Consider the following 65,755-nt stretch of genomic DNA (forward strand, 5'->3'; position numbering starts at 1 on the left):
TTAGAAAAATAAAACATTTTCCAACAATGTTTAAGTAATTCCATTTGTCTTGGAATTTTGTTCTGTTTTTAGTTTGAAAGCAGACTGCAATCATAGTTGTTATAATAATAAAGCTTGTATGTATCTCCTAGGCAGCGTCCTGTATCTTTATTAGGAAGACTTTTTATTATTTAAAAGTTTGATTTGGAAGAAGTTGTAGTCATCTACATCAATAAACACTGTGTGTGAGAGAGAAAGACAACTTTGGCTTTTCCAAGTCCACTATAACTATGTAAAACACCTGAGATCATTGTATCATAGTTAGCTTGAATCATCAGGTACCAGGATGCCTTTGCTCCATCAATGCACTCTGTGTACATTCTATTCTTTTACTCTTTCAGGGCGTTCCGCACGGTAGTAGCTTAAGTACCTAGGAAACGGCACTGACTCTTTCTGACCCGCAGGAGAATGTTTCATTCCTTATGCTCCCCGAAAGGAACAGTTCGATGCTGGGAACACATCTGACTCAACGCGTTATCCTAGCGGAAAAAAAAGAAAAGAAAACCTTCAAAAAAGCCAGTCCATCTTATCTGAGATTTGCTACTTGTGCTTTTTAAAGGTCTTCTCTTTGTTCACTGTTAAAAAGAAAAGAAAAAAAAAAAAAAAAAAAAAAACTGGTCTGGCGTAAGAAACAGCCGAACATCACAAGGCGAGAGACACAGGAGAGGCTCAATCGGGATGGGTTTCGCGCCCACTTCCCCGGAGCTGGGTTTCTCCCGGCTTCCCGCACAGCCTCAGCCGCGAGGTGGCACCGACCGCCAGCGACCGCGCGCGGGCGAGACCTCAGCCCGGCACGGCGCCTCCCGGCCCGCCCCTCCGAGAGCGGAGCGCGCACCCCGGCCCGGGCGCGTGGACGGACAGTGCGCGCGGCTCTCCGCGCTGCCTCTCGAATTCCCCGGGAGCCTCCGGCGAGACCGCGGAGAGGGTGCGGGGGGCTGCGGCGCACCCCGGCTGTCACGTGTCCGGGACTAGGTGGAGCTCAGCTTCAGGGGCGGCTCTTTGCTTCCCCACCGATCTTTAGGATTTGTGCCGGAGAATCACCCGCGATCTCTCCACTCCACTCCGCTCCCTTCCGCGGCCGTCCTTTTCGCTTTAATAAACGGGCCAAAAGACGGATCCAGCAGAGAGGGTAAGTTTCAAGTGTACACTTTTGAAGGGACTGACTTTTGAGAAATCTCTCACTGATGAGGTGAAGGACGAGAGAGGAAGGAAAGGCTTGCGAGTCCCGAAATGGGGAGCCGCGGGCGCACACCTTCAGTTCGGTCCCGCGCAAGCGGGATGCTCCCTACCATCCGCTCCGTACCATCCGCCACCCGGGACCGCTGCGATGTGGGGCGGACGTCGGTGACCCAGGTTCTGTGAGGGGTCCGCGTGCCCCTCCTGTGGCCGTGGTGAGACTGCGTCCCCCTTCCGTCGCTGTCTTTGACATCTTTCCCGAGCCTCCGCGGGGCGGCTACGCTGGGCTTTTGCGAAGGAACGCGCCGCTGGGACAGCAGGAGGAGGAGGGCTTGCGGGTCCGCCTCGGCCCCGCGTTCCGCTCCTGTCGGCGGGGAGCCGCCCCGGGCCAGGTGGGCGCCCACCGCGCTGTCTGGGTGGAGCCCTACCCCCGGAGCCGCCTCTCGGGTCTGGCGCCGCGCACTGAGAGATACCCAGTTCCCTACTTCCTACTTTCCAGCATCCAACTCTTGAGCTCCTTTCACACTGGTGGTGGTGGTGGAGCGCCACTGGGTAGGACACTGTGGATGAACTGAGATGGGGGTGGGCAAAGTGGTCCATTGGTCCCCAGGTAGACTGGAGAGGGGAGAATGGTCTAAGGACTAATGCCGGGTTCGATCTCTGGGTGGGTAAGATCGCCTGAGAAGGGAATGGCTGCTCACTCCTGTATTTTTGCCTGGAGAATTCAATGGACTGAGGAGCCTGGTGGGCTACAGTCCATGGGGTCGCAAAGAGTCGGATGGGACTCAGCGACTAGCACTTACACTTTCACGCTGGGCCAGAGAGAACTGAATTTGGACTCTGCTTCTTTGTTTCTGGTTGTTGTGGACGTTTACTGCTTCGCCAGCCTCATCGTTATTGGTAGAGACATCTCCAGACAAATGGATGGCGTGTGTTTGTGTGTGTGCGTGCGCGTGTGCGTGTGTGTGTGTGTGTGTGTGTGTGTGTGTGTGTGTGTGTGAGTGTGGTGGAGAGGGAGGGGGTGGCAGTGTTAGGAGTGAGGACAGTTTGGGGCAATTCACCTAGTTACACAATATGAGAAAGGTGGGCGCGTAAGCGTGCAGACAGGAATTTTGATTTAACACATCCCATTTGTTCTTTGATAACTCCGGAAAATCTAGGGGAGGGGAAAGTGAAGGAATGTGTTTTGACATTCCTTTCTTTTTTCTTTTCTTTTTTTAAAAGGCTTTCAGATTTGCCTTCCCACCAAGATCCCCGGGAAAGCATAACTTGCCAGGTGGCACACAGGCGGGGGAAGCACAGAGCTTGCCTGGCTCTGCCTGAACGGGAAACCCGGCAACAGTGTTGCTTCCCCGGTGAGAGGAGAAAGCTGTCTGCCGGGTTGCATACCCATGACCAAAGACCTACTACTTTTTGGTGGGTGACTACTGCTTTATTAGTCTTTCCTTATTGTTATAAGGCAGCTGTCTGTTGAGCAAGCCCTCCCAGAAGGGAATAAAGCAGAATTATGTAACTCATGTCCATGAACTAGCAGTAACTTTGGTTATTAACAAAGTTAATTGGGTAAGTAACAAGGCTGATACTTCTTTTCCAAAAACTAGGGAGTTGAGCAGCCAGTTTTGAATAAATGATAAAATGTATCTGCAGCAGGTTATGACCAGAAAGCCGTTTTCTCAGGTTGTAACAGCTCTAGGAACAGCAAACTGTAAAGGCCAGTACTCTAACTGGAATGGAGAAACATTTCTATTTGGAAGGGGGCTAATTTGCCAACTGGTAATATATGTAGTGTGTCTGTTTTGTCCCTAGGAGCATGACAGCTATATTGAGATTTAACAACCATTCATTTTTATTTTGCAGTGTTTTTAGGTCCCTACTTCATTTTAGAAGTGTATATTGCAATAATAAATATTAAATCATTTTCTTTTTCAAAGATGATGTATGTAAATTCTCAATATTGTTATTTTTTGACAATTATCATCCTTGAGATTATGTTTAGGTAGGCTGAAAATACACATTTTATCTAATGCAGAACCATTTTACGCAAGTGAAATGACATGCACTTAGCAAAAGAGTCTTTTGAATACTCTAAAAAAGCGGTTTTCATTTTCTATGTAGCTAAAGTAACTTCTACTTAATAAGAAAACTGCTATTCCTCAACAGGTATGTCTGGCAAATATAATTTCAAAGGGATGTAAATTGTAAATATAAATTCAAAGATAATTGCAAAGACTGGAGTTTCAGTAGATTTGACCTAAATTCATCTGCAAGAAAGCTTTGTAGCCCATAAACTGTAATAATTTAATAAGTGTTTGCATGAAGTCCCATATGTAGTGACTTTCGTCAAGATAAATTTTAACTGATATATAGATGTGAAATAGATATCAACCCTAGTTTTCTTTGTTTTCACGGCCAGCGTCTTGGTGTCTCCATTACCTGTTGCCTGGTTTAGTGCACTGGCCTCTAAATGAACCTGCCTACTTCTCTCTCCTGCCTTAAGTCCTTGAAAACACCAGCTAGAGTAAGAATTTTAAAACACTATCATGGGACTTCATGTCTTTACCAGAGACTCTCCGGCGAGTCCCTCTCTCGTCTCAGGGACAAGTCGAGGACTGTCTGTGGAGACTCACTCTGCAGAGTCTGTTTCTCCTCTGCTTATCCTCCAACTACTGCCCCATAGTCCCTCCCTTATTTGTCTCACTTCTCATCTACTCGCACCACACACACTCCAGTCATAAGGATTTTGGTTGTGTTTTCCACACAACCACACAACGGGCTGCCTCCCTGAGGCGTCTGCCTGGCTTCCTCCCTCACTGCGGAGTCTTGGCTCACATGCCCTCTTCTCGTGCCAGTCAGACGCCTTCCAAGCCACCCAGCAGCAATGCCCTCCCGACAGTCCCAGGTCCCCTGCTTTGCTTTTTTCTTCTCCACTGCACTTAATACCATCTTGTGTACTATCTCTTTTACTGATTTATTTTTTCATGTCTTTCTCTGCCCATAAGACTAGAAACCCAGTAGGAAGGTCACTGTTGTTTCCATGAAAACCACATCTGACACAGAATTGTGTCCAATAAATATTTCTTGGATGAATGCATTTTCTTTCAGAAACAATTCCTTTTTTTAATTTTTCACGAAGTGGAGCATCCCCCACACCTGACCTAGTAAAATGATTCTTTTAACTAGCATCCATTTTGCATATAAAAGGACTATGACAGTGTAGACAAGGAAGTCATCTCCATATCAGCAAACAAAGACTCCTGGGCCATCCAGCCACCAGCCCCTGCAGCTGCCCTGGACTGTGTACCCTGAGGGTATTCACACAGGAAAGAACAGGACACTGGCACTAACAGTGTTTCAGGGAGCCCAGACTCATGTATCTTCCCATACATAGAAATGCATTAAATTCATTCACTTCAGATGTCTTGTTTTCTTTAATTAACAGTAATATTTTGATGTTCCAACTACCTGGTTTTTGTTGCAAAAACTCTTATATATGCTGGCCCCTCCCTTACCTCTCTGGAGCAGTCCCTCAGAATGATCTGAGAGGGTGTCTACGGTGTGTCCACCAAATGAAACAGAATTCTCAGCTTTGAGGTCATGCATTTTTTCCAGTCTACAATAGAATTCAGCTATTGATGTTAGTATTAACTCACATAAAAGCTTACCATCCAAGTGTCTACTACTTCTTCAGTCATTTTTATTCTAAAGCTGATATTTGCAAGGTATTATGAAATACACATAGTATCTACCTTCAAGAGATAATATTACAATTGAGAGGAACCAATTAAGATTCAAGGGTCTATATAGTGCTTTGAAAGGTGGGTAGAATTTGGATGGATAAGGAGGAGCAGCAGAGGCAAAGATGCAGAAGCTATAGTGGGCCGGCGCCCTTGGTGGCTGTGAAGGGACTGTCCCTGCTGGGACAAGGCGTGCCCTGTGGGGTTGTCAGGCCGGGAGTGAGGGTCAGGGCGTGCCCCGTGGGGTTGTCAGGCCAGGAGCGAGGGACAGGGCGTGCCTCGTGGGGTTGTCAGACCAGGAGCGAGGGTCAGGGCGTGCCCCGTGGGGTTGTTAGACCAGGAGCGAGGGTCAGGGCGTGCCCCGTGGGGTTGTCAGGCCGGGAAGTGAGGGACAGGGCGTGCCCCGTGGGGTTGTCAGGCTGGGAGTGAGGGTCAGGGCGTGCCCCGTGGGGTTGTCAGGCCGGGAAGTGAGGGTCAGGGCGTGCCCCGTGGGGTTGTTAGACCGGGAGTGAGGGTCAGGGCGTGCCCCGTGGGGTTGTCAGACCAGGAGTGAGGGTCAGGGCATGCCCCGTGGGGTTGTTAGACCAGGAGCGAGGGTCAGGGCGTGCCCCGTGGGGTTGTCAGGCCGGGAAGTGAGGGACAGGGCGTGCCCCGTGGGGTTGTCAGGCCGGGAGCGAGGGTCAGGGCGTGCCCCGTGGGGTTGTCAGGCCGGGAGCGAGGGTCAGGGCGTGCCCCGTGGGGTTGTCAGGCCGGGAGCGAGGGTCAGGGCGTGCCCCGTGGGGTTGTCAGGCCGGGAGCGAGGGTCAGGGCGTGCCCCGTGGGGTTGTCAGGCCGGGAGCGAGGGTCAGGGCGTGCCCCGTGGGGTTGTCAGGCCGGGAGCGAGGGTCAGGGCGTGCCCCGTGGGGTTGTCAGACCAGGAGCGAGGGACAGGGCGTGCCCCGTGGGGTTGTCAGGCCGGGAGCGAGGGTCAGGGCGTGCCCCGTGGGGTTGTCAGGCCGGGAGCGAGGGTCAGGGCGTGCCCCGTGGGGTTGTCAGACCAGGAGCGAGGGACAGGGCGTGCCCCGTGGGGTTGTCAGGCCGGGAAGTGAGGGTCAGGGCGTGCCCCGTGGGGTTGTTAGACCAGGAGCGAGGGACAGGGCGTGCCCCGTGGGGTTGTCAGGCCGGGAGTGAGGGTCTGGGCGTGCCCCGTGGGGTTGTCAGGCCGGGAAGTGAGGGTCAGGGCGTGCCCCGTGGGGTTGTTAGACCAGGAGCGAGGTACAGGGCGTGCCCCGTGGGGTTGTCAGGCCGGGAAGTGAGGGACAGGGCGTGCCCCGTGGGGTTGTCAGGCCGGGAGTGAGGGTCAGGGCGTGCCCCGTGGGGTTGTCAGGCCGGGAAGTGAGGGTCAGGGCGTGCCCCGTGGGGTTGTCAGGCCGGGAGTGAGGGTCAGGGCGTGCCCCGTGGGGTTGTCAGGCCGGGAAGTGAGGGACAGGGCGTGCCCCGTGGGGTTGTCAGGCCGGGAGTGAGGGTCAGGGCGTGCCCCGTGGGGTTGTCAGGCCGGGAGCGAGGGACAGGGCGTGCCCCGTGGGGTTGTTAGACCAGGAGCGAGGGACAGGGCGTGCCCCGTGGGGTTGTCAGACCAGGAGTGAGGGTCAGGGCGTGCCCCGTGTGGTTGTCAGGCCGGGAGTGAGGGTCAGGGAGTGCCCCGTGGGGTTGTCAGGCCAGCGGTGAGGGGCGGGGTGGCGGTGTTCAGGTGTCTGGCCAGCCCAGGAAGCGCGGTGACCGCTGTGGCGCATGTTTCACCGGGTCCTCTGTGCTGACAGGGGGCCATACGGAGTTAGCGGATGCAGTTTGCTGTCATGCTACTTCTACCAGTAAAGAAAAAGTCAGATAATGGAGCCGTAATGTTAGCTATCTTGCTAACAACTTGACTCTGAAGTATGATGCGAGATTTTCTTGAATTCCTAAGAGAGTAGCATTGACGTGTATACACTACCATGTGTAAAAGAGCTAATGGGAGGTTGCCGTATAGCACGGGGAGCTCAGCGTGCTGCTCTGTGATGATTTGGAGGCGTGGATGGAGCGGGGAGGCTCGGAAGGGAGAGAACATACGTATACATATGACTGATTCACACTGCTGTGCAGCAGAAACCAGCTCAACATTGGAAAGCAATTATCCTCCAGTTACAGCTTGTTTTTCTTGAATTCTTAAGTTCAAAATTTCCAAATAAGTTTTAGATTAGCACATGCTTCCTCTCAGTTCATTTTCAGACACGGAGAGACACAGATATCCTCTCTCTTTGGTATACTTGAGAGAAAAGTGTGATACCAGGGAAGTTCAGGAGTCTTTCCAGGCTGCTGACATGAAGCGTTTCTATAACATTCACACTTTATATCATTCCACTGCCTTTCCTAGCCCTGAAACTTTCATTCTCATCACATGGTAGCAACCTTTACTTTTACTCTTCAGTTTTATAAGCTGTGATTTTATACCAAACACCTCATATTCTAGAAAGCAGAAGCACTCAAGGAAAGATTCAACAGTGGCACCACTTAAAAGGCAAAGGCATATTTTATTCATGAAATTTCTTATCTCCTTTTCAGTGGAAGTAAACCTGCATGATTTTCTTTATTGTTCTCACAGAAGAAAGAAAAGAACCACAATTCCCTTTCTTAACACAGGCACAATGACTTGTTAATTAACATAATAAACCCTATCTCCTATATTTACTTAGTAATCTAAGGGAAATCGGAGCTTTTTTTTTTTTAAAGGAGGTTTTAAGGTCTACAAGACTGTTGTCTGTGATTTGTTTTGTTGGTAAGAAAAGAGTATTCCTATTACAAAATGCTGTGAAAGATCAAAAGTACAACTAAAATTTACATCTCAGCCTTGTATCTGTATACAGTTTAGTGGGGAGGGAAGATATTTACAAATAACACCTGAATAACACCTTAGAAATCCATAGAAAGCTTCTGACCTGTTAATAAAATTATTGAATCTTTAAGTCAGAAATAGCTTCAGACTTACCCCAGTTGAACCCCCACACACCGTGAGAACTTTCCCAGCCTTTCTAGTAGCAATTACAAATTATGTGTGGGGAACAGTTTGCAGGCAGTTTGTTCCATTTGGTTAAACTCTTATTCCTCATAAAGATGTGAGATAGTTTTAATATAATCCACTTCCCTTGGTCCTACTTCTGACTTGAGTGGACATAACATTCTGAGCCAGAAGCCATGGACACAATGCTGCCTATTCAGATGGGAGATGTGTGTATGATTCCTAGGAAGTCTTTTCTGGATTAAACATCTGTTCTTTCAGCAGTCCTTCATAGGACAAACTTTCTTGGTGGCTCACTGAATTGATCATTTTCCTAAGGTACTTGTGCCAAAGAGTCCTCTCTAAAGAGCAGTTCAGTGTATGATGGGGCTACTCCTATTAATAAAATTTGATAAATTCTTTTTTAGAATAAGAGAAAGAATTAGGTACAATTTTTTTTGTTTTCTTTTGTTAGTTTCATATCTTTTTTATATGTTCTAACCTGTGCATTGTTCTTTTATACATTAATATTCCCACAATGTTTAGGAATGCACTGATGGTCCTTTGTGTAAGACTTATAGGCAGGAGATTTATACATATTTTACTAATGTACAGACCACTACATTTTCCTGAAACTCAACACGTAAGTACATTCAGTTAAAAGTATTAGTAATTTTTTCAAATTGTTTGCACCATTTCTACTATTTAAAAAGATGCATATATAGAATATATTTTGTTTATTTCAGTGTCTTCACTTTAAATTGTATTACAAATGAGAACTTATTGCGACTGCCCTCAGTAAAATTAATAAAACAATTGGTCATTTTCTCTTTACAGATTGTTCAGTTCAAGGGAATGAAGAATTCAGAATAATCTTGATAAGTGGATTTTAATATAGAGAATAAAAATAAGTTGAGTCTTTGACCTGCTTTGAAGAAACATACTGTCCATTTGTCTAAAGTCATCTGTAACAGCCAAACCAGTCAAAATGAATTCAACATCATTTTCTCAGGTGGAAAATCATTCAATCTATTATAACTTTTCAGAGAAGAATTCCCCGTTTTTGGCTTTTGAAAATGATGATTGTCATCTGCCCTTGGCCATGATATTCACGTTAGCACTTGCTTATGGAGCTGTGATCATTCTTGGGGTCTCTGGAAACCTGGCTTTGATCATCATCATCTTGAAACAAAAAGAGATGAGAAATGTCACCAACATCCTGATTGTGAACCTTTCCTTCTCAGACTTGCTTGTGGCCATCATGTGTCTTCCCTTCACGTTTGTCTACACGCTGATGGACCACTGGGTTTTTGGTGAGGCAATGTGCAAGTTGAACCCCTTTGTGCAGTGTGTTTCCATCACCGTGTCCATCTTCTCTCTGGTCCTTATTGCCGTGGAACGGCATCAGCTGATTATCAATCCTCGGGGTTGGAGACCAAGTAATAGACATGCATACGTAGGTATTGCTGTCATCTGGGTCCTTGCTGTGGCTTCTTCTCTGCCCTTCCTGATCTATCAAGTATTGACAGATGAGCCATTCCAAAATGTGACCCTTGATGCATTCAAGGACAAATACGTCTGCTTTGATAAATTTCCATCAGACTCTCACCGGCTGTCTTACACCACTCTCCTCTTGGTGCTGCAGTACTTTGGCCCGCTCTGTTTTATATTTATTTGCTACTTCAAGGTAGGAAAACCCTTTCCCCTACCATTTTCTTTTTTACCTTCTTTCCTCAGGAGTACTCATTCTATGAGTGGTTCTATTTGAATTCTTTGTTTTTTCCCTCCTGCAGATATATGTACGCTTAAAAAGAAGAAACAGCATGATGGATAAGATGAGAGACAATAAGTACAGGTCCAGTGAAGCCAAAAGAATCAACATCATGCTGTTGTCCATCGTGGTGGCGTTTGCTGTCTGCTGGCTGCCTCTCACCATCTTCAACACTGTGTTTGACTGGAACCATCAGATCATTGCTACCTGCAACCATAATCTGTTGTTCCTTCTCTGCCACCTCACAGCCATGATCTCCACTTGTGTCAACCCCATATTTTATGGCTTCCTGAACAAAAATTTCCAGAGAGACCTGCAGTTCTTCTTTAACTTTTGTGATTTCCGGTCTCGGGATGACGACTATGAGACCATCGCCATGTCCACCATGCACACGGATGTTTCTAAGACATCTCTGAAGCAAGCAAGCCCAGTCACACTTAAAAAGATCCACACTGATGATAATGAAAAAATCTGAACCTGCCATAGCATTTGGTCCCAAATGATTGATATCTGCTTAAAAACAAGCACAACCTGAATGGACTTTGATTACCTGTTCTCTTTCGGAATGGGACTGAAATCATTTAAGAAGGCCAAGATTTTCTTGTGTTGCTTTTTACTGCTTTTGTAGTAGCTGTCATAATTATATCTGGAACAAAATGTGTGGGCTTTAGAATCTTTTGGCAATAGCTTTGACCAGACATCTTTGAAGTGCTTTTTTGTAAACTTATGCATAGAGTAGAAAGGCTTTTATATTGTATTTATTAGAAAGAAATTTCTTTAAAGAAATTTTAAATATATTTGTATAAACTGACTTTAGAAGCACTGTACCTGATGTTCTCTCTCCACTGAGCCACCTTGGCTCGATGAGATTGCTGGTAGATCGGACAGTCCTGCTTAGATGAGATTGTCAATAGATTGGGCAGTCCTGTGCCGGGTACACATCCCTTCAGCCTGTTACAGGTGACAGCTTGCAAAAGCAGCATTCAGGATGTGAATGCCTAGTCTGAGGTCATTCAGAAGTGACTTGCATTTTTTTTGAAATTTTAAGACAGGATTTAGTTTGCTCCTAATTGATTATCACTTCAGATGAAAAAATGCATTTAAAAATATTCAGTGGTGAGTATCATGGGGAGTTGGGTCAGCCACAAGAATTAAGTGGGAAACCAGTTTCCTAACCTCAAAACTATTTTGGTTCCTGACAACCAAAGGATTTTAGAGCTTAACAAGTAAATTAGTATTGCTGCATAGAGTTGAAATATATTTATTTGAATAAATAGTCAAGAGGCTTCCGTTCTTCATGGACTGTTCAGTGTTTGTCAAACTTTCTGGCATAGGTAAATATATATGTAACTTAAAAGCATTTATTTCCAGTTTATAATATAAATGACCATAAAGTGTATTTTCTATACATCAGTGCCTACGTAGTTACTCATTTTTAATGTTCAATGGCCATATTTCAAAGGGCACCATGGTGTACAGTGTTGAAAGATTGTCCACCCTGCCTAGAAGGGGTAAATACCAGAAAACTGAGGCCACTTCCTGTAGCTTATGTTAACTTCTGTGAACTGTGTGCCTTGTGGAGTCTTACCAATCAGGCAATGTGTACCAAGGCATTTTGTCACATTAATATATTGATACTTCATTTCATGTACCCTGTAAGCATGATTGAGCCTCAGAATCATTGGGAGGAGAGGTGTTTAAAAAACTAAGCGTATCTTTGATGTATTATACAAAATATTAAATGTCTCTGATTTTAGAAGGGCAGACGTTTTCTTTACTAAAATTGTTTCTGCGTTTTCTGAACAGCTTCTTTTGTGTCTTCCTTTAGCTTCATTTTTTTTTTCTTTTCTGGTCCCTTGTCTTCCCTCCTGTGAAGCATCCTCTATCTGCTTGCCAATAAAGCATCTTCTACCTTGTGGTATAACCCTTGGTGGTCCAGCCTTTCTTCCTGGCTTCCTGAAGCTTACTGAAGACAGCGACCATTTTTATATGACTCTGAGTCCCACTGTATTTAGCAAAGTGCAAGGAAGTACACAGAAGGTTTTCAAAATTTTTTCTGAGAAATGAATAAATAATGCTCCAAATCCTTCTTTCTCATTTATTATTGAATTGACTTTAACATGCTGAAATTTTATTGGACTCCTCCTAAGTTCATTTTTACCACAGAAGTGTTTTCTCTTTTATTATATCATTTTCCTTTCTAAACTAACCAAAATGACATTTTAGAAACTTGCATGATTTGTCTTGTAAGACAAACATCAGCATTTTCATTGAATGTTAATATAAGTATATAATATATAATATTTATATAATATATATAATTATATAATATAAAATATAAATATAGCCAAAGAATGACTATTAGTTAACTGAAAAAAAGAAAAAAATTCTAAAACCATCATTTAATGCATAATGAAAAGTATCATCTTTCCTTACCAAAACCTGGAATTTGAAACTAACTGGCGTTTTCTGCTTTGGGGTACAAATGGGAGATTTTGTCTTTGTCTACTTAGGTGCTATGGAAACAAATAGCTGCTTGAGACAGCCTGAATATGCAGGTGCTTTTTTGTTAGCACATTTGCTGAGATGCCATTTCTAGAATCTTCATTTAGCTGTATAGGCTGCTCATTCTTTAGCTTTTCATAAATAATGAATTAAATACCAAATTCTTCTCTTTCATCCAAAGATGTCCATGAGCTAGTAGTAAAGTCTAGAATCAACCACAGATCCACTGTGATTCAAGAAGAAATAAACATTCATGTTAAATACAAAGCATTGAGTTTTCTTAAACTCAAGAACAAAAGTCAGTTGCTGGTTTAGTATAAGTACATAATTATAATGTAGCTTATAAAAATAGGAAGAAAATGATAATAACGAGGGTTTCAAACACTTTGCCTAAGCAAGTAGTATATCAAGTACTTTAGTACCTGTGAGGTTGTGTGACTGGTGTGACCACTTCACAGAAGAGGCAACCGAAGCTCAAGTTGAAATATTTGAACCTCACCCACTGAGCAGCAGGTGCATCAGGAACCAGACTAAGGTCTGGCCAGTGCTATCAAACCCGTCAATGTGCTGAACCTATGATAGAATTTTAGGAAGTGATTTCTCTTTCCCTCCTTACAAGCAACATCATTAAGGCATAACAATATCATTCACCTTCTTTCTTATTTCAGTTGCAGAAAGGACTGACATGGAAGAGAGAAGAGAATATGGCCATGACGATTATTTGTATCCAGAATTCCCTTCTGAGAGAATTCCATTTAAAATAGAACTGGGTTATTCATACCACCTTTATTTCTTTACTGTTGACTGGATATTGTCATTCCCTTCTCTACTCCACAAATTTCCAAGGATATATACATGCATGTACATTTTACCATACCTTCAAAATTTTATAGCCAAGTAAACATTTATTTTGACAAAGTATTTTTCCATGAACAGTAAAAGTGTCAGAAAGAAGTAAATTTAAGCTGGGGTCCCAGGGAAACTGGCTTTGTTCAGTGAGTTTAAAGGTAGTGCTAGGCCTTTTTTTACAGCCAGGATTGCTTTTCTCAGCAATCAGAGATTCTCCTGGAATGCAGTTTCTCAGTGAAGCATGAATTCTTTCACAGTCTCCCTATTTTCTTCATCTACTTATCCCTGTGGTCCATCAAACAACACATTACACGTTAAGAATTGGAGCCCAAGAGAATGAGAGTGTAGCTTTCTAAGGCAAATGGATTAGATTTCTCAAGCTTCATTTAATGATTCCTTTATTAATATATTTGTATGTGTGTACATGCAACACATTGTATGGATATGAATATATATATTAAACATATATTTCTACAATGAGCTTATTTTCATTGCTATTTTTTAATTTCTAATAAAAATGATCACATACATTGCACTTATCACAAATCATTCTATAAAGTACACTAATGCTTTCCTCACATATCTGAAGATAAAACTGAGGCATGCAGATGTTATGTAACTCATCAATGTTGCTGGTAAATGATAGCCAGGATTCTAATCTAGGCAACTTGGCTTCTGACAATGAACCTTTGATCTACACTGAGAATGTTTCCCACATGCCAGATTCTGCATGATTCCCCCACCTCTACATCCCCTATCTTTCCATTCCTGACCTGTATCTCTAGTCCACACTGACCCTAATCCTAAACAACATCAGAAAGGTAAAAGTTAGATATTTTCAAAGCCATCCTCTGGGAGCTAGTACAAATTCCTAATTATGGTGATTCAAGCCCAGTTGCAGAGCTGACACAGATCTCCCTCACCCAAGAATTATCAATACAAACCTTCTTTCATTTTCTCCAGGTATTGCTCTCCTCTGCCCTCCTGAACTATACAACCCCTAGTCTTTCTGGTCTCCCAGACTGAGTCATCTTCTAGGATCATTTTATCAACAAGCAGGCCGAGTTGAAATTCAGCCTGACATCATCATATAGGGTCTCATGAGTGGAGTCTTGTTAGAAGGACTGTACCTACATGACTCCTTAATCTTGGATCCTGCCTGGGAGAGAATGTGAAGAACTGTCAATTAAAATCATTGACCAAAGGTGAACAGCATTTTATTAAACCTGTTTTTTTTTTTAATCAAATCTTCAATATTTTATACTGAAGCAGTTTTTTGATGGAACTTTACAACTGCTCCTTCACTAAGCAGAATGACATCATGAACTGTGACTTTTGACATATTTTTAGAGCAATTTATTTTATTATACTTTTATTCTTTTGTCAAAAGTAGCCTTGCCTAAAGTTCTGTTTGTTTTAGCATCAGAAATGAAAACTGTGAGAGTCATTTTGATTTCTGGGCAATCTTTCTCTTGATTGTTTATTGAGATATCATTGGCATACTATAAAATTAACTATTTAGAAGTACTTTCCAGTGGTCTTTTGTATATTCACAGAGTTGTGCAATCAATATCACTATATGATTCCAGTTTTTGTTCATCACTTCAAAAAGAAACCTTAACTTCTGGTCTCCAGTCTGGCAAGTAAGAAGCTTAAAAGTTGTCACCTCGCCCTAAGAAGTAAAAAACTGAGCAAAGTGAAAACCAGAAATTCTCTTTAGATCCATCAGAGAAGTGAGGTCACTGAACAGGCTGCTAGACCCAAATTGAAGAGACAAGCAGATGAAGAGAATCACAAGTTACTGGAGAAGAAACTTCTATGGAAGCAGTACTGGGGCAAAAAAACTTGAAATCTAATGGAGACTTAGAGTGGACAGGCTTCCCTAGTAGTGGACAGGGCTCAGCTGGTAAAGAATCTGCCTGCAATGTGGGAGACCTGGGTCCAATCCCTGGGTTGGGAAGATCCCCTGGAGAAGGGAACTGCTACCCACTCCAGTATTCTGGCCTGGAGAATTCCAAGGGCTGTATAGTGCATGGGGTCACAGAGTCAGACACGACTGAGCAACTTTCACTTTAGATTGGACAAGTCTGAGAGTTAAAAACTCCAGTCATCTGGGAGGGGAGAGGTACGCTGTATTGTTTACCTTCAGGAGCTTAACTGCATGAACTTTTACAGTGAATATTGGAGGAAAATCCTCTTGTGCTTCTAGCAGGAGGCAAGGAAGAGGAACCATTTTAAAATATGCCAGAGCATTCTATACTTCATAACAAGGCCTGCTCTTTAAGAGAATTATTTTATCAGAGCCTAACCTGCTGGACTTTTATCAGTCTAACTGGCCTGGGGGAAGGGTAACACACACTTCCAGTTACCTTTAGTCTCCCATAGTAGAGAAGGGATATACCCAACACCAGCCAAACGTAAGCACCTACCTCTCCTAAGAGGGGAGAACAACCTGAGAAGAGCTCGTGAAGTCCACAGTTCAGAGACTCACTCAAAGAGTGAGACCTAATCTTAGGACAGTTGAGTACATCCCCTCTCCTCAGAGTTTACCACTACATCATTAAAGGCTGTTTACCAGTTACTTTTACCCATAACTTCCAGTTGTTAAGAAAAAATTACAAAGCATACTCGAAGTCAAAAAACACAGTTTGAAGAGACAGTGCAAGCAACAGAGCCAGACTCAGACATGGCAAGAATATTGATACTGTTAGACTGGCATTCAAATTAACTTATTATGATGAATATACTAAGGGATCTAATGAATAAAATAGACATCATGCAAGAACAGATGGTCTATGTAAGCAGAGAGTTAGAAATTACAAGAAAGCTTAAAAAAGAATAGCCAGAGATCATTAACACTGTAGGAAAAATGAGGAACACCTTTAAAAGTTTCATTTCTAGACTGGACACAGCTGAGGAAAGCATCTCTAAGCTTGCGAGTACATCAATAGAAATGTCCAACATTGAAAAGCAAAGAGAAAAAAAGACAAAATAAGCAAGCAAACAAACAAAAAAAATCAGAACAGAATATCCAGGAAATGTGGGACAATTACAAAAGGCATAACCTATGTATAATGGGAATACCCAAAACAGAACAAGAGAAAATGTAACAGAAGAAATATTTGGAACAATAATGAGGGAAAATTTCTTCAAAGTTAATGTCAGACACCAAACCACAGATCTGGGAAACATGAAGAACACCAAGGAGGATAAATGGCAAGAAACACACACACATACAATACTATACCTAAGTACATCATATTCAAATTAAAAGTTCTTCCTGCTTTGAATTTGACTATGAGATAGGTCATAGAAAAAATGATATAGGTCATAAACTCAGGTCTGTATAAATAAAGGAAGATCAGCAGAGAAGAAGTAAGTGATTATAAAATAAAAGCTTTTGTTTTTCTTATTCTAACAAACAGCAGTCTGTTAAAAGTAGTAATAGCAACAATAATAGCAATAATATATCTATATAAACATACAAAATCATTTACACAGTTGCAGTTATTATTTTATCTACATATGTAAACATACATGATTGAGTACATATCAGTATATATCCTTATGCACAAACACATTTATGTATAAGTAAAGTGAGTGACAGCAACGTTACAAGGAACAGGAGGGAGGAATTAAGATTATTTTATTATTATCACTACATCAACAAAAGATTTAAAAAAAAAACACATGATCATTTCAATAGATGCAGGAAAAGTGTTTCATAAGATTCAATATCCATTCATGATAAAAATTCTTACCAAAAAAAAAAAGAAAAAAAAAATTCTTACCAAACTGAATATGGAAGGAACATATCTCAGCATAATAATAGCCAATGCAATATTCAATAGTGAAAAGCTGAAAGCCTTCTTGCTAAAATCTGGAACAAGACAAGGATACCAACTCTCACTACTTTTATTTAATATAGTACTGGAAGTGCTAGCCATAGCATTCAGACAAGAAAAAGAAATAAAGTTATCCAACTTGGAAGGGAAGAGGTAAAATTGTCATTATATGCTGATGGCATGATATTCTAAAAGACTTCAGGGTTTAGAAAACCCTAAAAACTTCACACAAAACTACTAGAACTGATAAATGAATTCAACAAAGTAGCAGGATACAAGATTAACATACAGAAATTGGTTGTAGTACTTTATACCAACAATGAAATATCAGAAAGAGAAAGTAAAAAGAAGATTGCTGTCATAAGATACTTGAGCTACTTACAAAGTGGATAGTGCTATTTAAGTGTGGACTTGGATTAGTTGTAAATGTATATTACAAACTCTAGGGCAATCATTTTGTAAAAGTTGTAAAATGTAGTATAAATAATATGCTAAGAAAAAAGAGAAAACTGAGTCACACAGAATGCTCAGTTAAATCCAGAAATGGCAGTAAAAGAGTGGAAGAATAAAATAAAGAATGAGAGAAACAAATAGAAAACAGTAAAAAGTATATTAACTATATCAATAATCACTTTAAATGCCAGTGGCCTAAATATACCCATTAAAAAACAGAGATTGCTAGAACAGATGAAAAAAAGAAAACAAGATCCAATTATATGTTGTCTACAAGAGACCAATTTTAAATAGAAAGATAATTTAGGTTAAAAGTAAAAGAATGGTAACAAAAAACAAATGGGCTAAGGATTTGAATAGACATTTCTCTAAAGAGAAAATATCAACTAAAAAAATTAGCAATAAACACCTGAAAAGATGCTTATTATTACTAATCATTAGGAAAATACAAACCAAACCTGCAATAAATACCACCTAATATCATTAGTATGGGTACTATAAAATAATAATGATAATAAAGTGCTGGCAAGCATGTGAAGAAATTGGAGCCCTTATGCACTATTAGTGAGAATATAAATAGCTGCTGTGGAAAACAGTGTGGTGGTTCCTAAACTAATTAGAAATAGAACTACTATATGATCCAGTATCCCATTAGTGGATATATACTCAAAAGAATTGAAAACAGGGTCTAAAAAAGATTTGTACTCTTATGTTCATAGCAGAATTACTCATAATAGCTAAATCATGGAAGCAATGCAAGATGAATAGATAAGCAAAATGTGATACATACGTGTGTGTGTGTGTGTGTGTATGTATATAAAATGAACTATTATTCAACCTTGTAAAGGAAGGAAATTCTGACATGTGCTATGATATGTATGAACCTTGAAGACATAATGCTAAGTGAAATGAATCAGTCAAAAAGTACAAATACTGTGTGATTCCACTCATATGAGTTTAGAGTAATCAAAATCATAGAGACAGAAAGTAGAATGGGCAGTTCCCAGGGCTGGGGGAGGAGGCAATTGGAAATTATTGTTTAATGCACATTGAGTTTCAGTTTTGCAAGATGAAAAGAGTTCTGGTGATAGTGGTGAGGACTGCACAATAGTATGAGTGTACTTAATGGCATTAAACTGTACATGTAAAAGTGGCTCAGATGGTAAATTTTATATTATGTGTATTTTATCACAATAAAAAAAGTGGAGTAAAAGTAAAAGATGGAGAAGGTGTGTACCATAAACCATACTGACACTAATCAAAAGAAAGCAGGCATAACTATATTAATTTCAAAACAGAGCATACATCAGAGTAAGGAAAGTTATAAGGGCTATGGAGAGGCATTAATAATAATAATTATGCAACATGCATTATTATATAAAATAATACTATCTCCTAGAAGATCTAATGATCTTTGATGTTCACACACCTAACAAAGTATGTGAGGCAAAAATGTATAGAACTCCAAAGAGAAACTATATTTATTATTATAGTTGGATACTTAAAGATGCTTCTGTCAGGAATGGATAGATATGGTAGGCAAAAAATCATTTAGAACTTCGGTGAACTCAACACCACCACCAATCGACTGGATTAAATTGCCATCTATTAACTACTTTATCTAATGACAGCAGGCTACACATTCTTTACAAGCTCACATAGAACATTCACCAAGATATACCACATTTCTGCTGCTGCTGCTGCTTAGTCGCTTTGGTCGTGTCCGACTGTGTGACCCCGTAGACGGCAGCCCACCAGGCTCCCCCGTCCCTGGGATTCTCCAGGCAAGAACACTGGAGTGGGTTGCCATTTCCTCCTCCAATGCTTGAAAGTGAAAAGTGAAAGTGAAGTTGCTCAGTCGTGTCCGACTCTTAGCGACCCCATGGACTGCAGCCCACTAGGCTCCTCCGTCCATGGAATTTTCCAGGCAAGAGTACTGGAGTGGGTTGCCATTGCCTTCTCTGATACCACATTCTAGGCTATGCAAAAACAAGCAAAAAACCTTAGCAAATTTAAAACAACCAGAATTCATACAATGTCTGCTCTGAGATCAAAATGGAATTAAGCTAGGCATCAACAGTAGAAACATAGCTGGAAAATCCCCAAATACTTGGAGGTTAAACAAAACAATTTGAAGTAACACACAAGTTAAAGAAGAAATATCAAAGAAAAAATATATGTATTGAAGTAAATGACAGTGAAAGTACAGCTTATCAAAATTTTTGGAATGCAGTAAAAGCAATGTTTACAGAAAAAAATTATAACATTGAATGTATGTATTTAAAAAATAAGAAATATCTAAAATTAATAGTTTAAGCCTTCACCCTATGCACTAGAAAAAGGAGGGCAAATAAATCCAAAATAAGCATAAGAACAAAAAATTAAAATTAGAGCAGAAATCAATGAAATTGAAAACAGGGAATCAATAGTGGAAGTAAATGAAGCTGAAAGTTCATTCTTTGAAAACATTAATAAGGTTGATAAGACTATAGTCAGGCTAAATAAGAAAAAAAAAGAGAGGACACAAATTACTAATGTTAGAAATAAAAGAGATTGAATAGCTACAGATCTTACAGATAGTAAAAGGATAAAAGAATATTATAAACAGCTCAATCCCACAAATTTGCTAACCTAGTTGAAATGGACAAATACTTGAAAAACACTGTTAGTCAAAGCTCTCCAAAGAAGAAATAGACAGTATGAATATATCTATATCTATTAAAGAAATTGAATCAACAGTTAAAAATCTTTCAAAACAGAAAGGACGAGGCACAGGTGAATTCACTAGTGAATTCTATTGGAAATTCAAGTTAGAAATTTCACTAAATCTATGCAATGTCTTTCAGAAGATAGGAGCAGAGAGAATCCCTTCTAATTAATTCTACAAAACTATCATTGTCAATATCAAAATTAGACAAAGTCATTACAAGAAAAGTACATATCAATATATCTTATGAAAATAGATTCAAAAATCTTAAAATATTTTAGCAAATTGAATCAAAGTATAAAAAGAACATTTCACCAGAATCAACTGGGTTTTACCACAAGTACGCAAGGCTGATTCAGTATTTAAAAATCAATTAATGTAATTCATCATCAATAGGATAAAAAAGTTAAGTATCATATCAATTGATATAGAAAAAGATACCTGACAATACCCAACACTTATTCACAATAAAAACTCATCAACTAGGAATAGAGATTTCCTCAATTTAATAAAGAATATCTACATACAAACCTATAGTTAAAATCAAGCTTAATGATGAGAAACCCGAAGCCTTCTCACGTAGTTGTAGAACAAGGCAAGGATGTTCCTTCTCACCACTTCTTTTTAACATAGTATTGGAAAAGAAAGTGCTAGTTGCTCAGTTGTGTCCCAGTCTTTGCCACACCATGGACTAGAGCCCACCAGGCCATCTGTCCATGGAATTCTCCAGGCACGAATACTACAGTGGGTTGCCATTTCCTACTCTAGGGGCTCTCCTGACTCAGGGATTGAACACGGGTCTCTTGTATCTCCTGCATGGCAGGCAGATTCTTTACTGTCTGAGTCACAAGAGAAGACCCATTTGTGTAGTATTGGAAGTCCTAGCTAAAGTGATAAGACAAGAAAAGGAAATTTACAGCATTATTGATTCAGTTCAGTTCAGTAGCTCAGTTGTGTCTGACTCTTTGTGACCCCATGGACTGCAGCAAACCAGGCCTCCCTGTCCATCACCAACTCCCAGAGTTTACTCAAACTCATGTCCACTGAGTCAGTGATGCCATTCAACCATCTCATCCTCTGTCATCTCCTTCTCCTCCTGCACTCAATCTTTCCCAGCATCAGGGTCTTTTCCAATGAGTCAGTTCTTTGCATCAGGTGGCCAAAGTATTGGAGTTTCAGCTTCAGCATCAGTCCTTCCAATGAATAATCAGGACTGATTTCCTGTAGGATGGACTGGTTGGATCTCCTTGCAGTATTGCATTATTGATTGGGAAGGAATAAATAGAGCTGTTTTTGTTTGCAGGTGATGTCATCATTTACGTAGAAATACAAAAGAATCAATTAAAAAACCTTTGGAATCTAATAATCAGATGTGACAAGATTGCAGTATATAAGGAAATATACAAGTCAATTGCTTTCCTGTGTATTAAGTTGGCCAAAAGAGATGTTCATTTTTTCCCGTATGATGGCTCTAGTAGTACATAGTTGTCTTTAAATTCAACCAAAAAAAATTTGTTAGATTGTATTGTGACAGTTATAATACCAGTATTAATTTTAAAAATCTTATAAAAAATGAGGAATGTTTGTGTGTTGTTGTTTTCCAGTTGCTAAGTTGTGTCTGACTGTTTGAGACCCCATGCACTGCAGCACACCTGGCCTCCCTGTCCTTTACTCCCTCCCAGTGTTTGCTCAGATTCGTGTCAGTTGAGGTGGTGATGCTATCTAATCATCTCATCCTCTGCCCTGTTCTCCTTTTGCCTTCAATCATTCCTGGTATCAGGGTCTTTTCTGATGAGTCAGCTTTTCTCATCAAGTGGCCAAAGTATTGGAACTTCAGCTTTAACATCAGTCCTTCCAATTAATATTCAGGGTTGATTTCCTTTACAGTTGACTACTTTGATCTCCTTACAGTCCAAGGAGCTCTCAAGAGTCTTCTCCAGCACCACAATTTGGAAGAATCAGTTCTTTAAGGTCCAATTCTCACATCCCTACATGACTACTGGAAAAACCATAGCTTTGAATATACAGACCTTTGCTGGCAAAGTGAAGTCTCTGCTTTTCAATACATTGTCTAGGTTTGTGATAGCTTTCCTTCCAAGGAGCAAGTGTTTTTTTAATTTCATGGCTACAGTCACCATCTGCAGTGATTTTGGAGCCCAAGAAAAATTCTGTCAACTATTTCCACTTTTTCCCCTTCTGTTTGCCATAAAGTGATGGGACCACATGCTGTGATCTTAAGTTTTTTGAATATTGAGTTTTAAGCCAACTTTTTCACTCTCCTCTTTCACCCTCATTAAGAGGCTTTTTCATCAATTGAAAAGTTCCTCTTCATTTTCTGCCATTAGAGTGGTATCATCTGCAAATATAAGGCTGTTGATATTTCTCCCAGCAATCTTGATTCCAGGTTGTGATTCATCCATCCCAGCATTTTGCATGATGTACTCTGCATATAAATTAAATAAGTAGGTGACAATATACAGCCTTGATGTTCTCCTTTCAAAATTTTGAATCAGTCTCTTGTTCCATGTAAGATTCAATTATTGCTTCTTGACCCACATACAGATTTCTCAGGAGACAGGTAAGGTAGTCTGGTATTCCTATCTCTTTAAGAATTTTCCAAAAAAAAAAAAAGAAAATAGAATTTTCCATAGTTTGTTGTGATCGACACAGTCAAAGGCTTTAGCGTAGTCAATGAAGCAGAAGTAGATGTTTTTTTTCTGGAATTCTCTAGCTTTTTCTATGATCCATTGAATGTTAGCAATTTGATCTCTGGTTCCTCTGCCTTTTCTACACCCCACTTGTACATCTGGAAGTTCTTGGTTCAGGTACCGCTGAAGCCTAGTTTGAAGGATTTCAAATATAGCTTTACAACTGTGAGAAATGAGTGCCATGGTAAGATAGTTTGTACATTGTTTGGCACTCCTCTTCTTTGGGATTGAAAAGAAGACTGACTTTTTCCAGTCCTGTGGCCACTGCTGAGTTTTCCAAATTTGCTGGCATGCTGAGTGCAGCACTTTAACAGCATCATCTTTTAGGATTTTAAGCTCAGCTGGAATTCTATCACCTCCACTAGCCGTGTTTGTAGTGATGCTTCCTAAGCAGACATCACACTCTGGGATTTCTGGCATTAGATGAGTGACCACACCATAATAGCTATCTGTGTAATTAAAACCTTTTTTGTATAGTTCTTCTGTATGTTCTTGCCACCTCTTTTTAATCACTTCTGTTAGGTCCTTGCTGTTTCTATCCTTTATTGTGCCCATCCTTGCATGAAATATTCCCTTGATATCTCCAATTTTCTTAAAGAGTTATCTAGTCTTTCCCATTCTATTGTTTTCCTTGACTTCTTTACATTGTTCATTTAAGAAGTCTCTTATCTTTCCTTGCTATTCTTTGGAACTCTGCACTTAGTTACATGTATCTTTTCCTTTCTCCCTTGCTTTTTGCTTTTCTTTCCTCAGCTGTATGTCATGCCTACTCAGAAAACCAGTTTTCCTTCTTACATTTCTTTTTCATTTGTGTTGGCTTTGATCACCACCTCCTTTACAGTGTTACAAACTTCTGTTCATAGTTCTTCACATACTCTCTCTACTTTTGAATCTATCGATCACTTTCACTGTATAATCATGAGGGATTTTATATAGGTCATGCTTAAATGGCCTAGCGTTTTTCCCTACTTTCTTCAATTTAAGCCTGAATTTTATAATTAGGAGCTGATTATCTGAATTACAGTCAGCTCCAGGTCTTATTTTTGCTGACTGTATATAGCTTCCATCTTTTGCTGCAAAGAATATAATCAGTCTGATTTTGGTATTGACCATTTGGTGATATCCATGTGTACAGCCATCTCTTTGTTGTTGGAAAAGGGTGTTTGCTATGACGTGTGTTCTTTTGATGAAACTCTTTTATGTTTTGCCCTGCTTCATTTTGTACTCCAATGCCAAACTTGCCTACTACTCCAGGTATCTCTTGACTTCCCACTTTTATATTCCAATCCCCTATGATGAAAAGAGGATCCAATCCCATTTGTATTCCAATCCCCTATATTAAAAAGCAGAGACATTACTTTGCCGACAAAGGTCCGTCTAGCCAAGGCTATGGTTTTTCCAGTTGTCTATGTATGGATGTGAGAGTTGGACTATAAAGAAAGCTAAGCACTGAAGAATTGATGCTTTTGAACTGTGGTGTTGGAGAAGACTCTTGAGAGTTTCTTGGATTGCAGGGAGATCAAACCAGTCAATCCTAAAGGAAATCAGTTCTGAATATTCATTGGAAGGACTGATGCTGAAGCTGAAACTCCAATACTTTGGCCACCTGATTCAAAGAGCTGAATCATTGGAAAAGACCCTGATGCCAGGAAAGATTGGAGGCAGGAGGAGAAGGGGATGACAGAAGATGAGATTTTTGGATGGCATCACCAACTCAATGGACACGAGTTTGAGCAAGCTCCGGGAGTCAGTGATGGACAGGGAAGCCTAGAATGCTGCAGTCCATGGGGTCGCAAAGAGTTGGACATGTCTAAGCGATTGAGCTGAACTGACTGATGATGAAAAGGACATCTTATTTTTGGTGTTAGTTCTAAAAGGTCTTAGGTCTTCATAGAGTCATTCAACTCCAGCTTCTTCCTCATCAGTGGTTGGGGCATAGACTTGGATTACTGTGATACTGAATAGTTTACCTTGGAAATGAACCAAAGTCATTCTGTCATTTTTGAGATTGTACCCAAGTACTGCATTTCAGAGTCTTTTGTTGACTCTGAGGACTATATTTCTTCTGAGGGATTCTTGCCCATAGTAGCCGATATAAAGGTCATCTGAATTAATTTTGCCTATTTCTGTCCATTTTAGTTCACTGATTCCTGAGACATTGATGTGCACTCTTGCCGTCTCTTGCTTGACCACATCCAATTTATCTTGATTCATGGGCCTAACATTCCAGGCTCCTATGCAATATTGTTATTTACTGCATTGGGCTTTACTTTCACTACCAGACACACCCATAACTCAGCATTTCTGCTGTGGCCCAGCCACTTCATTCTTTCTGGAGCTGTTAGTAATTCCCCTCCACTCATCCCCAGTAGCATATTGGACACCTTCTGACCAGAGGTTCATCTTCCAGGGTCACATCTTTTTGCTTTTTCATACTGTTCATGGGGTTCTAGAAGCAAGTGTACTGGAGTGGTTTGTCTTTCTCCTCTCCAGTGGGTCATGTTTTGTCAGAACTCTCCACTATGACCCATCTGTCTTGGGTGGTACACAAGCCCCTGTGATCCATGAAGGGGGAGATTTTGTGCAGCCACTTTAATACTGAAGATGGAAGAAAAAAACAACATTTTTGCCATATTATGGTTTATTATTTCAAGAAATGTAAAAATGCAAACTGAGACACAAAAAAAATTTTATGTAGTATATAAAGATGGTGCTATGACTGATTGAATATGTCAGGAGTGGTTTGTGAAGTTTCATGCTGGTGATTTCTCATTGGACAATGCTCCATGGTCAAATAGACCAGATGAAGTTGATAGCGATCTAATCAAGACATTAACGGATAACAATCAGTTGGGAGATAGCTGACATACTCAAAATATCTAAATCGAGAGCTGAAATTAGCCCCAGCTTTTTTATGTTTATCACTTTGATGTTTGGGCTCCACATAAGTTAAGCAAAAAAAGTTCTTCACTGTATTTCCACATATGATTCTCTACTTAAATGTAATAAAAAACATTCTGTTTTTAAAACGAATTGTGATGGAGGGTGAAAAGTGGATACTGTACAATAATGTGGAATGAAAGAGATCATGGGGCAAGCAAAATGAACCACCACCACCAACTCCACCAAAGGCTGGCTTTCATTCAAAGAAGGTGATGTTGTTTATATGCTGGAATTGGAAAGGAGTCCTCTGGGAACCAAAGGGTTAGTTCCAACAAGTACTGCTCCCATTAGACCAACTGAAGGCAGCACTTGACAAAAAGCATCCAGAATTAGTCAACAGAAAATGGATCATCTTCCATTAGGAGACTGCAAGACCTCGTGTTTCTTTGATGACCAGGCAAAAGCTGTTATAGCTTGGCTGGGAAGTTCTGATTCACTCACTGTATTCACCAGTCATTGAACCTTCAGATGTCCATTTATTTCAGTATTTACAAAATTCCCTCAATGGAAAAACATTTAATTCCCTGGAACATAGTAAGAGAGACTGGGAACAGTTCGTTGCTCAAAAAAATAAAATGTTTTGGGAAGACAGCCATAAAGTTCTTCAATAAGGTTCTTGGTGAATTTGAATATGAAAATTGTGTGTTTTATTTTTACTTAAAAAACTGAAGGAGCTTTCTGGCCAAATCTATACCCTATATAGGCTTTCCAGGTGGTGCAGTGGCAGAGTATATGCCTGCCAATGCAGAAGACATAAGAGAAGTGGGTTGGGAAGATCCCTTGGAGGAGGAAATATCATCCCACTCCAGAATTCTTGCTGGGAGATTCCCATGGACTGAGGAGCCTGATGGGCTACAGTCTGTGGGGTCACAAAGAATCAGACATAACTGAGCGTCTGAGCAGCAGCAGCATACCAGCAGTGAATAAGTAGAATTTGAAGTTAAAAACCCCATCCCCATTAGCAGTTGCTTCTTATGCCTTTATCCTCCTTCTTCTTTGGCAACCACTAGTTCAGTTTCTGTAAATATGAATTGCCAATTCCGGGCATTTCTTTAAATAAAATTATCCAATATGTGGTGTTTTTTTGACTTGACTCACTTAGCATAATGTTTTCAAGGCTCATCCATGTTGCAACATATATCAATACTTTCTTTTTTATTGCAAATAATATTCCAATATTTGGATATACCATATTTTGTTTACGTATTCATATATTGATGGACATTTGGGTTGTCTCCACTTCTTTGGTTACCAAGAATAATGCATGTTATGAACATGCATGTATAAGTTTTTGTGTAGACATAAGTTTCCATTTTTCTTGGATATGTACCTAAAGGTGAAGTAGTTGGATCATCTGTTAACTCTATGTTTATTTTTTTGAGGAACTACCAAATTGTTTTCCAAAGCAGCTGCACATTTTACATCCCTACAGCAATGTATGAGTTTCCCAGTTTCTCCACTCTTGTCTGTCATTTTGATCATTGCCATGTAAAGTTTGTAAAGTGATGTCTCATTGTGATTTTGCTTTGTATTTCCTTAATGACTAATGTTGTTGAGCATCTTTTCATGTGCTTAGTGAGGATTTATATTTCTTTCCTGAATGAAGGCTTATTCAAGTCTTTAGCCCACCTTTAAACTGAGTTATTTCTCTTTTTATTTTTGAGTTGTAACAGTTCTTTATATATTCTGGATACTAGTCTTTTATCAGGTATTTGCTTTGCAAATATTTTCTCTCATTCTGTGAGTTGCTTTCTTAATTTAATTAAAAAAAATGACATGAGTTACTTGAATTATCATCACAATCATTTCATTTTACAATAATTTCTTTTTTTTTCATTTATTTTTATTAGTTGGAGGCTAATTACTTTACAATATTGTAGTGGGTTTTGTCATACATTGACATGAATCAGCCATGGATTTACATGTATTTCACAATAATTTCTTAAGGGGAGAAAAAGGTACAGAAAGCCAGAAGAGAGGAAATATTTGAGCACCTACTATGTTCCAAAAATTTTATATATGTTATCTCATTTGATCTTCACAAAATGTCTTCAGAGCAGCCTCTTTTATCCTTATTTCACAGATTAGGAACCTGAGGCTCAAAAAGATTAAATAACATTCCAAACTCACTTGAGTTCACAAAGAGCAATGCAGACATATAATTGCATGTTTATCAATAACTCTAAGTCTTGTGCCAGTTCTAATCTATCTGATTATCACCTCATTATCTAAAAATTTCTAAACTTGATCAGAAAAAAAATTATTCAGATGATTATCATTTGCCTTTAATGAGAAAATTTTGTGCAATGCTTCAGCTATTACCAGTGAAAGCTTCAGTATTTATGTTCATATGCATTCACTTGACATCCCCTAGACAGTGTCACAGATCTACAGTCTTGTATTGAAGTCAGCCTTTGCATTTGCATCTTATACTCTAAAGTGAGATAGAAGAGAAAGATTTGTTAATTAAAACTGTGTCCCTAGAGAATATTGCATTAAAATATGTATCTGATTCAGTCTTTTGCCACTCACTTTATTTGTACACGATCTGTGATATTATGGCTAAATGCATAAATTGATGTCCATAAAGATGATAGGATTCAAACCTATATTCAAGGATTGCAACGTTGATGGATTTTTCTTCCTTTCCATTCCTTTACATCAGTGAACAATTACTTTGTTCAATACAATTTACTTATTTTCCCTGTGTTCCATGTAATTTGCATGACTAGTTGAAAAATGAGTAAAAGCAATTAAGCAAAATATTGTGCTTTTCCCAAAAGACAAGCAAATAAAAGGTGTGACTGACTTGTTTTTCTTGATTTTGTTTTTATTTCTAAACTACATTTTACAGATTGTTGTGGTCCCTACTCCTTTATGTATATATATGTTCCTCTTGAGCCTTAGTATTTGATGACCTTTAAAAAAAAAAAATAATGAAATGATTGACCATCCATATCAAACATTTTCTCTAGTTCCATAAGTTTTGTTTTGTTTTGTCTCTTACTTCCTTTTGGAAGACTATTTTGGAGACTGCTTTATCTATCTATATATGCATTCCCCCTAAGTAATACCATATAAACTTTCATAATAATAGCTTCCAGATATGAAGCACTTATATGTTGGGTGGTTATCATAATTTATCTCTAACTCCTACTTCAGTTTTGTGTTATTGTTCCCATTAACACTGTTAGAGATTTCATGAACTAACCAAGGCCATGAAGCAGCAAGTGGTAAATTCTGATCTAGATACATCCAGATCCAAAGCCCATGAACTATGCTCTACAACATAACACAGTTTCCTTTTGGGGCATAGATTTTATCCCAAGACCTAACAAAGGACAGGTGACGACCATAGAAATACAGCTTATGCAAAACTTCCAAGTCATCTCCTGCTATTGTCATTATCCACTGAAACAAGTATCACCTTTTTTTAAAATAAATTATTTTATTTATTATTGTCATTAGAGCTACACAATCAAAGTTGTCTTTGCACTGTCTGTGTTTTGTTAACATGAAATTAAACAGCAATTATAAGCAAAAGTTGGTTGCCTTGGGAACAATAATTGTATATTCAGTTTAACATAAATAAAAGAATATTTGACTTATGCAATTACATTATAAAAATTTTTAATTTCCAAAAGTGAAAATGATGTGTTCTATTTGAGCTTAAAGGGGGAATGTTTCAGTGCAACCTCACTCCTTAAAGAAAAAGAGAAGTGATCTGGGATATTTCTCCACTGCAACATCTGTTATAGGCAGTGCTTTGATAATTAGGTACACAAATTATATCAAAATCTTTTATAGTGTTGATTTATTTTATTGGCACCAAAGCAACTTAGATTTTATAGACACATGGGATGTGCATAAAAAGTAATCTTTGCATTCAAGGAGTAATTTCTATTGAAATTTAATCCAGTTAAAAGAAAAGACAGGCTATGATTTTTGTGCACCAGTCTTTCTGGGCCTCTGAACTCTCATTTGCAAAATGAAGAGATTAGACTAAATAATATCTAAGATAGATATGTGAAAAAGTGAAAATCTATCGTTAAGTCATGTCCTACTCTTTGCAACCCCATAGACAACAGTCCACCAAGGTTCTCTGTCCATGGGATTTCCCAGGCAAGAATACTGCAGTGGGTTGCCATTTCCTTCTCCAGGTGATCTTCCCAAATCAGGGACTAAACCCACATCTCCTGCTTGGCAGGCAAATTCTTTACAACTGAGCCACCAGTGAAGCCCCAAGTTAGACATAAACTCAAAAATTATGTGATCCCATTTAAATAAATCTATGAATGGGTTAATAGAAAGGGAAGACCTGGTCAGGGACTGTTTGCAACACAATATTCTACCTGTAACAAATCCTATAAGAGGAGGTATCCTGAAAAATAAAGAGAGCATAGTTTATCAAAGTAAGAGAGACATTTGTGCCGTACACGAGCAGACTGTGAAGGATGAAGGGTGTGAGGCTGAAGTTGACTGAGGGAGGCTGTGGTGGGGCTGATGAGGAGAATGCATCTATTCGCAAAATACACAACAATTTTAAAGATCATTTACAGGATATTTTGCAATGGGAACAGAATAAGACACTTAGAAATATATCTGGATATGGATGAAGTTGCTGAGAGGTAAGCAAGTTGACCCAACTATACTCAAGATGGAACTCAGAACTGATGTGTCTTATACGAAGCATAGGGTCACAGAAACCAGGGACTGTGGTGAGGCTCAGGGAAATTGAGAAAATCAATGGCAAGTATTAAAAGGAAGATATGATCTGTCTTTCCAGTCAAAGACTTGAAATTTGAAAATATTCAATTATAAAGTAGTAATACAAAATGACAAAAAAAAAATGATAGCAATAAAACGATTTCATCCTGAATGGAGGAAAATGGTTATGGACAAAGAAATCCTTTGTCATGAAGAGACTAGTAATAAAAGTTGTTTCATAGAGGCTACACCGATAGTTACCAATAGAGCATTTAGTGCCTCACAAGCCATAAATTAGATAATGTTACTATTTTACAGATGAGAAAGCTGAAGCTCTCAGACTATAGAGCAACCCCCAAAGTCACAGTTAATAATTTGCAAAAGGTAAATTTAATTCCACATCTAGGTGACTCCAGAGCATGTTTACCTAAACACTGGATAACTACTTCTCACTCACAGCCAAATGGGAGTTTTTTAAAGTTACATACCTGGCTTTCAGCTTGAGCTCCTCCACACACAATGAGTCTCTTTCTTCTCAATCTCAAGATATTATCGTTAGTCTGTATTTAACGCTGAATAAGAATACAAGAGAATTCAGAAAGAGAAAGACAAATACCATACAGCATCCTTATCTGTAGAATCTAAAATATGACACAAATGAACTTACCTATGAAACAGAAACACACAGGCATAGAGAATAGACTTGTGGTTGCCAAGGGGCTAGAGGGGAAGGAGGGGTGGACTGAGAGTTTGAGGTTTGCAGGTGCAAGCTCTTATGGATACAATGAATAAACAACTAGGCCCTACTTCACAGCACAGGGAACTATATTCAACACCCTGTCATAAACCAGAATGGAAAGTAATATGAAGAAGAATATATATGTGTAACAGACTTCTTGCTCAGTCGTGTCCGACTCTTTGCGACCCATGGACTGTAGCCCACCAGGCTCCTCCATCCATGGAATTTTCTAGGCAAGAGTACTGAAGTGGGTTGCCACTTCCTTCTCCAGGGGATCTTCCTGATCCAGGGATCGAACCTGGGTCTCCCGCACTGCGGGCAGATGCTTTATTGTTTGAGCCACTGGGGAATCTACAAAAAAAACTGAATCACTTTGTTGTATCCCAGAACCTACCACAAGATTGTAAATCAACTCAACTTCAGTAAAATAAATTGAAAAAACAAGAGTACAAGACAATTTTGAAGAAAATTAAACATTTTTCAAGCAAATATCATCTTCCCTTTTATTTCATTAGGGAAAATTGCACCTGAACATAATTAAATAATGTTTTAAAACTTTAAAAATCACATCTCAAAATTAGAATTTATAATAGCCATGATTAATACTCTAAATATGTCAGTATAACTAGAGTGCATTAGGAAAAAAATCACCCAAATAAGAAAAATAGTAGGAAAATAAAATAAGCTAAAATGCCAGTAGCTGTATAATAGGATTCACTTAATACACAATTGCACTCATCTCACACGCTAGTAAAGTAATGCTCAAAATTCTCCAAGCCAGGCTTCAGCAATACGTGAACCATGAACTTCCAGATGTTCAAGCTGGTTTTAGAAAAGGCAGAGGAACCAGAGATCAAATTGCCAACATCCGCTGGATCATCAAAAGAGCAAGAGAGTTCCAGAAAAACATCTATTTCTGCTTTATTGACTATGCCAAAGACTTTGACTGTGTGGATCACAATAAACTGTCGAAAATTCTGAAAGAGATGGGAGTACCAGACCACCTGACCTGCCTCTTGAGAGACTTCTATGCAGGTCAGGAAGCAACAGTTGGAGCTGGACATGGAACAACAGACTGGTTCCAAATAGGAAAAGGAGTGTGTCAAGGCTGTCTATTGTCACCCTGCTTATTTAACTTATATGCAGAGTACATCATGAGAAACCCTGGGCTGGAGGAAGCACAAGCTGGAATCAAGATTGCTGGGAGAAATATCAATAACCTCAGAGATGCAGATGACACTACCCTTATGGCAGAAAGTGAAGAGGAACTAAAAAGCCTCTTGATGAAAGTAAAAGAAGAGAGTGAAAAAATTGGCTTAAAGTTCCACATTCAGAAAACTAAGTTCATGGCATCTGGTCCCATCACTTCATGGGAAATAGATGGGGAAACAGTGGCTGACTTTATTTTGGGGGGCTTCAAAGTCACTGCAGATGGCAATTGCAGTCATGAAATTAAAAGATGTTAGTCCTTGGAAGGAAAGTTATGACCAACCTAGATAGCATATTAAAAAACAGAGACATTACTTTGCCAGCAAAGGTCCATCTAGTCAAGGCTATGGTTTTTCCAGTGGTCATGTATGGATGTGAGAGTTGGACTGTGAAGAAAGCTGAGCACTGAAAAATTGATGCTTTTGAACTGTGGTGTTGGAGAAGACTCTTGAGAGTTCCTTGGACTACAAGGAGATCCAACCAGTCCATCCTAAAGGAGATCAGTCCTGGGTGTTCATTGGAAGGACTGATGTTGAAGCTGAAACTCCAATACTTTGGCCACCGCATGTAAAGAGTTGACTCATTGGAAAAGACCCTGATGCTGGGAGGGATTGAGGGCAGGAGGAGAAGGGGACAACAGAGGATGAGATCACTGGATGGCATCACCAACTCGATGGGCATGATTTTGAGTAAACTCCGGGAGTTGGTGATGGACAGGGAGGCTTGGCGTGCTGTGATTCACGGGGTTGCAAAGAGTCGGACACGACTGAGCGACTGAACTGAACTGAATAGTTCTATTCACAATTTTCCTTTTGAGGAAATCACAAAGTTGGCGCTTTGAAAATATTTCAATTGCTTTTGGTTTCTAAGTCATCTTAATGCTTCTTTTATTTATTTTTTTATGCTTCCTGTAGTTTAGACATAATATTCTCTTGCCGGATAGCTTTACCTGAACAGTTTGACACAGTAGTAGTCTTGGCTGGAGACTGGGTAAGGAAGAATAGCAGACTATGAAGTTAAGAATTTATATCCAACCTTTGTTTAGCAGAATACGCTCATCTCACTATCAGTTTATCTGAGGAGCAAAAGACTGGATCTCAGAAGAAGGTAGTAGCAGTTCAACACCATTCAACTGACATTTAATGAGTAGTCCCAATGATGCCAGGTTTTGTGGAAGATGCTGGCAATAAAACAAGACTGTCCTTATTCTTAATAGGCATTGAATTTGTGAGAGACATACCCAGAAATATATCTTTTTAACATGTAACAGATGGTGAGCATAAACCCAGATGTATTGTCATGGTTTTCTGGGAAGTACTTAAGTTAAAACTGAAGGAAGCTTCTTGAAGACACTTGAACCAAGCCTCAAAAGTGAGTTAGAGCAATAGCAGCATAAATCTGTCTACTGTGTGACAGGAAGGATTACAAAGAATCTTCACTTGGCCAGGTTGTAGAGCATACAGCAAAATTATCAGATATTTTTTGCTTCTTTTGCATATGTTAGGCATAATTTATTCACTTGAAAAAAGTTATCTTTATTTAACAATAAGAAGAATTATTTTAGTGGAGAAAGGAGTTAGCATTAATCAAAAGACAAATGTAAATGAAGCCTAAGCTGTTGTTCACAGTACCGGAAAAATAACATATCCAAAAATCCTGTTTCTTTTGAATGTGCTAGTTCCAAGTGCAGTCATAGATGTGATGTTTCTTCCTTGGATCCAGCTATCATCATGTGAGCAGCACTAGAACAGTGGTGGAGGATGAACTAAGTCTGAAGATCTAATACATAATGTGGTGACTATAACTGATAACATTGTAGTGAATAATTAAACTTTGCTAAGAAAGAGGAGGTGATGGAATTGCAGCTGAGCTATTTCAAGTCCTAAAAGATGATGCTGTTAAAACACTGCACTCAACATGCCAGCAAATTTGGAAAACTCAGCAGTGGCCACAGGACTGGAAAACATCAGTTTTCATTCCAGTCCCAAAGAAAGGCAATGCCAAATAATGTTCAAACTACCACACAATCGCCTTCCTCTCACAAACTAGCGAAGTAATGCTCAAAATTCTCCAAGTGAGGCTTCAACAGTACGTGAACTGAAAATTTTCAGATGTTCAAGCTAGATTTAGAAAAGGCAGAGGAACCAGAGATTCCAACAAATTGCCAACAAATTCCAACAAATTGCCAACTCCTGTTGGATTATAGGAAAAGCAAGAGAGTTCCAGAAAAACATCTACTTCTGCTTTATTGACTACGCCAAAGCCTTTGACTGGGTGGATCACAACAAATTGTGGAAAATTCTTAAAGAGATGGGAATACCAGACCACCTGATCTGCCTCCTGAGGAATCTGTATTCAGGTCAAGAAGCAGTAGTTAGAACTGGACATGAAACAATGGACTGATTCCAATTTGGGAAAGGAGTACATCGAGGTTGTGTACTGTCATCCTGTTTATTTAACTTATATGCAGAGTACATAATGAGAAATGCTGGGCTGGATGAAGCAAAAGTTGGAATCAAGATTGCTGGGAGAAATATCAACCTCAGATATGCACATAACACCACTCTTACGGCAGACAGTGAAGAAGAACTAAAGAGCTTCTTGATGAAAGTGAAAGTGGAGAGGGGAAAAGCTGGCTTAAAACTCAACATTCAAAAAACTAACCTCATGGCATCCATTCCCATCACCTCCTGGCAAATAGATGGGGAAACAATGAAAACAAGGACAGACTTTATTTACCTGGGCTCCAAAATCACTGCAGATGGTGACTGCAGCCATGAAATTAAAATATGCTTGTTCCTTGGAAGAAAAGCTATGACAAACCTAAACAGCATATTAAAAAGCAGAGACATTACTTCACCGACAATTGCCCATCTATTCAAAGCTATGGTTTTCCCAGTAGTCATGTATGGAGGTGAGAGTTGGACCATCAAGAAAGCTGAGCACTAAAAAATTGATTCTTTTGAACTGTGGTGTTCGAGGAAACTCTTGAGAGTCCCTTGGACGGCAAGGAAATCAAACCAGTCAATTATAAAGGAAATTAATCCTGAATATTCATTGGAAGGACTGATGCTGAAGTTAAAGCTGAAGTTCCAATACTTTGGCCACCAGATGCAAAGAACTGACTCATTGGAAAAGACCCTGATGCTGGAAAAGATTGAGAGCAGGAGATGGGGATGACAGAGGATGAGATGGTTGGATGGCATCACTGACTTGATGAATATGAGTTTGAGCAAGCCTCAGGAGATGGTGAAGGACAGGGAAGCCTGGCGTGCTATAGTCCATGTGGTCACAAAGAGTTGGACACAACTGAGTGACTGAACTGAACTGAAAAAAGTGGAACTTAAGTGTTCTGACAAGAAAAAAGAAGAAAGTTAAATACGGGAGGTGATGGACGTGTAAGTTAATTTTATGGGGGATCTTTTCACAATGTGTACATATATCAAATCATCACATTGTACCATTTAAATATCTTAAATTTTGTCAACTATACCTCAGTAATACTGGGGGGGGGGAGGGGACCCAAAGTGCTGATATCAAGATATTATATTAAAAATACTGTTAAGAACAGGGAAAACTTCTATAGAAAGACGGGCAAAATATTTAAACTTTACAAAAAAGGAAATTTAATTATTACTAAATAAATGAGGTATTCAGTGTCATTAGTAGTCTGGAAAATGTGAGTGAAAAGTACAATAGAATATCATTACACATCCATAAGATTGACTAATACGGGAATGGTGTGAGTTGTATATAGTGCTGGCAGGACTGTAAATGGGTACAGCCACTTTGGAAAACTATTTGAGATTAGCTAATAAAGTTGAAAAGCTGCATATTTGACCATCTTACAATTTTGGACTTCAGATAGAACGCTTGTGCATGTGGAGCAGAATACATTAGGTGTAAAAAGTGTCTGTAGCATCATTGCCCTTTAATTATCCAAACTAGAAGCAAACTGAATGTCCAGTTAGAATGAATAATCTTAATATATTCATAGATCAGGACATTTTCTAGCAACAAAACTAAATAAAGTCTGTCTCCATTCCGAGTCTTCCACAGGTAATACTGAATAAATGAAACTACTGCAGACAAGAAATCATACCTTTCATATGGTTTCATCCATATGAATTTCAAAAAAACACAAAGTCAAACTACATCTTTAGGGCTGCACATATATTTGGGAAAACTATAAAACCAGGGCAATTGTTCTCTGAAACGGGCAGGAAAGCAGCAGGCTCTGGAGAGGCACACAGTGACAGGGTGCAGAGTCCTTGGAGGCAGCACATTTCCTCATTCTGAGTGTCATCATTATAGTTATTCCTGATGCCTCTCAATTACAATTTCTATGGTGCGGTTATGTTATATATGTGTTCTATTTCACAATTTTGAAAATACTTTCAAAAGACTGCTTAAGAAGAAATACCTTACACAAATGTCATCAAATTGAGCATAATACAAATTTGGGATTAGGAATTGATAAGGAGAGAGCCTGTACTTGATTTACCACTGAAATTGTATACATATGTATAATTGTTAGCACACATCAACAGCCTTACCTTTGTACTGCATGTAGTGGGATGTGGGTGAAGATTCTGGAGCTGCTTTTTTTCAGCTAAAATACAAATTTCAGACAATAATCTCTAGAAATCAGAGAATGACAATCAAGCATTGCTGCTGCTGAAAGTAACAATGAGGCACCCACTGGCAAGGCCAGGGGAGCAAGATTTTAATTAATGAGCATGTTTATCTAGATATGAATGATACTGCCACCACTTCCTGTGTCCAGAGTCTCTTATTAACATTTCTATGGGTAGCATATATTTCTTCCAACACCTCTCCTTTCTTTTTTTGTTGTCTTGGGTATTTAGAAAAGGGTTGTGATTTACCTTATGGCTGATTCTCACATGAATCTTTTCATAAGAGTCTGATAAAAAAGAATCAACCGATGGATTCTTATTAAAATGTAAAATATAAAAAAACTATGGGCAACATGGCAACAGATTTGGTCATAAAACCAGGAGCACACAGTGTTAGGACTAAAGCATATTTACACATTAAATGAGAACATTATGAATGCACACGGAAAATAGAGCAATCATGACAATGTAAATGGAAACCACCCCTTATCTAATTTGACACTTACAGAATCCTTCACCCTTTACCATCTGGGAAAACAGAAAAGAACCAAATTACAAACAAATAGGCGTGCTATTTCCCACATGTTTAGGTTTTTTGTTTTACCAAGAGATGTACTATTCCCTTTCTAGTTCAGATTCATGGGTTGTGGTCCTGACAAACTAAACAGAAAATGATGACTTTTCTAAAATGAGAGCAGTTTTTAGCTCTTTTACTGAGTGTAGCAGCCAATATCCATTTGTCACTTGACATCTGTCAAGTGTCTTACATATATTATTTCCTTTAATCCTCACAAAATTTTATAAGATAAGCAACACTACGCTCCCCACTTTATCAGGAAAGAAACTGAGGTTTGGAGATATTGAGTGTTTGGCACAAGGCAAGCCAGTGCTCAGGGAAGCTGGAAGCTAATCCCAGGAGCCTGATTCCAGAGGCCACACTTTAAAGGTCATCACTGGGATAGTGCCCGGACAGCATCCTTAATAGCCTCAAGAAATGATGGCAGGTTTTAGAAGCACAAAATTTACTCAGGAATTTATCCATGGAGAGTTTAGCATAGGCGATAAAGAACCAGAAAGTTCTAGAAGTTTGCATTAACAGACTTTCATTTGTAAACACATCAAAAGCTTCATGTTGCCTTGTCTGTGACCCCCTGCCCCCACCGGCTATGTTCCCACATCTCGCTGTCACTGCACTTCTCACGTTATCTGGTCATATGATTATCTTTTGCTTGTGTCTACTCGATCTTGAGAACAATTAAAGGAAGGAACTTTAAATTCTTATGTTCTCAGTACCTCACAGAAGATCTGGAATATAGCAGACATGATAAGTAGTTCTAGAATCCAGCATTAAGCAATAATATACAGTAAATCCCCCATGCGCAAATGATATCCATTCCAAGAGGGTGTTTGTTAAGTCCACCAAAGTTAGCTTAGGTATCCAACTGACATAGTCAGCTATATAGAACTGTATTGTCATAGGTTTATAATACTTTTCACACAAGAATACATAAAAAGCAAACCAGAAAACTAAAGAAAACATATTTAATGCTACAGTACAGTACCCTGAAGAGCACAGTAGTTCACTACAATAGTGGGCACACTGGGGCTGGCACCCAGTGAACAGGCAAGAGCAGTTACTGACTGGAGGAGGTGGGAAAAGGTAGAGCTGAAAGATCATCAACAATAGATGGAGGGCAAGCCGCAATTTTACTCATGCCTGAAGTTGATGGGACACACATTTGCATCTTCAACAGCTTGCAACTTGAAGGTTCATATGCAGAGGACTTACATTTGTTAAGCACTACAGTGTGTCAGGTGCTATAAGGGATCATTCTTGTGTGTTAGCTCATGTATTTCTCACAGAATTTAAGGGGTGAAATTCTTGTATTAGCCTTATCTTTAAGCAGTTAATTATAGGCTTAGATTTAACTATGAATAACTTGCTCAGGATCATATAGGTAATAAAAGTGAAGCCAGAATCCAGACTCAGAGCTGTCTAATTCTGGAGCCTTCCCTCTCAAACCCTGCACTGTCCTATTCTCATGTCTTAAAGTCAGTAGTATTTATTAGAGAAAAATTAGTCATGCTTGGTACGTTCTCCATTTTGTATGACTTTATGGTAATCTTCTGGCTTCCCTTCCGACTCAGCTGGTAAAAAATCCACCTGCAATGTGGGAGACCTGGGTTCCATCACTGGGTTGGGAAGATACCCTGGAGATAGGAAAGGCTACCCACTCCAGTATTCTGGCCTGGAGAATTCCATGGGATGTATAGTCCATGGGGTCACAAAGAGTCAGACACGAATGAGTGACTTTCACTTTCACTTTCATGCTAATCTTCATTCTGTAGGTAAGTACGTAAAATATGCCTCTTGAAATATATTTAATTTCCTGAATGGATGATTCCTTAAGAGTTAGACCCTTCAACCTGGTTGTAACCATCTTTTGTAATGGCACGTAGAAAGAAATTAGTGACTCTTCTTTCTAGAGGACAAAGATTGAAGAGCTGGTTGGTGAATGCACATCCCTGCTGACTGCACGTTAGATATCCAAATGCAGTGGCACTGGATGACAGAAAACACAAATTATTCTTCTGAAATTCGATGCTTCACTTTTAGTAGTTCTGATTGTCCTCAAATACAATTTTTGCTTATTTAAAAAAACAATCATTCAAAGCACACTCCAATTTTTTAAAAAATAATACTACAGTTTGAGGAAAGAAGAAAATCTTCCCCATTAATCATCTGGAATATTATACAAACATTGAGAGGTCTGGTTTCATCTAAGACTGACCTTATTTATTAAAGTTAATTTTTTCTATACAGTATGCTTTCTACTTTTTGTTAATGAGAAATTTAAGGAACATTATAAGAGCTGTGAGAACAATTTCACACTTCAAGCAAGAGCTTGGGGAAAACATCAAACCATGTATTTGAAATACATACAAAAAAAAGAAATCACTTGTCCTGGAACTTTTTCAAACTTTGGTCACAATAGTATGAAATTTTGAGAAATATAAAATAATTTTCTCTAAAGTGATACAATTCAAAAAACAGTCCAAAGGAAATGTTCTCCAAGAATCGTGTATCCATAGCAATTTATGGATTCTGAGGTGCAATTATTCCTGCAAATAAAACCAATGAAACTGTAATGCTGTCAAACTACTAGGCCAAGATTTATTAAGAGCTGCTGTTGTTTTTCCCTCCATTCTCCTTTATACTTCCCATTCAAACGACTGCAAGAAAATAGAACAAAATTAAAGACAGTCCTCAATTAGGAAGGATTAAATTAGGCAGGCAGAAAATTAAACCGTGTACATTGGGAGGCGGTGAATCGCCTACGACTAGGATACTACGCCCCCACGGACCAGGACGTCAGGACCAGGTCATGGTTACAGCCTTTTCCCAATCTATAGGTCTGTTTCTCATTCATGCTCCTGGCTTGTGCCCTCCCTCTGTGAGATCCTCCTACCCTCCCTTGACTTTGTCTTTTAAAGGGCGGAATCTACTCTCAGGTCTTTGACTCCTTCTGGCCAGAAATCTCTCTGCTGGGTCCAGGAGCAGCTCTGTCCAGAGGCAGTTTGACATAGAGCAGAGGATAAAGCCATCTTTGTACTTGTCCAGAGTTGGCCTACCCTGGTCTTTCTTCAGTCTCGATCCAGCTCTCTATTTATAGATGCAGCTGGTGAAAGTTGGGCTGGCATCCAAACCAAAGTCTGTCTCCAAACCTCATGTTTCTATTGCACCACACGTCAGCAATTATCCTAGATTTTCAGCAATTCAGCAGCAGAATTTTAATTTATTTCTCCTGTCTCGGCATAGCTCAAAGCCTGAGGGGTACAAAGGTACAAAAGCCATGGCCAAGCCAGACTGGTATAGCCCAGAAGATTCTCTGATGCATCATCCAAGTTACTATGGATGCCCAAAAGTATCAGCTGTATCCTTTCAAAGAAATGAAACCGCATTCCTGCTCATAATATCCTGCACTACGGAATGCTGGCTGTGGAACTGAATTTGCATGCATCACCTGAATTGAAGACTCACAGAATTATTGAATTAAACAGAGAAAGTATCTTGGAAGATCTTGTACTTACAATTTACACTTTAGAGATGGAGACAAGGAGGCTCAGTGGAGTCTGAGTTGGGTTGAGTTTGAGTTGGGTTTAGGGCTGCCGTGGGCCCTTCCTGCAATGTTGTCCTTCACTCTAGGTTGTGGAAGGTTAGTAACCCTCTTTGTGTTGACAGGAACTGAGGCACCCCTTTTCCCAATGATAACAATAAGATGAATTTTCACAAAATCAGGGGTTACAGAGGAGAGTGCTCCAAGCAATCCCGAAGTAGATAAGATCACAGAGCACCTGCAGGAAAAAATAATTGTAAATTGAGATTATGTAGAATTTGAAACGCCTGTTCTGACTTTAGGACTAATTCTACCATTTAAAAAATGTTTTAAAGGACTTTCTAAATACTTCTCTTTGCAGCAACTTTACCTATAAAAATAGGAGAAAATCTGACTCTTGGACAAATAAGGATATAACTTAGCTAGTGCTAAAAATACCTTCAGTTCAGTTCAGTTGCTCAGTTGTGTCTGACTCTTTGTACCCCATGAATCACAGCACGCCAGGCCTCCCTGTCCATCACCAACTCCCGGAGTTTGCTCAAACTCATATCCATCAAGTCAGTGATGCCATCCAGCCATCTCATCCTCTGTCGTCCCCTTCTCCTCCTGCCCCCAATCCCTCCCAGCATCAGGATCTTTTCCAATGAGTCAACTCTTCACATGAGGTGGCTAAAGTATTGGAGTTTCGGCATCAGTCCTTCCAGTGAACACCCAGGACTGATCTCCTTTAGGATGGACTGATTGGATCTCCTTGTAGTCCAAGAGACTCTCAAGAGTCTTCTCCAACACCACGGTCCAAGAGCATCAACTCTTCGGCACTCAGCCTTCTTCACAGTCCAACTCCCACATCCATACATGACCACAGGAAAAACCATAGCCTTGACTAGATGGACCTTTGTTGGCAAAGTAATGTCTCTGTTTTTTAACATGCTATCTAGGTTTGTCATAACTTTTCTTCCAAGGAGTAAGTGTCTTTTAATTTCATGGCTGCAATCACCATCTGCAGTGATTTTGGAGCCCAAAAAATAAAGTCTGACACTGTTTCCACTGTTTCCCCATCTCTTAAGCAGTGCTAAATATAGCAACAAGGGCAAGATGTAGACCCATTATTCACAAACAGGCTTTATCCTGTGAAAATTTCAACTCAAAGTGAAAATTTCAGCAAACAGGATAGGTTGAAAGGCATTTTAATTATTAAGAAGTGAAGACATTCTTTTCTAAGTTTTAAAACAAACTTTTATGACATAAAGCTGTACACACACACATTCTACCAATGTCAAATTCCTAATTTTGAAATAGTATAATAATTATTTAACATGTAATCAAAGAAAATTTGCTGTAAGTCAACTTCCTATGAATCTATAATTATTTCCAAATAAAAAACCCACTAACTGTTGAGAAAGTTAATGAATGCACACTCATTACACATCGTTTCATGACATTGACATCATGGTCAGTTACTACTGTGTTAGTGCAGCGTGTCTTTCACCACTGCTGCTACATGCTTATTTTTTTTTAGCACTATCAGGAATCCAATGTTGACTCATTTCCAATATAAACTTCATAAACAAGTGACTTAAATATATGTCAGAAATATTTTTTCATTAATTCAGGTCATTTTTTTGTACCATTTAGGTACCTAAACCTCCACATTGGGTTGATCTTTTGCTTTGCCTGATATTATTCATTCAAAACATGTGTACTGATTCATTTAAAGATTGTCTATGTTGATTGAGGGCTTCCCTTGTGGCTCAGCTGGTAAAGAATCCACCTGCAATGTGGGAGACCTGGGTTCGATCCCTGGGTTGGGAAGATCTCCCGGAGAAGGGAAAGGCTACCCACTCCAGCCCTCAATCAACATAGACAATCTTTACATGAATCAGTACACATGTTTTGAATGAATAATATCAGGCAAAGGAAAAGATCAACCCAATGTGGAGGTTTAGGTACCTAAATGGTACAAAAAATGGCCTGAATTAGTGAAAAAATATTTCTGACATATATTTAATTCACTTGTTTATGAAGTTTATATTGGAAATGAGTGAACATTGGATTCCTGATAGTGCTAAAAAAAATAAGCATGTAGCAGCAGTGGCTCAGAGGTTAAAGCGTCTGCCTGCAATGCAGAAGACCTGGGTTCGATCCCTGGGTTGGAAGGATCCCCTGGAGAAGGAAATGGCAACCCACTCCAGTATCCTTGCTTGGAGAATCCCATGGACGGAGGAGCCTGGTGGGCTACAGTCCACGGTGTTGCAAAGAGTCGGACACGACTGAGCAACTTCACTTTCACTATGTTGATTGAATCATTTTGAGTGCTATAGAATGTGAGTAAAAATTTTTTCTTAATTGAAAAGGCAAAAGGCCTGATTTAAGAAATTTATAACTTTATAAAATCTAGCCTAAATAGATCATGATCCTTATGTCAAATCCATAATGTTCATTTATTTAAGGACATTAGTATGTGCTTTTCATGGACCACTGGAGTTGGAAAAGACTATAAGAATTATCCAATTCACGCACCATGTATTATACTAATAGATGACTGACTGAAGAGTGAATGATTTGCTCACTAAGGCCATCTTTATCATTGTAAACAATTCATAACCAGCTTTGTTTTGACTGAGTTCAGAACTCAGTCCCGCATCTCACAGCCACGTGACTTTATTCTCTCTGTGCTTCAGTGTCTGTAACAAGAGGATCCTGACAGTGCAACTGTCGAGATTTTTCTGAGATATAATTAAATTATAATTTTTTATTCTAAATATGCTAGATTTTAGCTGAGATGATTTTATACTTGAAAGTCTAGATATTCTTGGTTTATCAGTATTTCCCTGATGTGTCTTTTCTATGTTAAGAAACATTACTTAACATATTGTAACCAAACAGGACTCTATGAGGGTTTCCTGGGACAGAACTCCCAAACTATGTCCGTTGCCTGCCTCTTATCTGAAGAAAAACTTTAGCCTTCTGGGCCTTCCCTGAGTTCCAAAGAGTGAATTTAATCAGAGAAGTGAGACAAGGTAGAAAGAAAGGAAAACAGTAAAGCAAAATAAAATTATAATGGTTTAACCATTAAACAAAGTCTTTAGTTCTTCCTCAAGGGCTGTAGATAATATTCTGGGCCGTGTCCTTTGAGCTATTTTGTAGATACTGAAACTCCCACCAGATGTAAGTTAACTATATGCTGACCACAAGCACACAGACAGACTCCAGACTGGTTTGAACCAGAAGGGTTGATGATGGTGACTCCCAATTACCTCACCAACAGACCATTAGAAGAATGTCCATGAGCTGATCACATACTCCACAATCATCTTCCGTCACTGTCCTTAAAAACCTTTCCCTGAAAACCTTCAGGGAGTTTAGCTTTACAAACACTAACTGCCCCGGACTCCTTGCTTAGCACCTGCAATAATAGTTGCACTTTCATTCACTGCATCCTCGGTCAGTAGATTGGCTTTCCAGCACATGGGCAAGTGGACCAAAGTTTGGCCTGGTAACAATAGGACACACCATCAACTCAAAATTGCACGTGTGTTGCAGTATTCATTGCTACAGCACACACCCTGCTTCTATGTCTAACACCCTCTCAGAAGCAATCTTCTCCTTGTTTTGGAGTGAGTTCATAAATTTTCCACAGAATTTTTATCCTCTCCAAGAGCTTCTAAAATTCTTGCCCACCTGCACGGGAAGGGCCCAAACCAGCTCCAGCCATTGCCCTTCTGAGGGCTCCAGTTAGCAGCTGTACTGAGGTAGCAGGAGAGTCGGCAGAGTCATCTCCACACTATAATCCTCATAGAATCTCCTAGTGACTTTGAAGAAGTGGGAAGGTAATTATTAATTCTTCAAATCCACTTTTCCTCTAGAAGACAGGAATTTAATCCTTACTCTTCCAGTTGCTTAGAGGTCACACTTGATTCTTCTTTTTTTCTCATCATATTTCAAATTCACCCTTATGGTCTATTATTTTACCTTTGTAAATCATCTCAAAGCTTTCACTTTACCTTTCTGTCATTGTTTCTCTTCACCACTTTGTTGGGGCAGCAGCCTTCGGGCAAGTTTTCCAGATTCTTTGTTGCTCTGGAATCTTCAGTTTGTTTTCCACATAAGAGCTTGTGAGCATTTTTTACTTAAAAAAAAAAAAAAAAAAAAACTCTTACATTTAGCCCCTATCTCTCTACAACCATATCTGGACACCTGGTGCAATTCCTCCTCTCACTCACTGTACTTTATTTGCGTGAATAAAACTGTCTAATTCAGTTTCTAGACCATTCCAAGCTTTTCTTTTTCTCATCTTAGGGTTTCTGCTCATGCTGTTTCTTCCCTCTGGAATGTTCTTCCCTAGGTTGTGATTATACTGGGTCTCTGCTCATTCATAGCTCTTGGTTGAATGTTTACCTGGGAAGGCCTTTTCATCATTCTAGGTTAGTCTTTTCTGCTAATTTTTAAACTGTTTCTTTCATAAAATTTTACATCTTGTGATTATTTCTTGGCTAATTTATTGTCTGTGTTTTATTTGTTTATCTGTATGTTTTATGATAGCAAGGACCATGTATGTTTTGCTACCTAACACAGGATTAGTATTAATAAAGTTTTATTAAATAAGTAAATGTAGGTTAAAAAAGATATTAAAAACACATACCAAACCCAAAGCATTGACCATCAGCAATAATTTCATTAAATACATTTACAACCCTCTTTTCTTTCTCTTCTTTCTCTGACTCCCTCCAATGCCAGTGGTGGTAGAGGTGGTTTAGCTGCTAAGCTGTGTCTGACTTAGGGTATTTGGGTATTTGGTCAGGGCTGGGGTGCAAGATGTGGTAGTCTGGTCACCATCAGAGATCCAGACTGCCCCTGATGCCTGTGTAAGCACCCACAGTGGCTGTCCCTACCCTACTCAGACTCCACCTCAGGTGTGGGCCAGCTGGGGGTCTCACAGCATGGTTCTGTCCTCAGCCGTGTGGAGTGTGATGTGGGGCAAGTGGAGCTGGAGCGTCCACTCCGTTCAGGCTGGGCCATGGGCTGGGCAGCCGCAGGAAACCAGTCAGCCACCCATGTGGTTTCAACTTGCCCTCTCCTCCTGCCTCAGCTGCACGCAAGCAAGCCTGTGCTCCTCACAGGTGGAGTCCAGGCCTCCCACAGACTTCCTGTTCACCCAACCAACCAAGGATGCTTGCCTTCCCGTGTTGGACCCCAGGGCTGGCAGGCCCAGTATGGCTTGAACCGCTCATGAGGGCCTCTGCGTAATTAATCTCAATTTCCTCCGAGTCCCCTCCCAGGGCACAGGTCCCGACCTGATCACTTCTCTTTCCTTTCTGTCTGACTCTGGGTGTTCTACAGGAGTCTTTCTGTCAGTCTCCAGTTCATTTTCACTGAGAATCATCCCACCTTTTGATTTGTTTCTCAGGGGAGGTGCGTTCCATATCCTCCTATTCCACCATCACAGAGTTTCCAACACTGACTATCTTAAAAGGAGAGAAATCATATGTAAATTTGGCTATAATATAAATAAATACCAACTACCATATGAAAGACATGTTAAATATCATGGAAATACAGACAGAATATGGAAATCTATGAAGGCAATATTAAAGGCTATTTGATGTTTGACTGAAACTTAAGCTTGATATTCAGAGAAAGAGATGAAGGCATTTAAAAGCAAAAAAATAGCTTTCACAGTAAAAGATGATGAAAAAAATTCTATTAGGTATATACAAGAAATAAAGCAGGTAGAACAATAGGATTAAGAGGGATATAAGGTAGTTCAGTTCAGTCAGTTCAGCCACTCAGTCATGTCTAACTCTTTGCAACCCCATGAACTGCAGCACAAGGAAGACCAGGCTTCCTTGTCCATCACCAACTCCCAGAGCTTGCTCAAACTCATGTCCATCAAGTCAGTGATGCCATCCAACCATCTCATCCTCTGTGTCCCCTTTGCCTCCTGCCTTCAATCTTTCCCAGCATCAGGGTCTTTTTCAATTAGGCAGGTGGCCAAAATATTGGCGCTTCAGCATCAGTCCTTCCAATGAATATTCAGGACTGATTTACTTTAGGATGGACTGGTTGGATCTCCTTGCTGTCCAAGGGACTCTCAAGAGTCTTCTCCAACATCACAGTTCAAAAGCATAAATTTTTCTGCACTTAGCTTTCTTTATGGTCTGACTCTCACATCCATACATCACTACAGGAAAAGCCATAGCTTTGACTATATGAACCTTTGTCGGTAAAGTAATGTTTCTGTTTTTCAATATGCTGTCTAGGTTTGTCATAGCGTTTCTTCCAAAGAGCAAGCATCTTTTAGTTTCATGGCTGCAGTCACCATCTGCAGTGACTTTGGAGCCCAAGAAAATAAAGTCTGTCATTGTTTCCATTGTTTCCCCATTTACTTGTCATGAAGTGATGGGTCTAGATGCCATGATCTTAGTTTTCTGAATGTTGAGCTTTAAGCCAACTTTTTCACTCTCCTCTTTCACCTTCATCAAGAGGCTCTTTAGTTCTTCTTTGCTTTCTGGTAAGAGTGGTGTTATGCGCATATCTGAGGTTATTGATATTTTTCCCTGCAATCTTGATTCCAGCTTGCACTTCATCCAGCCCAGCATTTCTTATGATGTACTCTACATATAAGTTAAATAAGTAGGGTGACAATATACAGCCTTTATATACTCCTTTCCCAGTTTTGAACCAGTTCATTGTCCCATGTCCAGTTCTAACTATTGCTTCCTGACCTGCATACTGGTTTCTCAGGAGGCAGGTGAGATGGTCTGTTTTTCCCATCTCCTTAAGAATTTTTCACAGTTTGTTGTGATCCACCCAGTCAGGGTTTGCACTTTGTTTGGTAGTTGAATCAAAACTATTTCTTGTTTTAATTTGGACAGTAATATCTTCAACAAGAAGTATAAACCCCACAGTGGGGACTGGGCAAGAAAACATAGAATAGTAGTGTTATAAAATTGGCTTAAATTAGGATGGTGACAATGGGAATGGAAAATAATGGATAACAAATCTGGTCTTGAAATGATAAAGTCTATGGAAATATCTCCAAGGATGCAGATGTCCCTGGCACCTCGTATGTAAATATTTTAGTGCAGGCAAAATTTTCAAGAAAGAGAGTCCATGGCTCTTGTCAGAAATCTCAAAGGAGTCTCAAATATGACAATTTTAATAAGGCTAGCTTACTTACCCTAGTTCTCCCCTGTGGGACTACTTGGAAATACTTATCCATGGCTTTCATTTGTCTTTGATGCTTTGTCTGAATCATTCTGTAGAGTAAGACACTCAACCCAAATTAGCTACAGTTTTAAAAAAGGATTCTCAACAAATGCAGTCCCAGGCTGTGTCATTTATATTCATTCATTTCCATTCAGAAGGGAGTAATTTTTCTCTTTCTCAGTGAGCCTAGCTTTTGAATCTAAGGATAAGCATTCATATTCAGTGGATTAAATATACCCCCTCACCCTTTTAAACCAGCCTCCCTCTGACTAATAGAGATTTGTAAATTTTGTTCCAAGCCTCTAACAGAAGTTGCTTCTTAAAGGGCATATGCAAACACTGTTCACTCGTATACCCAGGTTATTTTTCTAATACCTAGATAGTGGATTCAAAGAGCAGGCTTACACACAAAGAAGTGAAGTGCTTCAGATTTCTATTCTGAAGTGTATTTAACTCTCGTCGATTTTCAGGAATTGTTTCTTTTCCACTAAGTGGATTTAAGTTACTAGGGCTTTCTTACCTTGTTTCCTAGGTGTGGATATTAACCATGAAGCCTGTTTTCTCACTCATGGAAGACATATTTTAGAAATGTGGGTATTGATTTGTTCTTGTAGGTGTGCCAGACAGACAATTTCTCCTGCAAGACCCAAGCATGAATTCCCTTCTGCTTCTAGGAGCTGGTTGCTGACACATCTTGCCTTTGCAGATAACTGTTCCAGCCCTGCTCCACTTGTAGTGGAAGCAGATCACAGGCAAAGTGCCCTGCCCACATGAAGTCCTTGTCCCTCCTTCTACCACTCTCTGGGCACCCAGGACCTGGGAACCCCTGGTCAAACAGACTCAAGCTCGAATTCTTAGTAGACAGTTGGGTAATTATTATAATTATCCCATAAGTTTCTGCAACTTTGATAGAAGAGGTATGAAAGTGTCCAGCAGCAAAACCAGTTGAGCTGTGGTTTAGGGTCCAGGCAACAAAAAGGCAATTAGTGTTTAGAGGAAACTCATTTATTATACTGAGACCAGTGAGGAATTTCTCTTAAGGTTCTCTTAAAAGCAACATTGTATACCAGAAGAAACAATCATTATAACAACTTCCTTACAATTCCTTTAACAAGGAGCTCCCTAAGATTATTTCTTGCAGTGCTCCTCAATGAAAGTCACGGGCACAGTGCAAAAGCAGGGTAAATAATAAGGGCAGTTTCACAAAAGCTTTTTATCTGGTGCAGGCACACAACTCTTAACTGGCCTGCAGTTAATTTAATAAAAAAGATTATCTAGAGTAACAAATGAAATGCATATGCTTCAGAAATATTCCACAAATTATATTTTTAAAGAATAATATTCTAAAGGATGGCCTATTTTAAATGTTCTTAAAATGAAGCCAAATGAACTGTGTAAGTACAACTTTATAAAAAGTAGGAGCAAATGTAAGTGTGCAAAAACCTTAAAAGAAGTGAAATAAAGGATTTGTTTCTATTTGAGTATTAAATATAAAAAAGGTCAGATTTGAAGACAAACTTTTATCTCTATTAGATAATTAGAGTTTCATGTCTACTAGAGAATTAGCTATAAAAATGTTTACATTGCCAACAAACTCTAAATGTCTATGTGAGTTTTAACTATAAAAAGTTATATTTGTAAACAAATTTGTTAATCTTTACCTCAAAATGTCTTTAAATTCTTAAAAACTGAAAGAATTACGCTCACTTGACTTCTGTCTCATCATTTTTTCCTCTAGGACTGTTTGCAAAGTCTCCACATCTACTCTTGGACTTCTTCCATTCATTACACAAGCTCAGGTAGAGTGAGCTTCTAGAAATACAGAGTCTCAGGAAACCCCACATTCCAAGTCTGGCCTGCACTGGCAACTGAAAAATAAATTTTCCTGGAAAGGATCAAACTATCTAATCTCTACCTGTAAAATGAAGAGCATTAAGAACCATAGCAACTTGTCAACTGCTAGAATTCATCATACTCATTTAATACTATCCAGAAAAAGTGGAAAAAGTGACAGATTTTGTCTTTTTGAGCTCCAGTATCACTGTGGATGGTGACTGCCACCATGAGATTAAAAGAAGTTTACTTACTCTTGGAAGGAAAGCTAAGACAAATGTTGACAGTGTATTAAAGAGCAGAGATATCACTTTGTCGACAAAGGTCTGGATAATCAAAGCTATGATTTTTCCAGTACTTATGTACATATCTGAGAGTTGGACCATAAAGAAGGATGAATGCTGAAGAACTGATTCTTTCAAATTGTGGTGCTAGAAAAGACTTTTGAGAGTCCCTTGGACTGCAAGGAGATCAAACCAGTCAATTCAAAAGGAAATCAATCCTGAATATTCATTGGAAGGACTGATGCTGAAGTTAAAGCTGAAGTTCCAATACTTTGGCCACCAGATGCAAAGAACTGACTCATTGGAAAAGACCCTGATGCTGGAAAAGATTGAGAGCAGGAGATGGGGATGACAGAGGATGAGATGGCTGGATGGCATCACTGACTTGATGAATATGAGTTTGAGCAAGCCTCAGGAGATGGTGAAGGACAGGGAAGCCTGGCGTGCTATAGTCCATGTGGTCACAAAGAGTCGGACACAACTGAGTGACTGAACTGAACTGAAGAAACTGGAATTTAAATGTTCAGACAAGAAAAAAGAAGAAAGTTAAATACGGGAGGTGATGGACGTGTAAGTTAATTTTATGGGGGATCTTTTCACAATGTGTACATATATCAAATCATCACATTGTACCATTTAAATATCTTAAATTTTGTCAACTATACCTCAGTAATACTGGGGGGGGGGGGGAGGGGACCCAAAGTGCTGATATCAAGATATTATATTAAAAATACTGCTAAGAACAGGGAAAACTTCTATAGAAAGACGGGCAAAACATTTAAACTTTACAAAAAAGGAAATTTAATTATTACTAAATAAATGAGGTATTCAGTGTCATTAGTAGTCAGGAAAATGTGAGTGGAAAGTACAATAGAATATCATTACACATCCATAAGATTGACTAATACGGGAATGGTGTGAGTTGTATATAGTGCTGGCAGGACTGTAAATGGGTACAGCCACTTTGGAAAACTATTTGAGATTAGCTAATAAAGTTGAAAAGCTGCATATTTGACCATCTTACAATTTTAGACTTCAGATAGAATGCCTGTGCATGTGGAGCAGAATACATTAGGTGTAAAAAGTGTCTGTAGCATCATTGCCCTTTAATTATCCAAACTAGAAGCAAACTGAATGTCCAGTTAGAATGAATAATCTTAATATATTCATAGATCAGGACATTTTCTAGCAACAAAACTAAATAAAGTCTGTCTCCATTCCGAGTCTTCCACAGGTAATACTGAATAAATGAAACTACTGCAGACAAGAAATCATACCTTTCGTATGGTTTCATCCATATGAATTTCAAAAAAACACAAAGTCAAACTACATCTTTAGGGCTGCACATATATTTGGGAAAACTATAAAACCAGGGCAATTGTTCTCTGAAACGGGCAGGAAAGCAGCAGGCTCTGGAGAGGCACACAGTGACAGGGTGCAGAGTCCTTGGAGGCAGCACATTTCCTCATTCTGAGTGTCATCATTATAGTTATTCCTGATGCCTGTCAATTACAATTTCTATGGTGCAATTATGCTATATGTGTGTTCTATTTCACAATTTTGAAAAGACTTTCAAAAGACTGCTTAAGAAGAAATACCTTACACAAATGTCATCAAATTGAGCATAATAAGAATTTGGGATTAGGAATTGATAAGGAGAGAGCCTGTACTTGAGTTACAGCTGAAATTGTATATATATGCATAATCGTTAGCAATACTGTCTTAACAATATTCTCTTCAGTTCCAAAAAAGTTATGTCTTTTTTTTTTCTTGAGTTTTATTCAGCCTATTTTCTTTTATTATTATCTATGGAGAATTCTGTGGACAGATGAGCCTGGTGGGCTGCTGTCCATGGGGTCGCACAGAGTCGGACGCGACGGAAGCGACTTAGCATAGCATAGCAAAATTGAATAATCTTAAATAACACAGCAAACATGTTTCAGCATATTAAAGATATTTCAGAGACTTTCTGGTCTTGAAAATTAAATACAAAATCGTGTTTTATTTCTCATAGTATTGAATAAAGGCCCTTACGACCTGTTCCTCTTGAGACTCATTTCCTACCTCTTGTGAAAGCGCCCTCTGCTCCCCTATCACATAGCCAATCTCTACACATCTGTTCATGCACAGGGTGTTCTTCCATCTCTGTTCTACCTGAAGCACTAGTCTGTGTTCATCCTTCAAGAAGCATATGCATTGCTTTCCCTAGGAAGTCTCACTTGAACTCTGTTATCTTCATTTTTGTTTCTTACTTTTTATCTTGTAATGGAGCATAAATGATTAACAATGTGTTAGTTTCGGGTGTACAACAAACTGATTCAGTTATACAATACATGTATTTATTCTTTTTCAAATTCCTTTCTCAGTTACAGAGTACTGAGCAGAGTCCCTGTGATATACAGGAGGCTCTCACTGGTTGTCTATTTTATACATAGTATCAGTTGTGTATAGGGGCTTCCCAGGAGGTGCTAGAGGTGAAGAAACAGTCCTCCCTGGGTCAGGAAGATGTCCTGGAGGAGGGCGTGCAACCCACTCCAGTATTCTTGCCCGGAGAATCCCATCGGCAGAGAACCCTGGTGGGCTACAGTCCATAGGATCATAAAGAGTCAGTCATGGATGAAGCAACTTAGCATGCGTGCACTCACCAATTGTATATATATGTCAGTCCCAACCTCCCAATTCATCCCACCCATCTTTTCCTCCTTGGTATCCATCCTTATATTTGTTCTATACACATGTGTGTGTTTCTGGTTTGAAAATAAAATTGTCTATACCATTTTTCTGGATTCCACATACATGCATTGATATATTGGGCTGGTTAAAAAGTTCATTCAGATTTTTCCGTAAGATGTTATGGAAAACTCAAATCAACCTTTTGGTCCACCCAGTACAATGTTTGTTTCTTTGTCTCTGACTTACTTCATTCTGTGCGACAGTCTATAGATCCATCCACATGTCTGCAAATAGCACAGTTTTGTTCCTTTTTATGTGGAGTAGTATTCCATTGCATGTCTTTATCCATTCCTCTGCTGGGATATTTAGGTCACTTCCATGTCCTGGCTATTGTAAATACTGCTGCAACGAACATTTGGGTGCATGGATCTTTTGGAATTATGATTTTCTCTGGGTGTATGATCAGGAGTGAGATTGCTAAATCATCTGGTAGTTCTAACTTTACTTTTTAAAGGAACTTCCATGTTAATTTCCATAGCTATTGTGTTGATTTCTATTCCCAACAGTGTAATAGTGTTCTGTTTTCTCCATACCCTCTCCAGCATTTACTGTTTGTAGACATTTAATGATGGTCATTTTGACCGGTGTGAGATGATACCTCATTGTCATTTTGATTCGCATTTCTCTAACAGTGATGTTTCATATGTTTCACGTGTGTGTTTGTTTCATGTGTTTGTTGGGCATCTGTGTATCTTCTTTGGAGAAATGTCTTTTTAGGAATTCTGCCCATTTTGATTGGATTATTTGTTTTTGATATTGAGATGCATGAGCCGTTTGCATATTTTGGAGATTAATCTTTTGTCATCTGCTTCATTTGCAAATACTTTCTCCCATTCTGAGAGTTGCCTTTTTGTCTTACTTAAGGTTTCCTTTGCTGTGCAAAAGCTTTTAAGTTTAATTAGATCCTACCTGTTTAGTTTTGTTTTTATTTTCATTACTCAAGAATGTGGGTCAAAAAAGATTTTGCTGCCATTTATGTCAAAAAGTGTTCTTATGTTTTCATCTAAGAGTTTTACAGTGTCTTGCCTTGCATTTAGTTCTTTAATCAATTTTGAATTTATTTTTTGTGTATGGTGTTAAGGAACATTCTAATTTCATTCTTTTACATGTAGCTGTCCAATTTTCCCAGCACCATTCATTAAAGAGACTGTCTTTTCTCCGTTGTATTGTACGCTCCTGCCTCCTTTATCATAGGTTAAATGCCCACAGGTGCATGCGTTTGTCTCTAGGCTTTCTGTGCTGTTCCATTTCTGTTTTGTGCTAGTATCATGCTGTCTTCATGGCTACAGGTTTGTAGTATAATCTGAGATCAAGGAGCCTGATTCCTCTGGCTCCATTTTTCTTCCTCACTATTGCCTTGGCTATTCAGAGTCTTTTGTGTCTCCATATATATTGTAAATTTTTTGTTGTTCTAATTAAGGATTGCATTGAATCTGCATATTGCTTTGGATAGTATAGTTTCCACAATATTGACTCTTCCAGTTAAAGAACTTGGTATATTTCTCCATTTGTTTGTGTTGTCTTTGATCTTTTTTTCATCAGTATCTTATAGTTTTCTGAGTAGAGGTCTTTTGCCTCCTTAGGTAGTTTTACTCTTAGGTATTTATTCTTTTTGTTGCAGTGGTAAATGGGATTGTTTCCTTAATTTCTCTTTCTGAACTTTCATTGTTAGTGTATAGGAATGCAAGATATTTCTGTGTATTCATTTTCTATCTTGCAACTTTACTAAATTCATTGATTAGCTCTAGGAGTTTTCTTGTGGTGTCTTTAGGATTTTCTGTGTGTAGTATCAGGGCATCAGTAAAGAGTGACTATTTAATACTATTTAATAGTAAAGGTTTTACTATTCTTTTCCAATTTGGATTCCTTTTATTCCTTTATCTTCTCACATTGCCATGACTAAGACTTTAAAAATGATGTTGAGTAATAGTGGCAAGATTAGATACCCTTGTCTTGTTCCTAATCTTAGAGAAAATGCGTTCAGTTTTTCACCACTGAGAATGATGTTCGCTGTATGGTGTTGTATATGGCCTTTATTATGTTGATGTAGGTTCCCTCTATGCCCATTTTCTGAAGAGTTTCTTTTTTCATAAATGGGTGTTGAATTTTGTCAAAAGCTATTTCTGCATCTACTGAGAAGATGATATGGTTTTTATCCTTCAATTTGTTAATATGGCATATCACATTGATTGATTTCTGTATATTGAAGAATCCTTGAATCCCTAGGATAGATTTCATTTGATCATGATATATGGTCTTTTTTAACATGCTGTTGGATTCAGTTTGCTAGTATTTTGTTGAGGATTTTTGTATCCATGGTCATCAATGATACTGGCATGTAATTTTCTGTTTTTGTGATGTCTTTGTCTGGTTTGGGTATCAGTGTGATAGTGGCCTCGTAGAATAAAAGTTTGGGATTGTTCCTTCTGCAATTTTTTTGGAGGAGTTTGATAGAATAGGTGTTATCTCTTTGGAGAAGGAAATGTCAACCCACTCCAGTATTCTTGCCTAGAGAATCCTGTGGACACAGGAGCCTGGTGGGCTTCTGCCCATAGGGTCACATAGAGTCAGACATGACTGAAGCGACTTAGCATGCATGCATATATTAGAAAAGGAAATGGCAACCCACTCCAGTGTTCTTGCCTGGAGAATCAGACAGAGGAGCCTGGTGGGCTGTCGTCTATGGAGTCGCACAGAGTCGAACACAATTGAAGTGACTTAGCAGCAGCAGCAGCTTCTCTAAATGTATGGAAGAATTTGCCTGTGGAACCACCTGGTCTTGGATTTTTGTTTGTTGGAAGATTTTTAATCACAGTTTTAATTTTATTGCTTGTGACTGATCTGTTCATATTTTTTATTTCTTCTTGGTTCAGTCTTGGAAGGTTGTGCTTCTCTAAGAATTTGTCCATTTCCTCCAGGTTCTCCATTTTATTGCCACATAGTTGTTTGTAGTAGTGTCTTATGATTGTGTTTCTGAGGCGTCAATTGTAACTTCTCCTTCTTCATTTCTAATTTTATTGATTTGAGTATTCTCCTCCCCCGTTTTTTTTTCTTGATGAGTCTGGCTAAATGTTTATCTATTTTGCTTATCTTTTTAAAGAACTAGCTTTTAAGTTTCACTGATCTTTGCTATTGTTTTCTTCATTTATATTTCACTTACTTTTGCTATGATCTTTAGATGTCTTCTGCTAGTTGTGGAGTTTTCTTTTCTTCTTGTTCTTTCTCTAGTTTCTTTAGGTGTAAGTTTAGGTTGTTTATTTGATATTTATCTAGTTTCTTGAAGTAGGATTGTATTGTCATAATCTTCCCTCTTAGAATTGTTTTCACTGTATTCCATAGGTTTTGGGTCATCATGTTTTCATTATCATTTGTTTCTAGATATTTTTAAATTTACTCTTTTATTTCTTTAGTGATCTCTTGGTTATTTAGTAGCATATTCTTAAGCTCCCCATGTTTGTGTTTTTTTACAATTTTTCCACTGTCATTGAATTCTAATCTCATAGCATTGTGGTCAGAAAAGATGCTTGATAAGATTTCAATTTTCTTAACTTTATTGAGGCTTGGCTTGTGACCCAAGATGTGCTCTATCCTGGAGCTATTCCATGTGCACTTGAGAAGAAGGTGTATTTTGCTAAGTTTGGATGGAATTTCCTATAAATATCAATTAATTCTATCTGGTTTAATGTTTATTGTGATTCATGTTTCCTTATTAATTTTCTCTCTGGGTTATCTGTTAATTGCTGTAAATGAGGTGTTAAAGTTCCCACTCTTACTGTGTTAATGAAAGCTTCCCTTTTTACGGCTGTTAGCATTTGCATGATGTATTGAGGTGTTCCTATATTAGGTACATAAATATTTACAATTTTTATATTTTCTTCAATTAATGCCTTGATCATTATATAGTGTCCCTCCTTGGTTATTGCAAAAGTCTTTACAGTCTATTTTGTCTGAAATGAGTATTGCTACTCCAGCTTTCTTTTGATTTCCATTTTCATGGAATCTCTTTTTCCATCCGCTCAATTTTCAGTGTATATTCCTAGGTCTGAAGCGGATCTCTTGCAGACAGCATATATATATTAATTTTGTTTTCATATCCATTCATCCAGTCTGTGCCTTTTGGTTGGAGTATTTAATCTACTTGCATTTAAGGTAATTATTGATATGTGCATGTGTGTGTGTGCTTGTCCAGTCGCTTCAGCTGTGTCCAACTCTGCAACCCCACGGACTGGAGCCCACCAGGCTCCCCTGTCCATGGGATATTCCCAGCAAGAATGCTAGAGTGGGTTGCCATGCCCTCCTCCAGGGAGGGGAACTTCTGGACCCAGGGGTTGAAACTGCATCTCTTGTATCTCCTACATTTCAGGCAGATACTTTACCACTGAGCCACCGGGGAAGCCCCATTGATATGTATGTTACCTTGACCATTTTGTTAATTATTTTAGGTTTGCTTTAGTAGATCTTTTTCTTCTCCTGTGTTTCCTGACTGTAGAAGTTCCTTTAGCATTTATTGTAAAGCTGTTTTGCTGGTGCTAAATTTTCTTAGCTTTGCTTGTCTGTAACCCTCTTGATTCCTTCATCAAATCTGAGTGAGGCTCTTGCTGGATAGGGTAATCTTGGTTTTAGGTTTTTCTCTTTCATCACTTTAAATATATCCTGCCACTCCCTTCTATCCTGCACTTTTTGCTAAAAAATCAGCTGAAAATCTTATGGGGATTCCCTTGTATGTTACTTATTGTTTTTCCTTTGCTGCTATTTGTAGTTTTTCTTTGTACTTAACTTTTGCTAGTTAGATTAATCTGTGTCTCAGCATGTTTCTCCTTGCAGGTTATCCTGTATGGTGCTCTCTGCACTTCCTGGACTTGACTATTTCCCTTCCCATATTAAGGAAGTTTTCAACTATAGTATCTTCAAATATTTTCTCAAACACTTCCTCTTTCTCCTCTTCTTCTGAGATACCTATAATTTGAATGTTTGTGTGTTTAATGTTGTCCCAGAGGTCTCTGAGCTTGTTCTCATTTCTTTTCACTCTTTCATTCTTTATTCTGCTCTATGGCTGTTATTTCTACCATTTTATCTTCTAGCTCACTTTTCTGTGTTTCTGCCTCAGTTATTCTGCTATTGATTCTTTCTAGTATATTTTTCATTTCAGTTCTTGTGTTGTTCGTCACTGTTTGTTTTCTCTTTAGTTCTTCTAGGTCCTTGGTAAACATTTGTTGTATCTATTTGATTCATGCCTCATTTTATTTCCAGTCATTACTCTGAATTCTGTTTCAGGTAGATTGTATACTTCTTCTTCACTGACTTGGTCTTGTGAGTTTTTATCATGCTTCTTAGGCTGCAACATATTTATCTGTCATCTCATTTTGTCTAGTTTCCTGTGTTTGTGGCCTCCTTCCCCTGGCTGAAGGGCCATAATTCCTTCTGCTTCTGTTGTCTGCCCCCTGGTGGGTGAGGTTGACTCAGGGGGTCGTGAAGGCTTTCTGATGGGATGGACTGGTGCCTACACTCTGGTGAGTGGAGCTGTCTTTACCCCTCAATGGTTGGAGCCGCATCTGGTGCTGTTTTGGGGGTGTCTGTGGGCTTAATGTGACTCTGCACTGTTTTACTGACCTGTGGGACTGTGTCCTCTTGCTGGTTGTTTGGCATGAGGCGTCCAGGACTGAAGCTTGCAGGCAGAGGGTGTAGCCAGGTCTCAGGGTCAAGATGGACACCTCTGGGAGAGCAAACACCAATTAATATTCCCTGAGCCTCTGACTTCTATAGCAATCCAGCACCCTGGACTCAGCATTTCCACATTGGAAGCCCAGGACAACCCCTGGCCAGGGTACCAAGAACCTGCAAGCCACATAGTATGGCAAGAGGAAAAAGAAAGGACAAAAAAATGAAAAGAAAACAGGCAAATGAAACCAAAGACAACTAACAATAACAAAAAACCCAACAACAACAACACACACAAAGAAACAAAAGCAAAACAAACAAACAAACAAAAAAGGAGGAAAACAGACAAACCAAGCCCAAGACAAATGATAAAAACAATCCAAACATAAACAATGAAAAAAACAGAAAACAAAAAATTTAAAGAAATAAAAAAGAAGAGAACAAACAACAGAACTAAAAAATGAAAAGAATCAAGACTAAATTAACCAAAGCAAAAACAAAAACAGAAAGCAAGCTAAAAAAGCAAAGAAAACAAAACACAGAATAACAGTTTTAAAAGGCTGGTGCACTGGGAAGACCCAGAGGGATGGAATGGGGAGGGAGGCGGGAGGGGGGATCGGGAAGGGGATTCCATGTAAATCCATGGCTGATTCATGTCAATGTATGGCAAAAACCACTACAATATTGTAAAGTAATTAGCCTTCAACTAATAAAAATAAATGAAAAAAAAATTAAAAAATTAAAGAAACCCAAAGAACAAAAATTAGAAAAAAACAAAAAAGTACAGTAAAAACAGAAAAATAAAAAGAAATACATTACAAAAGCAATAAAACATAAAAACAATACCACCAACAAGGTAACAAAGTGAAATAAACACAAAAAGAATAACAGTAGTAATGATGTTTTCCCAGGACCTTCACTGTCAGTATCCTTGCTCCCTCAGCGAGCCACGCCCAATTCCCACCTTCCCAGGAGGCCCTCCAATGCCTCTGGGTAGATCTCTGCGGGCCCTCTGACCAAGTCCCACATATACTTGCCCCCAAGTCCGTAGCTGCTAAACCTAGACCAGTCTCGGTTAGGGAGCTTTCACTGTCTGTTCAGGTGTTCTGCGGACAGTGGGCATGCCAAGCCGATGGTGGTGATTTAAACTGCAGCTTGCGCAGCTGCACGGAGACACTCCCTTTCCTCCTCCTTAGTCGCGGTGCCCCAGAGGCTCAGCTTTGGTTTTGACCCCGCCTCTGCATGTGCACCGCCCTCAGCGATTTGCTCCCCATCCAAGTGAGGGGGGCAAAAGTAGCCCGACTGAGGCACACTTATCCCTCGGGCTGGCGAGGGGTGTGGCATCCCCAGCTGGGGTGTACCTGAAGTCCCTTGTGGTGGGGACTGGAGGGCAGTTGTACCTGACTGGGGCATGCGTGCCCTGATGTGCCCCTTCCAGTGCCCGTGGAGGCAAGGGCTGGTGTGTGGGGCGGTGGCAGGCCCTCCTCTGTGCGCCCCTCTCCCTCGGCAGGCCACACTTCCTCCACGGGTTTTCCTGGCCATGGAGACCCTCACTCCCATCCCCTCTGTGCTATTTGCACAACAGACAGTGGTCCTCTCCCTGGATCTGCTCTCTCAACCCCACAATTTAGCACTCAGCCCCTGCCAGCACTGGTGGCTTCCTGTCTCAGGCAGGAGAGGTCAGGACTGATTCCTGAGGAGGCTTTGGCGTGGGTGGCATTCAGGACCCCAGAGCCTATGTGGGTGGAGGAGCCCTTGGCTTTGGCAGTGAGAAAGCCTGCTCCGGTGGGTGCTCCTCCCGGCGCTGGCAGAGGCCAAAACTGGTGGCTGGAGAAGGGGGTTGCAGTAGTGGTCCTGGCCCTTCTGTTTCACTCAACAATGGCACCTTGCTCCTATACCGCCCTGGCCTTCAGAAAACTCCCCAGCTGTGGAACTCCTCACGCCCTTCCCTTCAGGATGCCTCTTCACAACCAACAGCCGTCCTCTCCCTGGGTCTGCTCTCCAAACCCTAGCCCAGCACGCAGCCCAGTTCTGCACCGGGAGACACACAGTACAGTCTGGGGTGACGGGGCTGCCGCGTGGACCGTGGGCCAGTTCTCACTCTGCTCTGCTTTCCACACACTGGTTCCTGTGTTCTCCATCGCCCCCTGCAGGTGTTTCTGTCCCAGCTGGCTTCCCCAGCATGGGTTTTTTTTTCCCTGAGGGCAGGCACGTCTCCACCTTTGGGTTTTCTGTTTTGTCGTTGTCACAGTACTAAATCTTTCAGTCTGGAGAACAACATTTTTTTTATTTTTTTTAAATCACATCTGAAGAATAACTCTTGCAAGCAAATTCTTGCCCTGATTCTTTTAACTCTGCTGGTGAGTACGCCCTGACTAGAGCCTGGAGTTGATAATGTTGGCGTTTCCCCTCAGGCCATGGCCACACTGTTGAGTTTTCTGTAGTGACCTTGTTCTTCCCCCTCCCAGCTCTGGATGAACCAGAGATGGATGTGTGACCCCAGCTCTTCCTATTCTCTTGTCTCTCCCTCAACTTTAGAATCTGAATTAAACAATGTCAGTGATCCCAAGAGCATACACCTGGCAACGTGACTTTTACCATGTGGAAGTTATCTTTGCCAACTTTCCTGGAATCTACTTAGACTAATTTTCTATGAAACCAAAGGTAATGAATGCCAATTTTCTATTTTACAATGGAAAAATGTATCAGAACATAGGTTAAGTTGGGTTCATAAGTATTAATTTTCCTGTAAAGTAAAGGGGAATAAAGAAAGATCTCTTTGAACACGTGACCATGGAGAAGGATAAACTATTTCTGGCCAAAATACCCTAAGGATAAATTCTAAATTGAGAACTGTGGGTGGTTTTCTGGGAGCAAAGTATAACACATGGTGGGAAATTTTTGTATTTTTCTTTCTTTTTTTTTTTTGCAAAAGATGTAGCTAATCGTTGTGCCTTATATGAAGCTATGTTAAGTAGATTGAAATATGCTTTCATATCCTCTTATGTTTTCACCCTTTTATATCCTCCACATTGTACCTTATCACTTTTATCTTTCATACTCCTTTCATCAAGAATTTCATCACGAATGAATATTCCAAATGCATACCATCTAGGAGGGAAAGAAAATGGTGTCAGAGGTTGCCTTGTTGCTCTTTATATGCACACTATTCAACACAGTGTCTATTTAGAGAAATTATCAAGTAAGACATAAACAAAGCTTTAAAAAATTGCTGACTGTTCAGAAGAAGGCATATAAAAATTAGTCAAAAAAAAAAAATAAATATCTAGAAAGTTAAGAAAGAATTAGGTCATGTTTACAGTCCAGAAGCTGAATTGAACATCACATAACAGGGTGGTACAGCTCCTTAACCATCTCTGCACAGCTCTTATTTCTTTCCTCTGACGCAAGGTACACAAATGGGACTTTTTTTTGGTGGAAGGACTGATGCTGAAGCTGAAATTCCAATACTTTGGCCACCTGATGCAAAGAACTGACTCACTGGAAAAGACACTGATGCTGGGAAAGATTGAAGGCGGGAGGAGAAGGGAACAATGGAGGATGAGATGGTAGGATGTCATCACTGACTCAATGGACATGAATTTGAGTAGGCTCCAGGAGTTGCTGATAGACAGGGAGGTCTGGCATGCTGCAGTCTCAAAGAGTGGGACACGACTGAGTGACTGAAGTGAACTGAACTGATGGGGCGAGGATACTCATTCTCTGGTTTTGGTTTGAAACTTCTAATTTGACTGACTTGACACTCATTTTTTTAAATCTTATTTTCTGAAATTTCTATTCCATCTGATCTTGCAGTTTTCTGCCCATACCTTCTCCTCTGCATGGGGAGTTGGCTCTCCCAATTAGTTTGCTCTGCTTAAGAAAGCATCACAGGAAAGCTCCCCAAAAGTTAACGCCCTCAGTTTTTTTTCACAATTAAGTTTTATTACTTGCATTTGTTTCATTGTCCAGCATCTACAGTTCCCTCCTTTTGTCCTTCACACAGTCAGCTTACTAAAACTAGTATTGCATGTGCATTATTAGGAAACACTGACACTAATAATTGGTTGATAATCATAAACAATGTCAAACAGTTAAATTCCCCCAAACTGCATATATTTTTAAAAAACATTATATGAGCTTTTATTTTCCTTAGAAGAAAAACCTATGCATTCACCTGATATCAATCCCCTTTTGAAAGGAGCACAATTTCTACTTAGGTCATGTACCATCTTTGGGTTCATTTGATATTGATATAAATAGAAGCTTGCAACCATTCTTCACCATTCTGGATAAACTTAGTTGGAAGAATAACAACAAATACTGTTCGTCTAAAATAAAAACAGATGAGGCCTATTGGACACTCACATATGCCAGGCTCTATTTTAAAAATCAAAACCTGCAATATTCTATTTAATTCTTACAAAAATCCTGTGTGATATGTTATCCCCATTATCATCGTCATTCTACACATGAGATTGCTGGAGCTAGAGAGCTTAAGCTTTCTGTATGCAAGATCACACAGCTCAGGAAAGGCAGAAGTAGGAGCTAAGTTCGGTTCAGTTCAGTCACTCAGCCATGTCCAATTCTTTGCGACCCCACGGATTGCAGCATTCCAGGCTTCCCTGTCCATCACCAACTCCTGGAGCTTCAGTTCAGTTCAGTTCAGTCGTTCAGTTGTGTCCGACTCTTTGCGACCGCGTGAATCGCAGCACACCTGGCCTCCCTGTCCATCACTAACTCCCAGAGTTTACTCAAACTCACGTCCATCGAGTCAGTGATGCCATCCAGCCATTTCATCCTCTGTTTCATCCTCTTCTCCTCCTGCTCCCAATCCCTCTCAGCATCAGGGTCTTTTCCAATGAGTCAACTCTTTGCATGAGGTGGCCAAAGCATTGGAGTTTCAGTTTCACCATCAGTCCTTCCAATGAACACTCAGGACTGATCTGCTTTAGGATGGACTGGTTGGATCTCCTTGCAGTCCAAGGGACTCTCAAGAGTCTTCTCCAACACCACAGTTCGAAAGCATCAATTCTTCGGTGCTCAGCTTTCTTCACAGTCCAACTCTCACATCCATACATGACCACTGGAAAAACCAAAGCCTTGACTAGATGGACAAGTACTTTGTTGGCAAAGTAATGTCTCGGCTTTTTAATAAGCTGTCTAGGTTGGTCATAAATTTTCTTCCAAGGAGCAAGTGTCTTTTAATTTCATGGCTGCAATCACCATCTGCAGTGATTTGGGAGCCCCCCAAAATAAAGTCTGACACTGTTTCTACTGTTTCCCCATCTATTTGCCATGAAGTGATGTGACCGGATGCCGTGATCTTAGTTTTCTGAATGTTGAGCTTTAAGCCAACATTTTTACTCTCCTCTTTCACTTTCATCAAGAGGCTCTTTAGTGCTTCTTCACTTTCTGCCATAATGGTGGAATCATCTGCATATCTGAGGTTATTGATATTTCTCCCAGCAATCTTGATTCCAGCTTGTGCTTCCTCCAGCCCAGCTTTTCTCATGATGTACTTTGCATATAAGTTAAATAAGCAGGGTGACAATATACATCCTTGACATAATCCTTTTCCTATTTGGAACCAGTCTGTTGTTCTATGTTCTAACTGTTGCTTCCTGACCTGCATATAGGTTTCTCAAGAGGCAGGTCAAGTGGTCTGATATGCCCATCTCTTTCAGAATTTTCCACAGTTTATTATGATCCACACAATCAAAGGCTTTGGCATAGTCAATAAAGCAGATATAGATGTTTTTCTGGAACTCTCTTGCTTTTTTGATGATCCAGTGGATGTTGGCAAATTGATCTCTGGTTCCTCTGCCTTTTCTAAAACCAGCTTGAACATCTGGAAATTCATGGTTCACGTATTGCTGAGGCCTGGCTTGGAGAATTTTGAGCATTACTTTACTAGCGTGTGAGATGAGTGCGGTAGTTTGAGCATTCTTTGGCATTGCCTTTCTTTGGGATTGGAATGAAAACTGACCTTTTCCAGTCCTGTGTCCACTGCTGAGTTTTACAAATTTGCTGGCATATTGAGAGCAGCACTTTTACAGCATCATCATCCCAGAGCTTACTCAAACTCCTATCCATTGAGTTGGGGATGCCGTCCAACCATCTCATCCTCTGTCTTCCCCTTCTTCTCCCACCTTCTGTCTTTCCCAGCATCAGGGTCTTTTCAAATGAGTCAGTTCTTTGCATCAGGTGGCCAAAGTATTGGAGCTTCAGCTTCAGCATCAGTCCTTCCAATGAATATTCAGGACTGATTTCTATTAGGATGGACTGGTTGGATCTCCCTGCTGTCCAAGGGCCTCTCACGAGTCTTCTCTAACCCCACAGTTCAAAAGCATCATTTCTTTGGTGCTCAGCTTTCTTTATAGTCCAACCTATTCATACATGACTACTGGAAAAACCATAGCTTTGGCTAGACGGACCTTTGTTGGCAGCTAAACCAACCAGTTTAGTAGGAGCTAAACACACAGCTAATCCCAGAAAATATGCCCTTAGCCTCAATCCCACACTACCTGTATTGTGTTTAAATATGGCTACCATAGGATTTATTCTGAGGATTTATTGCTTATATATGTTTGATTTCTAAAACTTTTTATTTTGGTTTCTTTTTGTCTATACTTTTTCAAAATTTTTAAATTGAAGTATGATTAATTTACAACATGTTGCTTTCAAGTTTATAGAAACTGATTCAGTTATATATATATATATATAGTTATTTATATATTTATATATTTATAAATAACTATATATATAGCTATTTCTCATTGTAGGTTATTACAAGATATTGAGTATAGTTCCCTCTGCTATTCTGTATGTCCTTGTTACTTATTTATTGTATATATAGTAATGTGTATATATTAATCCCAAATT

The 65,755-nt window shown here is 39.6% G+C and overlaps 1 protein-coding gene across 1 annotated transcript; it reads left to right on the forward strand.

Annotated features, from left to right (window-relative positions):
* The first annotated feature begins 1,065 nt into the window (after nt 1-1,065).
* On the forward strand, nt 1,066-11,807 carry NPY1R (neuropeptide Y receptor Y1). The gene is made up of 3 exons (XM_061164715.1): nt 1,066-1,168; nt 8,800-9,649; nt 9,756-11,807. The coding sequence occupies exons 2-3, from the start codon at nt 8,951-8,953 to the stop codon at nt 10,206-10,208; spliced, it is 1,152 nt and encodes a 383-aa protein (XP_061020698.1). The 5' UTR covers nt 1,066-1,168; nt 8,800-8,950; the 3' UTR covers nt 10,209-11,807.
* The last annotated feature ends 53,948 nt before the right edge of the window (nt 11,808-65,755 follow it).

The sequence above is a fragment of the Dama dama genome, chromosome 17 (genome assembly GCF_033118175.1).
Source record: "Dama dama isolate Ldn47 chromosome 17, ASM3311817v1, whole genome shotgun sequence".
In the NCBI taxonomy this organism is placed as follows: Eukaryota; Metazoa; Chordata; class Mammalia; order Artiodactyla; family Cervidae; genus Dama; species Dama dama.

What these genes read in the sequence shown, in the direction of transcription:
- NPY1R (XM_061164715.1), top strand. Translation starts at nt 8,951, where the DNA reads ATGAATTCAACATCATTTTCTCAGGTGGAAAATCATTCAATCTATTAT. An exon ending in TATTTATTTGCTACTTCAAG is followed by an intron (nt 9,650 to 9,755) that starts GTAGGAAAACCC and finishes TCCCTCCTGCAG; the next exon opens with ATATATGTACGCTTAAAAAG.